The 72089-nt window shown below is 40.9% G+C and overlaps 3 protein-coding genes across 14 annotated transcripts; 1 reads left to right on the top strand and 2 right to left on the bottom strand.

The window, feature by feature from the left end:
• Window positions 1-17126: 17126 nt before the first annotated feature.
• LOC148852500 (uncharacterized) lies at window positions 17127-20366 on the bottom strand. The gene has a single exon (XM_088943029.1). It carries the CDS (start codon window positions 19976-19978, stop codon window positions 17282-17284), a length of 2697 nt encoding a protein of 898 aa, XP_088799155.1. The 5' UTR covers window positions 19979-20366; the 3' UTR covers window positions 17127-17281.
• Window positions 20367-46123: 25757 nt separating this feature from the next.
• Window positions 46124-50197, top strand: LOC148852499 ((6-4)DNA photolyase-like). Of its 12 annotated transcripts, none has more exons than XR_016098787.1 (6): window positions 46124-46476; window positions 46604-46835; window positions 47464-47535; window positions 47749-47829; window positions 48027-48344; window positions 49788-50197. XR_016098787.1 is itself a non-coding variant. In XM_088942945.1 (6 exons), exons 2-6 carry the CDS (start codon window positions 46647-46649, stop codon window positions 49836-49838), a joined length of 465 nt encoding a protein of 154 aa, XP_088799071.1. In that variant the 5' UTR covers window positions 46124-46476; window positions 46604-46646; the 3' UTR covers window positions 49839-50197. The 12 variants fall into 12 exon arrangements, 4 of the variants coding, with proteins under 4 accessions (XP_088799071.1, XP_088799070.1, XP_088799074.1 ...); XR_016098785.1 differs by having other exon boundaries at window positions 47922-48344; XR_016098786.1 differs by having other exon boundaries at window positions 46124-46485.
• A 17810-nt stretch (window positions 50198-68007) lies between these two features.
• Window positions 68008-71810, bottom strand: LOC148852498 (uncharacterized). The gene is made up of 2 exons (XM_088942854.1): window positions 69592-71810; window positions 68008-68623 (listed from the first exon to the last, which is right to left on the bottom strand). Exons 1-2 carry the CDS (start codon window positions 71693-71695, stop codon window positions 68256-68258), a joined length of 2472 nt encoding a protein of 823 aa, XP_088798980.1. The 5' UTR covers window positions 71696-71810; the 3' UTR covers window positions 68008-68255.
• Window positions 71811-72089: the final 279 nt, after the last annotated feature.

Raw genomic sequence — 72089 nt, 5'->3', positions numbered from 1 at the left:
ACTTCACCTTGGTAGCGCACCCCCAAGCAAATGGGCAAGCAGAAGTCACGAACAGAGCTATACTCCGTGGACTAAAAACCCGCTTTGCCCGAGCTAAAGGATTATGGGTGGATGAGCTGCCCAGTGTACTATAGGCCTATCGAACTACTGTCAAGACAGCCACAGGTAAAACCCCCTTTAACCTCACCTACAGTACAAAAGCAGTAATTCCAGTTGAAATCAAAGTACCTACATTACGCCTAGAGGCGTACGACAGAGAAGCAAACGATGATCAGCTCCGTACCAACCTCGACCTGGTAGAAGAGGTACAGGACCTCGCATATATTTGGACTGCAACTTACCAGCAAAGGGTAGCTCGGTACTATAACGCCCGGGTAAAAAAGAGGCACTTTCGTGTTGGAGACCTGGTCCTTCAAAATGTTATGGTACCTGAGCCTGGCGTAGGTAAGCTTGGACCAAACTGGGAAGGTCCCTACTGAGTGAAGCGGGTACTCGGGGAAGGTACGTACAAACTCAAAACGTTAGAGGGAAAATAGGTACCTCAGGCCTGGAACATCAGCAATCTAAGACGATACTACCTGTACTCATCGAACTAGGGGAGCAAACTGAGAGTCACTCCCAAAACACCAGAGTGGAGTTCGAGTCACTCCCAAAAGTCTAAGGGCTTAGCTATAAGACCCAATCACCTCTTCGGCATGAGCAAAATCCAAAAATGGACTTCGAGTCGCTCCCAAAATCTAAGGGCTAAGCTACAAGACCCAGTTGCCTCTTCGGCATGGGTGAACTAGTCCCAGTCACTTCCTTGGCATGGGCATAAGGCATAGACAGCTCAGGTAGAAACCCTACGATATCTCTGCCACTTCGGCAACAACCATAGTTCAGGTATATACCCTATGATGTCACTCATCAGAATCACCCCTACTAAACAGCCCTGGCAGACAACTCGAGGTGAAAAACACTTAGAAAAATTCCACTTTGGTTACCCTTACTCGTTACCAAGTTTGGTAACTCGATAGTTCGGGGTAACCCACACAATTTGGAGTAACAATTTGTACTTCGGTTATCCTTACTCGTTGCCAGCTCGGTAGCTCGACAGTTCGGGTAACCTATACGTATGTTGCCTAGATCGAAAGTTATCCACATCTTTTGCGCAGAAATAATATATTTCATTAATGAAAAAAGTTCGAGTACAAAGGTTTTGCTTAACCCGAGCTCAACGACTTCGGGATGTACATTCAATACAAAAAAAAAAAAGAAGAGCTCCAAGATCAAGGTCTGTCAGCTGGGTCAGTCTCCATGTGATCTTCCTCGTAGCTCGGGGGGCACTCCTAGACCTCATCGTCGCTCCCTTCCTCTAACGAGCTAGACTCCGCTTTTGCTACCTCTGCATCTTTAGAAGTGAGTTTAGATGCAGAGATAGCCTTGAGGTTGAGGTTGGGAAACTTCTTCCGCATCACATATTTACACAGTTTGAAGCCAGAGCAGTAGGAGTCTGAACTGTACTCAACCTGGAGATCGTGGAACTCCGAGGATCGCTTGAAGTCTTCGACGGCCTGGCTCCGTGCCTCTTCGATGGTAGTCTCAAAGGCCCGAGCTTGCCCCTTAGCTGCCGCTTGAAGGTCTTCAATCTCCCGATGAAGTCTCGCACTCTCCTCAACCAGCGCCGAGTTCTCCTCGGTCAGTGCGAACATCTGCTCCTGTTGTTTCTCTTTTTCTGCAATTAAAGCCAAAATTATCTCCTTTTGGCTCCGAGCTCCATTCTTGGCCTGGAGCACCTTGCCCCGAGCTATATCGAGTTTGCGATGCAGATTTTGGGCCACCTCCTTGGCTTCTTGAATCTACCTCAGACGAATCCGAGACTGACACATTAGAGCATGAATGGCGGAGTTCACCTGCCAAGAAAAAACCGAGGTAAGCACGTTTCAAAAAATCACAAAGAAGCAAAAATAATGTAACAACACCTACCATCATGCAGTAACTACTAGCTCGGCCCCCGAGCTGAGACGTTGGCATATCAGCCCAATCCACGACCTCCTCGGTGAAGAGTGCCTCCTCAATCTTGCGAATTGCAGACTGGTAAGTTTGGATGCTCCTCTTCGGAGGCTTGCGTCGAGGTCTAGAAGTGTTCGCCAGCTCGGGAGGCTGAGCAACTTACGGCTTGGGCACCGGGGTGCTCCCTGGCTCCTGTTGCTAAGCACTCCCCTCTGCATCCAGATCTACCACAGGAGGGTGAGGGCGGACCTCCTCCTGGGGAAGCTCGGCAGAGCTCGGCGCTGTAGTGTGGACCTCAAGCAGGGAAGGGGTTGAAGGGCTGGCCTCCCGACGAGGCTTCTTTGCCTTTCTCTTCTTCCCCTTCTACATAATTCGAAAAAGATTCCCGGCATCGACCTCCGACATGGTAACTGCAAAAAGGCAGAAGGTCAGTCACGGACTAGCCAAAAAAAAAACCTGAAGCAACCTACCAGGGCTCAAGCCAGCCTGCACGAGCTTATCTTCGGCAAGGTAGTCCGTACAGACAAAACCGAGCTCCACCCAAGATTGGAGTGTTTCCCTTGTCTTTAGGTCCAGTCTAACACCGAAATCCTGAATGGCCGCCCTCCAATGAGTTGGAAAGGGTCACCCCACAGGATTGCGGACCACAAAGTAATTCCGTTTCCAGGCCGGGATCTTGTTGGGCAGTTCGTGCAGAAGCTTATAGCCCAGGCGAGGGGACAGGTAGTAGGTCCGCCTATGCTCGTGAAGAACACAAGAAGAGTTCTTCTTGATAGACAAAATGGAAGAAAAAATCTCGAGGTTAAGAGGGAGACAGTACTCATGAAAAAGCGAAATGGTCCTTACTACATTATGATTAGAGTTCGGGTGTAACTGATCTATGGTGATGTTAAAGAGCTTCAGGACCTCTACAATCAAAGGGTGTAAGGGTAGACGAAGACCAGCCACAAACTTCTCTTCAAAAATCATGATCTCGTTGTGATCGTGTTCCCAAGGGAAGTTACCTATGGGGAGACTATAAGAGAGTTCTCTCGGGAGGTTATACCGAAGTACTAAAGCTCGAAGCCTGTCCGAGGTCATTACTGAAGGGCCAAAGTTGTCGGGCACCCAACCTTGATGAGAGGTGGATGCCAGATTACCCGAGGCCTCTCGAGCCTCCTGGGGTGGCTGCCCCTCGAGAAGGCCACAGACTACCCCTAAACCCGAAGTAGCCTCGTCTCGGCTATCAACCTGGGTCGAGGTACCCCCCTCGGCCTCATCCAAGAGACTATCAAAACTAAAAGAAGACATTGACAAGCATAACTGAATTAGAAAAGCTAAGAGTCACCAAAGAAGGATGATTGAACTGAAAGAAAATGGCAATGGTCAACCGCACTGCAAAGAGACGTTACACCCAACTAACATGATAACGGATCATGCCACAGCAGGGATCCAGGACCAACCCCACCAAACACGTCAGGGCACCAGTATATAAAGACTTCAACCCCCCTAGGGGCCAAGATACATGTGTAATCTCTGCCTTCTAGCTCTCTCTCTCTTGCATCCTTAAAGTTATTCTCTAGCTCGCAACTAAGTGCTAATTTAAGCATCGGAGCGTCCCCATCGGGTGAACCACCTCGGGCTCTCAGATTCTCTGTGCAGGTTACTCAAGCCCGTCGTCTGCTAGGAGCCAAGTCATCTCCGGCTAGGAGCAGCCGGATTGCGCTTCATCAGTAAGCAACAGTTCGACATTCCTGTTTGCTTATTACCTGCTTAACCAAACAGGATCAGAAGTCTAGGATCTTAAAACATTAACCAGCGAAATGCATTTCTTGTAGTACTATCATCTAGTGAAAGGATTCTTTTTTTTTTTATTTGAAGAAAAACTGGTGTCTGTTTGGTTCGAGAGAATAGAACACTAGAATCGGAATCGGAATGAATCATTTCATTTTCATATGTTTGGTGGAGCAGAATGGGAATGAGAAGGCAGAATGCCATTCCCCCATATGGGGAATGACCATTCCCGACCCCTCCCCCGGAATGGGATTCACATTCTGCAGTTACGGACACCATCAATGCTATTTTTGGGAATGTGATTCTTTTGCTTATGTCATCAACGCCAAAATTGTTGCTTATGTCAATGTGACTTTGTTTTTTCTTTTTAATGTGCTTGCTCACCACCTAGAGGTGTAAATCGGGATGTACCGTGATGAACTTGGACCGACCCAGCATGACGGTCCATGGGCCGTGCCAAGCCTGGGGTTTTAGGTCCTTGGGCTGGCATAGCACGGCACGATCGAGCGGCCCCATGGGTGGCCTGGCCCGGCATAGCCCATATATATTATTTATACATTATATATTTATATATATTTATATAATATTATATAAATTATAATTATATAATAATATATAGTATATAATATATAATATTTTAATAAAATAAATATTTTTTTCATTTTATTATACTAATTTATTTAGTTGTTGTATATATGAGCAATTATATAAACAAAATTCATATAAAATTAAAATTTTAAGTTCTTTTTCAAATTTTTAAATAAATAGCTTTGGCCCGATGCATGGCCCGACTTGGCCCAAGGCTCAGCCCACAGGCCATCTTGACCCACGGCACGGGCCTACATGGGCCTGGGCTGACTGTGCCGGCCAACCCCAAATTTTTCACTGGAGAGGGTGGCACAGCCCACACTTTGCGCAAGCCGCCCACGGGCCGTGCCATGCCGGCCCGACACGACCCACTTTACACCTCTATCACCACCTAATGTGTATGCATTGTATTTGACGCACAAAATAATTCCAGCCTCTTAATGAACCAAACAACATCAATCGAAATCCGATTCTGATTCTTGTCTAAACCAAATACGTAGGGGAATAGAGAAAACATTGCTTTCTACAACCGAGGTTACAGAGGCAACCGAGTAGGTTGATAGTTTACGAAGGGAAGTGGTGGGATAGAAGAAACCCTCACCATATTCAAACTTTCACCTGATTGGCTCTTAGGTGAATACGGGGAGGATGATGTTTAATGACATCTTTCTTATCTTTAAATGAATTTTTATTTTAATTGTTGTTTTCGAAACCGGTTACCAGCGATTATCGTATTAATCGAAACAGAAAGTCCAATGTTGATTGGTCCATCTCATCCGATATGATATGGAAAAGATTTTTTTTCCATATCATAGATTAACCTATGAAAAAATTCCACCATTCCACCTGTAAAAGTTACAATAAAAAAAAAGAGCCCGAATGAAATCGCCTGATTTATGTGTACTAAAGCCTATTGTCTTCATGATGAAAGGAAGAAACGCTTGTTCTTAAACAGAGGCTAGGCCCTAGCTCTGCATCAATCTAACAATTTCTATTGAATCATCAAGACAATACTTGGTCTTACTGGGTTTTCCACCAACAATACATACAAAAAATTCTGTATTTGGACTGAAGGATTGGCATGCAATGGAACTGGCCATCACTTCAAACATGTATTCATCAGATCCGTCATCTTTTATGCAGAGCACAAGACCTGTTACGGTGGCACCATTCCCTTCTCCTTCATGATGGAAAGTAATTCAACGAGAGATCCCTTGTTGCTCACTCCCTGAACATAGAGAGAGAGACAGACAGACAGACATAAAGGAATAATACGTGCTGATGAGTCATGGCAGAAACTGATAACTTGATAAAAGAAATAAATGATTAATTTCTCATATGTTTTAATTTACAAGCATATCTATACATACATAATCAAGTGTTGCCTGTATAAATCATGTTCTACCACTGCATTGTATGAAGAGTCATGTCCTCAGTCAGGTTTTAAGTATTTACATCAACTAGCGGGAGGAGCCCCTATATGGTTTAAGTGTTTTATGAGTTCAAGCACCAAAAATTTGGAGCAAAGGCTAATATATTTTACTGTTTCAGTGATTATGAAATAATTTCAGGAGAATAAATCAGAGGGGGGGGGGGGGGCTGCTTCGCAGAGGCTATCACTCAATTATTTGAGTCAGTCTACATAAAAAAATATAAAGTTAGTGAACTTGTTGGTAATTGTAAATATATAAGATAAAAGACATCCAATATGTACATAAATGGTGTTTGCTTCCTTCACAACCTGCTTAGATTAAAGAACAGAGGATCACGCCCTGTTAGAACTCTGAAAGAAATATTATATTTCCTTTGCCAGAAGATCTAGCCCTTGTGAAAGAGACTACATAATACTTACTCAAATCCAAAACTACATTCTCTAACATATCTGCTTCTGGAGAGCCAACACCATCACAAGTCATTTGATACAATTGCTTTGCTTGCTCCAGCTGCTTTCAGATCTTTCAATAGTGCATTATCTTCTGTTGGAAACTAAGGACACGTTTGGCAAGTCTTTTTAGGAAGATCTTCCAAAAGCTCAAGACTTCAAGAGACTGACAAGCTTTCACAGGTAGATAGATCTTCAAAGACCAAAGACCGTTTGGTCGTAATTTTTTCAAAGATCTTTTCAAAAGCTAGAAAGACTGAAAAATTGTTTGGCAAGCATACTTGTCGCTTGTCAGTCCCTCTTATATACATGTTAAATGTTATATGCAGGACCCAATCACCCAATAAAATATTCAAAAAATATTCAAACATGCAAATATTACTTGTGGGTTCCACTTACACATTTACCTACACAAAATATTGAAATGGGCGCCACTCATGCATTTCCCTATACAAGACAACAATGTAATCCCTATTTACAACATTGACATATGCAGTTATCATCTATGGGCTCCACTTATTCACCTATACAAAAAAAAATCAATATGGGCCCCACATGGATCACTACATGACAATTAATACTTCAATGCATGCAATTAGTTTAATATTCTTTCTAACAAATTGTTCAGCACAAACAATTCAATACATTCATCAAATAAGAACACAACATATTTGAGAAAAAAAAAGCACTAACCATGTTGCCCGCCTTCTCCTAAGGTTGTGTTTGGTTGCAGTGCAATTTTATTTGCAATACAAATGCATGGGAGTGCAAATGAAAAAAAAATGTAAATTCTCATTTAATTTTGTTTTGGATTTTATTTTATTCTGCTTCATGTCTTAATTAACTTCATTTACACTGCAATCAAACAAAATAAGCTAAAATTTGAAACAAAAATAGGTCAAAATTTACACTCGAATCATTTGCACTGCCATAGTTTTGCATCGGTGCAAATTTACTTGCATTGCAACCAAACACAGCCTAATTTTCCTTGGCCGAGGGCAATTGTTGTTGCAGCTCCACCGCGGTTGTTGCACTCCCCCTCCCCACTCGATTGAAAATAATCTTTAAATAGAACTGATCATTTAATCTATATATACAAAATGGCAAGCTTTAAATAGAACGGATTGGCGAAACATGATTCATGTAGCCAATCCCATATAGTTGGGATAAGGCATGGATGATGATGATGATGATGATGATACAAAGTTGCAAGTGGAAAGAGTATCAGTTTTTTATTAGTTTTTGATTAATTGACTTGAAATGGACTGGTCTTTTATGCTAGGAATGAAACGAATTTATCCCAATGAATCTGGGCGGTATGAAAAGAGTATCAGCACAGTAACAACTGAAAAGGGAGAATGACGGTTCAACCCAGGGTCAGAATTTGTAGGCCCAAAGTACTGTTGGGGTAGGTGCCAGCTCAGAATTGATGCCAATTCACAGGCGGGAGCTGGTGCATAGAGTGTGGGTTGTTGACATTTTGAATGTTTATAGCTCTGCAGTGGAAATCAGAAATCTGCATTGGGCCTGTCCATACTTTTCCGCAACTGAAAATTTCTTGGTGCAAAAGTGATGGTAAGACTTTGGGCTCAGTGTGAGAAGATAGGTTTGAACCTCAGAACAGCCATTTTGTCCAATGAACGCTGGAGGTTAGGTCTGTATCCAGTCAATCCCTCCCAAGATCACATATAGTTGGGACCAGAGTTGGGTAATAGTCCTTTATTGTGTCTGTGTGTGTGCGTGTGGGGGGGGGGGAAGTATAAAATTTAAAGGGCATGTAACAAATTCACCTGAAAAAAGAGGCACAAATGCAAATATCAGTAAAAAAAAGGAAATGTACTCATCCAATATATCATTTGCATTCAGGTGGAGTTTCCGGATCAACAAAATAAGGGGTTTTGAGTCTCTCAAGTATGTAACAAAAAGCTTTTTCAAGAAAAAAAAAATCAACCAAACTGGAAATGAGTAGGATCAGAAAGTGTTACCTGCAAGGAATTTAAAGTGCTGATTTTGACTGGTATTTCACGGATAGAATTGTTGCTGATGTCCAGTACTTGTGCAGAAGGTCCACATTCCCATACCCCATCAGGAATGATCTTCTAAGTTTCAATTTACAAGAAGAAAGAATAAGACTCCTAATTCCAACAACATGGAAATTAAAGGTACAATGACAGTTAGATTGTTTGCTCCCTTTGCCAAGGAAGTTACTGGAAGCCTTTAAAATCAGTGGGATTTTTAGGCTATACTTGGAGAAGTCCTGGCATGACAAGGAAGAAAAAGAGGGGAAATGTATTGAAAAGGAAACCAGTGAGTCAGTGACAAAGGTAAAACTCCAACTCTGATAGCTGCTCTCTAGGAAATCCAAGTTCATTCAGAACAGAGCTCACATGTGACTTGGATAGGTGATTGCTGCATGGTCTGGCCTATTGAAGAAGCAACAGCTGTAAGGGCAGTGATGTCATCTCTTTTACATGGAACAAGATTTTTTGAATACCCCCTATGCCTAGAGGCAATTCAGGTGGAGGGAACTCATCACTACCTGATGGCCCTTGGGTAGTTAAGTCATCATTTTAGGGAAGATAGATAATTAGTGTTGAGGATGAGCATCTCATTCAGTTTGAATCCAAGATCAGCCAAGTCGTTAGCAGGGAAATCTGGGGTGGAAGTGGATTTGTCAGCATGGTAATGAACATATATTAATTTTTTTTAGTCAACCTGGTAGTTTTTCTTTTTTTTGGCTAGTTCTTCCTCTCAAAACTTGAGAAGCAAGGTCGCATGTATATACATATTTTTGTTTACATAACATGCTTTTGGTTTCTGTTATCAATAACAAAATTATAGGACAATATTATGAAATAATTTAATTTTGATGTTGGTGCAACATCTTAAACTTTCACAAGAAATATAGGGCAATGAAGGACATAAAGACATTAAATCAGCAATTGTGATAGAATTCACTTTGTGTGACAAAGGTTAGGTCCCCTACAAGTGATGTAGGAGATCATGGCATCCTATATTGCTATCCTAGAGCAAATTTGGTTCAGCATATTGAGCTTATTATGTCTATGGAGGATCCTTGTGAAATTTTCACTATTTCTCAATCACCAATTACAACCCTATCAAGAATGCAACTATTTATATCATTGATTTTTTTTTTTTTTTTTTCGTATTCCAATTCAATTACAATTTAAAATGAAATATTTCCAATATACTCCTATATGGACAATTGTACAAACAAATTTCACTGATATCCCCTAGATTCCCAATATAAGGGCATTATGAAGTGGTTTGACACAGAAAGGATGAAGCTTGCTAAAGAGGAAAAACTTTGAGTTTTGATATAAACTTGAGGAAAGGCTTAGATGTTATAATGTAAACTTGAAAATTTTGCCTTGATTAATTTTAGCCCTTGAGAGATGTGAAGTGAACTTTTAATGAAGACTGGGATGTTAACTGCTGTAATGGCTGCTTGCAGGATTAAAGAGAAGATAGAGAAAAAGAAGAAAAAGAAAGCACAGAATCAGACAACAGGCACCTAAGATCACTCTTATGGTTTATAAGAAGCATTTACCATAAGCTTTGTAAGCATAACCATTCACTCAAATCTGAATCATTAAATGAAATGTAACTAAACTATGATTAGACAAATCAAACTCTTAGGCTGGAACCCCCCCCCCCCCGTTAAGGGCCCGCGAATAGGATCTCGTCACAGGTCGGTTAACGGGAAAAACTTCTTGATTTCCCTTGTTTCTCCCTTTTCTCGAGGAACCTATCTTTAGAGCCTTAATGGTGATTTGTTAAAGAGATCACCAACTCTCCTCTGCTCTTTCTTGACTGAAAATATCGATAATCTTATTGAATATCATCTGCTCCTTTAAATAGGAATTACAAGAAGGTAAGAGTCTTTCTTTAGGAAAACTACCTAGCAAACATTTATCTTTAAATAGGAAATAATAATGCTACCGCTTAATTAATAGAAAAATATTTAAATTGGAAATCTTAAAATTTAGCTAAGAGATAAGATAGGAATACTGAATTTAACGCCCATTATTGCAGCTGTTTGCGGCTGTACTTCTTTCTAATAAAAGCATCCACAACATTTCTCCCCTCCTGGACTAAGAGCTTGTCCTCAAACTCGAATTCAGGGTAGGTGTCCTGAAACACAGTCAAAGGAATCCAGGTAGCTTTAGCCAATGGTAAGCTGGCCCATTCCACCAAAACTTCAACAACACCTCGATTAATTCTGGAACAAACAAAAGACTGAGATTGGGGAATGATTTTGCCCTCCTTCAAAGGTGGTAAGGAGGGAACACTGGTAGGAGGAACACCCTTAAACTGCTTGAGCAAGGAAATGTGGAAAACATCATGAATCCTACTGTGCGCTGGAAGTTCCAGCTTATATGCAACCTCACCAATTCGCTGCAAAACCTTGAAAGGCCCATATAACTTAGGAGCTAATTTATGAACAGCCTTGTGACTCAAAGAGCGCTGACAATAAGGCTGAAGTTTCAACCAAACAAACTGCCTAGGTTCAAACGACAATTCCCGATGATGCTGGTCATAGGCTTGCTTCATGCGGATTTTGCCTATTGTAAATGGAGAGAAATTTCAGCCAAAAGAGCATCTTGCTCTTGTAAGGAACGATCAATCTCCTCCAAACGAGTAGAACCAGGTTCATAGGACAACAAACGAGAAGGTTCACGGCCATAGACAACTCAGAAGGGTGTCATTCCTAAAGAAGAATGATAGGCAGTGTTATAACAATACTCGGCCCAAGGAAGCCAATCAACCCACCGTCTCGGTTGATCCCCAACAAAGCAACGGAGATACATCTCAATCGTTCTATTCACCACCTCAGTTTGACCATCCGATTAAGGATGATAAGCGGAAGAAAAGGCTAAGGTGGTACCATTTAACCGAAACAATTCCTTCCAAAAGGTACTAGTAAAAACCAAGTCCCTGTCGCTGACAATAGATTCTGGTAACCCGTGTAAATGAAAAATGTGAGTGAAAAAGACATGGGCGACAGAAGTAGCGCTGTACGGATGAGAAAGAGGGATGAAATGAGCGTACTTAGAGAAGCGATCCACCACTACATAAAGAACTGATTTTCCCCCAACCTTGGGCAGTCCCTCTATGAAATCCATGGAAATATCAGCCCACATCTGCGTTGGAATCGAAAGGGGCTGAAGAAGACCAGCTGGATGTAGATTTTCCCATTTGTGTTGTTGATAAATAGAGCAGTTTTGTATAAAGTCCCTAATAGAGGCCTTCATACCTTGCCAATGGAAATCAGCTTGGACGCGATACAGTGTTTTCTGAATACCTTCATGGGTGGAGTTATGAATACTGGAGAAGACGGAGGGAATCAAGGAGGAATCAACCGGGAGATATATCTGACCCTTATACATCACAAGCCCATCTGTAAAAGCCCAATTGAAGTTTGCAGCTCCAGACTGAATTTTCTGAACAAGAGTCGTCCACTCTGTTGATTGTGGCATCTCTTTCTTGATGTCATCCAATAAGGTGACTCGAGGACGTGAAATCCCACAAAGGAGAATAGTGTCCTCTTCGCGCCTAGACAATGCATCTGTTGCGCGATTTAAAGATCCCGCCTTGTAATCCACCCGGAAATCAAACCCAAGCAGCTTGCTAACCCAATGTTGTTGGGGAGAAGTAACAAGTCGCGGATCCAACAAGTACTTGAGACTATAATGATCAGTTTTGACAACAAATGATCTTCCCCACAAGTATGGTCTCCAGTGTTGGACTGCCCTAGCTAACACAATCAATTCGCGTTCATAGGCTGGCAATTTCAAATGTCGATCAGCTAGTTTACGGCTGAAGAAAGCAATCGGGCGCCCTTGTTGCTGTAAAACGACGCCAATCCCCATTCCGGATGCATCACATTCAACTATAAACTCAAGATCAAAGTTCGGTAATTGCAAAACTGGAGTGGTGGAGAGGGCATTCTTTAAATTTTCAAAAGCTGTGGCAGCTGCATTGTCCCAATGAAAGGCATTCTTCCTCAGCAGGTTGGTTAATGGGGTACCCATCACGCCATAATTCTGTACAAATTTGCGGTAATATCCTGTCAAACCGAGGAACCCGCGTAGAGCCTTGGTGGATTTGGGCGTGGGCCATTCCTTGATCGCTTGAATTTTGGAATTGTCCACTGTTACACCCTTGCCGTTAATGACATGACCCAAGTAAAGGACCTGGTGCTCTCCAAAGGATCACTTGGATCGTTTAAGGAAGAGCTTGTGTTGGCACAGCAGCTCAAAAACAATCCTCAGATGATGCACGTGTTCTATCCATGTTTTACTGTAAACCAAAATGTCGTCAAAGAATACTAAAACAAATTTGCAAAGGTGGGACTGAAATACCTCATTCATTAAGGACTGAAATGTGGATGGCGCGTTTGTGAGACCGAACGGCATAACTAAAAACTCAAATTGGCCATGATGAATTCGAAAGGCAATCTTCTCAACGTCTTCGGAAGCCATTCGAACCTAAAAGTACCCCGATCTTAGATCTAATTTTGTGAAATACTAGGCACCATGAAGTTCATCCAACAACTCGTCCACAATGGGAATAGGAAATTTATCCTTGACAGTCCGGTTATTAAACTCCCTGTAGTCAACACAAAATCTCCAAGTACCATCCTGCTTTGCCACCAACAGGACCGGGGAAGAAAAAGGGGAGCGGCTAAGGCAGATTATCCCCTGCTCCAGCATTTCAGCACATTGCCTTTCTATCTCATCTTTATGCAAGTGTGGGTAGCGATATGGCCTTACTACTACTGGTTCTGAACCCGTCATCAAAGTGATCCGGTGATCGCAAGCTTGGGAAGGAGGAAGTCATTTGGGTTCTTGGAATACATCTGGAAAATCAGTGAGGAGCCTTTCCATGGTTGTTGCATGTGTCATTTCATCTTGGAGCACATGAACCTGTGGGTATTTTGCCTTCACCACTTTACCCTGCCAAGTGACTTTCTTTCCGTTCAAGTGGAAGGTCATCGTTAGGGCGTTGAAATCCCATAGGATTGGGCCTAGAGTGTTCAGCCATTTCACCCCAAGAACTACATCAAATCCATCCAAGGATAGCACAAACAAATCAGCAAGGAAGGATTCAGAATTGACCTGTATTTGGACTCCCTTACAGATGTCCGGGCTATGTACTCTTTCACCATTTGCTACGGCTACCTGCAGTCTCGGTTTGATTTCCATTAGTAGTTCCAACTGGATGGCAGCTTGTTCACTTACAAAATTGTGTGTGCTTCCTGAATTGCGTGGAGAGAAATCTCGGGTTCCAATGAAGAGGATTCATCCTCATCTTCCTCTTGTTCATCCACTAGGAGGCAGAAAAGTCTCTTGCACTTGTGCCCTGCTGAGTAAAGTTCATCACAATTAAAGCATTGCCCCCTCGCCCTGCGTTCTGCCATCTCAGCCCTGGACAAGCGCTTAATAGGGGGTGCAACAATGTTGCTTCCCACACTGAATGCCGATTTGGAATTGTTGCTCGTAGGTGGTTTTGTTCTCGGCTGGCTGCTGAAGATGGAGCCGTTCCGAGTGGTTTCGAGGTTGCCCATGTTGTTTGAGGCCGCCCTATACTTATAATTCCGTAGTTGAGTTGCAATTTTCATTCAAAAGCTCGAGCCAAATTCATAGCAGCAACCAGATTGGGGGGATTTTGCATCTCCACATCCACCCTCAAAGTTTCCACTAATCCCGCGGTGAACATGTCAACCTATTGGTCTGGTCGTACCGAAGTTGCTCTTGGAAGGAGTGTCTGAAATTGGCGTTGATACTCAGCCACAGTTCTAGTCTGTTTGAGGTTGATTAGTTCGCCTAATGGATTGCTTGTTAATGGGGGACCCAAATCTAAGAAGGCAGTAGGATTTGAATTGGGTCCAACTGAGCCCAGGTTCCGCCTGCTCCAATTTATAAAACCAGAGTTGCGCCTCCTCTGTCATGTGGAATGCGACTAATCCTACCTTGTCCCTGTCCTCTGTCCGTTGGTTGCTGAAAAACTATTCACATCTATACAGCCATCCCAAAGGATCTCCAGCTCCATTATAGGAAGGAAATTCCAGCCTGCTATATTTGGGAACAATCACGATTCCCTGGGCAACGACCTGTTGCTCGCCAGACGATTCTGCCAAGTTTGGTCGGCGGCCATTTGTGGTTGCAGCCCCTTCTGAACTCTTTTCCTTGCTGGAAAAATGTAACTCCATCAAGCGCCTCAATTCTCGGACGCCGTCCTTGATCTCGCGCACCTCCTTGCTGTTTTCCACGAGTTTGTGCTCCAGATCATGAACCCTAGTCTTCAATTGCTCAAACTCACCCATGACGGCTTGCTCTGATATCAAATTGTTAAGGGCCCGCGAATAGGATCTCGTCACAGGTTGGTTAACGGGAAAAACTTCTTGATTTCCCTTGTTTCTCCCTTTTCTCGAGGAACCTATCTTTAGAGCCTTAATGGTGATTTGTTAAAGAGATCACCAACTCTCCTCTGCTCTTTCTTGACTGAAAATATCGATAATCTTATTGAATATCATCTGCTCCTTTAAATAGGAATTACAAGAAGGTAAGAGTCCTTCTTTAGGAAAACTACCTAACAAACATTTATCTTTAAATAGAAAATAATAATGCTACTGCCTAATTAATAGAAAAATATTTAAATTGAAAATCTTAAAATTTAGTTAAGAGATAAGAGGGGAATACTTAATTTAACGCCCATTACTGCTGCTGTTTGCGGCTGTACTTTCCAATAAAAGCATCCACAACACCCCCCAATCATGCAAAATTATCAAAATAATTTCTTATTTTACTCTCCTATTCAAGTTTCTAAACTTTGGCAAAATAAATTGTGCCTGTTCTGTAGCAAGTTAACTAGAAAAAGTAGCAGCATTCTACATTCTATTGCAGTTGACTTTCTGGTCTGAATGAAAGTTCTTTAAATTTTCTGCTCTTCTCATCAAATTATTTAAAACATGGTCTAGTATACCAATCATCCAGGTCCTTTAAACATCAGCCTACAAATATAGACCACTTTTGCCACATAATATGAATTTATGCATGAAGAATTTCTTTGAATCCCCCATGCCTTGCTGGTCATCAATGATGCCTACTATGGTCATTTTGGATAGTATGTCAACATCAAACACTAATCAAAATACATTTTTTTATCAATAACTCTGAAAATTTTCATTAATTAAAAAGCTGTAATATAGAACAATAAGTTACAGGGAAATCAGCATAGAAGCTGACCCAAGACAGCATTACAAAAATGCCCCAAACATCTCTGTTCTTTGAACCCCTTGTTTTGCTAAGCTATCAGCCAAGCTGTTGGCCAATCTCCTTACCCAACCCACCTGAATAGACATATTTCTAGACATACATTTGAACCTTCTGAAATCATTCTTCAGCTGCCAGGTCACTCCTTCCCCTTTTTGCAACCATTTTATCACAGTTTTGAGTCTCCCTCAATGAACAGTCTCATAATCCCCAGCACTTTGGCCTTCTAAACCCCATATACTGTAGCTAGAAACTCTGCCCTAGCTACATCACCCTCTTCCACAGGACCGGAGAACCTAATCAAAATGCATATCATGCTTGTTCCTTTGCAAGTTAGAAAGATCCCTTACATCTCTTCATTTTTTTAGCCTGATTTCTGGATCTAGATCATCAAATTTTCAAAATCTCAAATTTTAGTTATATGTTCTTCATTTTAATCCTATACCCATTGCTAGTTCTTTTCTATCATTAACATAGTCCATTTTCAGCCTTTTGAAACCCTGTTCAACTGACTTTATTTTCAGTAAGTATAGCACTTAACAATCTGGCCCTTTTTCAATCCCTAGCCACTACACTGTGAATCCTGCAAGCAGGCAATTTTAGATTCCATCCATGACTCAATTCCTTTCAATAGTGAATACACTCTAGACCAAATCACCAATAACAATAATGACTTCTACAGAGAATAAAAACAGAGGGTCAAATATTAATAAAAAATTAAAAGGCAACCTGCAAAACCGCATGCCTTAAGTTTAACCAAAATGATCTCCAATCAAGGAATGGATTGATGTATGAAATGAACTAGGAAACTACAATATTTCAGATCTATACTTTGTTGTTTTGGTTAAGCTTTATATACTTCTTACCAGTCTGCAGTCCCAGCTGAACTATCAGTAATTCAACAAGTTGAACAGTTAAACAGATGGTTGAACTTGTTCAGATTAGACCTATATATCTAGTCTGAATCTGACAGAATTGGTTTAGTCCAGAAACCGATTGGGAAACTGATTTAAAATAGTCTCTCTGACAGAATTGGTTTAGTCTCTCTGACGATTTTCTCTCAGAAGAAAAATAGTCCAAAAGAGTGAGAGGACTGATTTAAAAAGTTGTGAGAAGGATTAGATATCACAGCAATAATAGGGTTTTGGGAGAATAGTTGTTCGAACCTAACTCCCTTCCCCAATCCTTTCATTAAAAAGTAATTTACAAAGTTTATGTATTTACAAAGAAGCCCTTAATTGGGCGAATAACTTAATTAAACATAAACATAAAGAAACATAAAAGGCCCATTAACAAAAGAGATAGAGACATGAATAAACAAGATGAAAAGATTTACATGCTCTGCCAATTTATAAAACAAATATTGTTGGAGGGTGTTATCTTAGCACCTTCTTGTTTGTTTAATAAATTTTTGCTTTTTCATTGCCAAAAACATTATAAAACAAATAAAATAAAATGCAATGATTTATTATCCATACCTTCCCATACAGATTGAAGAACAAAAACAATGATAAATATCAATTATCATATGGAAATTTTTCTGCTTTGACTGAACAAATAAAGAAAAGCATTAACTCAGTAGAGAAGAAATATGAAGAATATAACATTCATGTACAAATAAAGTAAAATATTCACCCATTTAAAAATAAAGTATGAGAAGTTGCAATAGGCCTGCAATGATGACAAATGCACAAGGTGCAAAGCCAAAAAGTAAAATACAACAATGTGCCTGATGATTTAAGATAACTTAGGCCCTAAGACAAGAGGATTTATCTTCAAACTTTGCATTTACAAGAATATCATAAGTTGCATCATCAGGTACCAGGCCTTTATCAAGCATTTCATCATGCAATCTAAAAGCCTCTTGTAAATTTCCTTCCTTGAAATATCCAGCAATCAATGTGTTATAAATAAGAACATTGGGAGACATTTTCTTTATTTCCATCTCTTCCAAGACTTTGCGTGCATTCTCTAGCTGTCCTTTGTTGCAAAGACCATGTACAAGAACAGTATAAGTAATCCTGTCAGGCAAGAAACCCTTGCTTAGCATCTCTGTGTAAAGCTCTGATGCAATGACTAAATCGCCTGCTTTCAGTAACCCATCAATTAATGTAGTATAAATTGCCAAATCACAAGGAATCCCCTCATCACACATTCTCTTATGCAAAGCAAGTGCTGCCACCATGTTGTTCTGGTTTCTAAATCCACCAATTAGACTATTGTAAATGGCAGTATTTGGAATTAAACCGGATGCAAGTAGATCAGTGAAAAGCTCATGTGCACTTTTCATATCTCCTCTTTTACAAAAACCATCAATTAAAACATTATACATCGTAACATCTAGTTCAAGACCCTTGCTCATCATCTCATTTTTCATCTTCAGTGCAAGATCTATATTATTGTTTTTGCAAAACCCATCACTCAAACTGGTGAAAGTAACAACGTTTGGGGATATCCCTTTCTCACACATTTCCCTGTAAGTCATCAATGCCAAGTCCATGGAACCCTCTTTTATGAATCCATCAATAATGCTATTGTAAGTTATAGCAGTGGGAACACAACCCTCTTTGACAAACTTCTTCAGCATATCACTTGCCTCAGATGTTCGACCAGCTTTGCAAAGACCATTAATGATAGTATTATATGTGAAGTCATTGGGAGCAATCCTTAATCCCAACATTTGGTTATGAATGTTGAAAGCTTTATCAATCTCTCCTTTTTTGAAATATCCATCCATCAAAATAGAATAGGTGATTACATTTGGTTTGACACCCCTCTCAAGCATTTCAGAAAAGGCAGTAGTTGCCAAGGTAGTATTCCCTTGTTTGCAGTGACCAAGTATCAGATTGTTGTAAGAAACCACAGTTGGAACCACTCCTGTATCTGCCATCTTACTCCATAGTGTGCAAGCTTCACTGAACCTGTCATGTTTGCAAAGCCAATTTATGAGAATATTATATGTGACAACATTAGCAACTTTGCATTCAACTGCCTCATCAAATAGATTAGATGCCTTTTCCCATAATTGAGATCTCAAGAATCCTCGAATCAAGGAATTGACAATAAAGACACTGGGGTATAAACCTATGAGTTTCATCTGAACATAAAGCTCGTATGCCTTCTCCATTTTTCCATTTCTACAACATCCCTCAATCAAAACTGCATACGTGACATTGTTTGGAGTAATTCCGCCTTCAGACACCTGGGAGAACAAATCTAAAGCACTATCCAAGTTCCCTTGAATGCAATATCCCTTTATTAGGCTTGTTGCAACCACCAAATTCATGGGTAATCCATTGTTAACCATATCATCCTTCAGTTTAAATGCTTCTACAATATTTCCTTGCTTCACACAAGCACCAATGATGCTAGTGTATGTATCTTCATGGGGAGCCCACCCCATATCCTTCATTTCTTTAAACAACTTGCCTGCCAACTTTGAATCAGGTATCTTACAAACAGCATGGATAACTGTATTATATGCAACTGAATCAAGTTTAACTCCTCTAGCATTCATTTCTCTAAAATACCTCTCAGCCTCCTCAGGATTCCCTTCTTTCAAACAAGCGCGCATCACAGCATTTAGAGTGAAGCAATTGCATTCTATACCTCTCTTCGTCATCTCTCTATACAAATCCCTAACTTTCCCAGTCATGTTCACCCTAACCAATGAAGTTAGGAGAATATTTCTATACGTAAGTCCAGGAACAATGTCACTCCTAACCAACCTATAAAAACATTCCACTGCCTCTTCAAACCGCCCAGCCCGTATGTAGCTATTCAATAAATAACTAAACAGAAGTGGATTTGATTCACACCTTTTTGAGCTCTCAATTAGGTGATTAACCATAACATCTACACTGGGAATAGAATTACCAGAAACACATCGATTCAGCAGATGTTGAGCAGTAGAAGATTTGCTTGACTGTGTAATGATGTGAAGCACAATACACAATGCATCCACACCTCGAACAAATCCTCGCTGTTTCTCGGCCCATTCGAAATATTTCAATGCTGATATAGGATCGTGTTGGTTGTTAAGAAGAACCTCTATTACATGGTCTTGAGTAAGTACTGTATCTGCACTACGAGAGAAAATTTTTTGCCCATTCTCTGAAACAAGGGGGCTAGATTGAGCACACCTAGAGTCTTTAGAAGTTTCCGAGTCCGCCTTCCGAGAAATTCCTGAAACGGATAGCTCCAAATTTCCAATTTTGGAGTTGGGTTCCTCTAAAAGTCCCATCTTAGAATCGTGTTCCCTTGAAAAATCGATTTCTGAATCAGATTTAGCTGAAGCTGGTTGCTCTGAAATTGTTGTTTCTAACGCAGTTTTCTCCCCAATAATTAGATCATGAGGATGCTTGGCCGAAGCTGAGCAAAGGACCTTGGGGTTCCTGCAGGAGCGAGACAGCCATTGAGATGAAGAAACTTTTGAAAATCTCATTGTTTTGCGCGGAAAAGAAAATCCGAGGCGGGATTCCTCAGGTTGTTCTAGAGGGTGGTGGCCTCAGCGGCAACGAAACCTTCTGTGTCCTGCTCCATTGCTTCTCAACGACCTCTCTTATAATGCCATACCCAGCATCGCCTCTCCTCTCGTGAATCCGGTGCTGTGATCGGTGTAACGCCTAAGAATGTTATTCCAATCTACAAGAGCCGAAGTTTGATGGATGCTTTAACCCTAGAGAAGTTGTGCAGAAGGAAGAAGCGGTCTGATCCATTTTCAATTTGGATGCTGTGTAGGGTTTAAGCTTAGGATTTGCTCGGAAGCACGGCGATGGCTTCACCCCATGACCCAAAGCACGCATCAGAATAGGGGTGATGATGGGCCGGGCTAGGCCGGGCTGGGTCGGGCTTTGCACTTATCATAAGGGTTATAGTATGGTTTTTAAAACTGGATGGATGGTCGGATCAGAAAAATTGGGAACCGATTAGGTGATTGGTTCTGTTTTCCCCTATAATCGGATTTTTCTCAAAAATCATTAATTTTGGTTAGCAAACCGCTGAACCGAGCAGTTAACCATTTGAATTGTTTGGTTCAAACAGTTGGACCATTCGAACCGGTAATCGGACCTTTAATCGGTTTGGTCTCCAAGTCGATTTTAAAAATCATGGGCTATAGCTTAGGCTCAAGCCAGGCCTAGATTGGGGTTTTAGGCTTGAAACATAAGCCCTGGCCCATGTCTATACAGGCCTGGACCAAGTCAAGCCTGATTCCGAGCCAATATCACTCATATATAAAATATTACATATCTACATATTAAATGACACAACATGCATATAAACTTATTTTATACATTATATAATATAAAATATTACATATAATATAAATTATGCGTGTCATGTTATAATATTTACTAGTAAGGACCCGTGCGATGCATGAGAAAATCTAAAAGATTTAATAATTTATTTTTCATTTAATATTGATTTATAAAAAATAATTATTGTTAAATGAATATGAACAAATATTTTTTAATAAATTTTGTTTTATTAATAATTTGTAGTAATTTTAATAAAACTTATTCTTTTTATTTTTTTAAATAAAATTTTGATTACTTTTAAATAAATAAAAATAATTATAAAAGCTAACATTTTTATTAATTCCACTAATAATTAACAATTACATAGAAATGACAGCGGGGTGGGTTCAGGGCAAGGCACCCCATCCCTTTCCCTACCCCATAGTCAAGACACTCTACCCCATCCCCACCCCATCCCTGATGTCACGTGGGTTCAAGGCAAGGTAACCACTCCTTAATGTCAAGCGAGTTTAGGGGCAAGGCACCTCACTCCTCATCAATGGTGGAGAATCCTCAAATTTCCCTACCCCGTCCCCAATATTGAGTGGGTTCAAGTATAGGGGTAAATTGGGTTGTGCTAGGTTGACACGACACTACCCACATGTGGCTCGTAGAAAGTGCGAATCGTGTCATGCTAGCCCATGAGGCATCCCGGGCCATGCCTCCCTCCTCTACGATAATTTGGGTGTTAGGTTTGGTACGACCCATGGCTCGAGCTCACACAGGACCATGCCATGCCATGGGTCAGGAAGGTCCATGGGTCGGGCCTTGGGCAAGGCCATGCCACACACCAAGCCAAATTCAAGGCAAGGCACCCACTCCCCGTACAAGGTTTTTAAAATTGGACCGGATAAGGAACCGTTATGGGGTCGAACAATCTAATTGTATGGTTTAAACAGATGGCCCGCTCTAACAAAAAAATAAAAAAATATAAAACAACAAAAAAGGCCAAAAATTGTTGCTCGGATTGACGGTTTGACCGCCTAGGTCAGTGGTTTGCTAACCAATTAAACGGTTTTTGAACAAAAAAGTGGGTTTGAGGTGAAAGGGTATCCGGTTCCAAATTTTTATGGTTTAACTACTAGGTTTTAAATTTAATATTTTAATATAGAAAAGTAGGAAAACTCCCATATTTGTTAGTCTAAAATATTTTCTATCTTAGATTTAATTTTTGTAATTTATTTTTTAATAATATCATTCTAATTTATGAAATTTAAAGTTGATTTTTAAATTTAAATCTTTTGAACAAATAAACTAAACTGAAAATAGACCCAAATCGATACAACCCGAGTTGGTCGGCTTCCACTAATGGTCAATCGGTTTAGACTGACAAACTATAGACTTGATGAGATCAATGATTTGGTTGGTGAGACAACTTGCAACTCAGCTGATCCAATCATTAAACACTCTTAATTTCAACTAAATTTATAGTCTAATCTCTAATAAATAACAATAGTTTAATCTTCAATAATTATTGAAAGTTTATAGCAAATATGCACAATCATTGAAAATAAGTTTATAAGGAAAATATAATAGATATATAATAAAAATATAATAATTACAAAAAATATAAATAAATATTGAAAATATACTAAATTAGTCAATAAATAGTGTAATCTTAAATAATAGTTTAATCTCTAATAAGTATAAATCTACAAATTACTAAAAATAAATTTATAAAAAAAATACAATAAATACATAAATTAAATTTCTTTCTTGTAGTTCTGCTTCTTGCTCTAACAATTCAGAAAGACTTGTCGGAAATCACTGGTTGGGTTTGTCCCCCCAAAAAAGGCATGGAGTTCTCCGGTCAGGCCAATGACAGAAATTCCAAAATAGGGAGCATTGTGAACTATCTGCTTCAAAAAGATAGTGGGTTGAATGAAACTTCAACCTTCTTTCTCGGAATACGGATGAGATCTGAAAGGTCGGGCAGACTATGCAATAGCTTCGATTAGAGCAAAGCCCATATTCCTTTCCTGATAGCCCTCTTTTCTTCCGACCACTGCTTGCCATGGCCAATTGTTCTAGTTGTCATCTTGGAATCCCATTTTTTTGGAACGAGTTGAAGGAGTGGGCATTATTGGTGGAGAGGAAGCAATAAATTGGGGTTTATCATGACCAATGCTATGAGCTTCCGAAATCCAATGGGATCTTCGTAAAGTTGATCATTATGAGTGTTACTAATAAATTATATTTATTAGTAATAATTTTACAATAGTAGTGTAAATTCATTCAATATTTATAAGTGTACTATTATTACATAATTCGTTACTAATTTTGTAAAATATTAAATTATTATTAATATGAATTTTATGAATTCTATTATAATTATTTTTCTACTTTTAAGAATTTTTTAATTTTATTACATAGTTTCGTTATTTTATCTATTTAAAATTATGTGTTAAATATTTTGTTATTTAAATATTTATATAATATGGAAAATATTTAAAATTTTTCATTATTTGAATTTTATTTATTGTAATGCTATTACATAATATGAAATATTTTGTGATATTATTTAGCTATTTTGTAAAATATTAAATTATTATTAATATGAATATTATGAATTATATTATAATTATTTTTCTACTTTTAAGATTTTTTTTTAATTTATTACATAATTTCGTTTTTTTTGTCTCATTAAAATTTTGTCATCTTAAATATTTTGTTATTTAAATATTTAAATAATATGTAAAATATTTAAAATTATTCATTATTTAAATTTTATTTATTTTAATGTAATTACATAATATTAAATATATTGTTATATTATTTAGATATTTTTAATATTTTTATTTAGGATTTTAGTTATTGAAATATTTAAATAATGTTTTATTTTTTAGTGTTAAATTTTTATTATTTGAATAAGATTTAAATTGAATAATTCGTAAGATTATAATTTATATTATTACTGCATAATTTAGTAATGAATTTTGTAAAAATATTGAATTATTAATAATCCGGTCTCTTTCTTTATGGTTGTTAGAAATAGTTAAGCATATGTGATTTCCTTATTGATTTAATGGATAATTATGTGGAATTACAAAAATAAAAAAACAGAAAATTACGAAGGGGGTTTGAAGCAAGGAGAGGTATGGTGACATGGACAGACCAATTTTAATATATACTAGCAGGAACCCGTGCAATGTGAAAGATTTAATAATTTTATTAGTATTAAATTAATAATCAAAATGTGTTGTTAATTAGCTAAAAGTATTCAAAATTATTGTTAATATCTAAAATTTTAGGAATTGTATTTTTCATTTAATGTTGATTTATAGAAAATAATTATTGTCAATTTAATATGCATAAATATTTTTTAATAAATTTAGTTTTATTAATAATTTATAGTAATTTTAATAATTGTTATTATTTTTATTATTTTTAAATGAAATTTTGATTAATTTCAAATAAATAAAATAATTATAAAAACTAATATTTTTAATAATTTCACTAATAATTAAAAATTATTTAGAAATGACAACGAGGTGGGTTCAAAGCGTGGCACCCCATCCCTGTCCCTAGTCCATAGTTAAGATACTCTTCCTCATCCCTGCCTCGTCCCTAATGTGAGATGGGTTTAGGGCAAGGCCACCACTGATCGACATCCTCCCTCCCTTGGCATAATTTGGGGGTTGGTTTGACATGATCCACAGCCCAAGTCCACACGGGGCGGTGCCATGCCTTGGGCCAAGTTGGTCCATGGCCTTGGGTCAGGCCAGGCTGCGGGCCGAGCCAAGCTATGAGAGGTCCACTTTTTAAAAAAGTTGAGAAAGATGTTTCAATTTTTATTTCATATGATTTTTTATATATACAATTGTTTATATATGTATATACATCTAGTTTTGAAAACATTATCCCCGTCAACCCAATATTCAATTTGATGATAGAAATAATCAAAAGAATATATTGAGTATCGACTACATGGTGAATTTCTAAAAGTACACAAAATTGTCTTTAATATTCAAAAATGTAATTTTATGAAAAAATTGGAAAATTTATTGTACTTGTGTAATTTTGAAAATGTATTCAAATTTATTTATTTTTATTAAATAATTTATTTTCTTTTTAAATGGTTTACTTACTAAGTTATACTAATTTATCTTATAATTTCTAATATAAACTAACCAATAATATCCTTTTTCCAATATTATACTAATTTATCTTAATAGTTTGTGTAATTATTTGTTCAAATTATAGATTTCCATTTCCAGTAGTCATTTATCTTTAATAATTTTCAAAAATTTGCAATGAAAATTACATAATTTTCAATTGTTTTCCAAAATCTATCAAATGTAATAAATTTTTCTAAAATTTCCGGAATATTCTATTAATTTTTAATAATTATTTAATGCATTTTAAATAAACTTTCAAATACATTATATCTTTTAACTTCAAAAATGTTATTTTACGAAAATGTAGTTTTATGAAAATTTTTGAAAAAATTATTACATTTGTGTACCTATGGGGATTTATTGATTTTTTTTTAATTTTTATTAAATATATATTTTTATTTGGTAGTTTATTAACAAAATTACACTAATTTATCTTTTGTTTTTCAATATAAATTAATTAATAATTTAATTTTCTAACATTATAATATTTTGTTCCCCCATTTGTATTTGGTTATTAATTATAATAATAACAATAACTAAAAATTTACACTTTCTGATAATTGTTAAATATAATTCTCAATTTTATAGAAATTAGTTAAAGAGTTTTCAATTTCTATAAAATGTTATTAATGAGTTAATTAATAATATTATTTATTAATTTTTTGTAATTTACTAACCGTATTTATTTACTTTTGCTAATAACACTAATTAATACTCATTGAGTATGGGTGGGATTAAATATTAACTGTATTTAACTATTTATTACGTAATATTATATATTTTATAATTTTATTTTTCTATTTTTAATGTTTTTATTTAAGATTTATATTGAAATATTTAAATAATGTTTTATTTTTAATGTTAAATTTTTATTATTTGAATAACATTTACATTGAATAATTCATAAAATTATAATTTATATTGCTACTACTTATTTTTATTATGAATTTTGTAAAAGCATTGAATTATTAATAATATCAATATTATTAAATCTATTAATTTTTTGTGTTTTGAATAAATATTTTAAATTTAATATATAATTTCATTATAACATTTAAATAGTTCTGATTTAATTGAAATTTTCTTTAGATAGATATAGATAAAAAGTGGGGGTGAGGATAAATAGGAATTAGAGATAGTTTAGGAAAAAGTTTCCCTACTAAATTTGAGATAACTTAAGAGACAAAAAGGTGTATAAGATTATTTACGAGGTAAATAGGAATTAGAGACAATTTAGGAGGAAGTGGGGGAACATGGTGTCACTTGGCTAAACATTAGAAAAGCAAATCCTCTTTCTTTATGGTTGTTAGAAATAGATAAGCATATGTGATTTCCTTATTGGCTTAAGTGATATTACATGGACTAAAAAAATAGAAAATTCAAAATTTGGAGAAATTTGGAAAGGGGTGAGGGAGAAAGGAGAGAGGTGCTCACATGGTAGGACCAATTTTAATATATATATAATGTAAAATAACATATATACATATGTATACATTATATACAAAATGTGTAAGTTTAAATATATGTAGGTCGGGCCAGGCCTAAGTTAGGCTTGAAGTATTAAGCCCAAGCCCGACCCTAAAATTTACATGCTTGATGTGGGCCTAGGCCCAAGCCGAACCTAAACACAAAACCTAGGCCCAAGCCTAGAAATTTTGGGTCAAGCTTGTGTGGGCCGGGCCGAGCCGGGTTGAAATGATCACCCCTACATCATAACATATATGTGTAAGTTCTTTTAGCAGTTAGATTAGAATTACATCATAATGATAAAGCACAAACCGACAAACGACCCTTGGCTTTCTACTTTTCCACAATTTTACGCGTTGTGCGTACATGTTGTATGCACCAAATCCGTAAGGTGCCTACTACGTACCACCTTCGTGCTGAAATGTAAACTAGCGGGGACTCGTGCGATGCATGCAAAAATTTGAAAGATTTTAATAATTTTATTTTAAAGCACTACCCAAATTGCCTTGAATGCAATACCCATTTATTAGGCTTGTTGCAACCACCAAATTCATAGGTAATCCATTGTTAACTATATCATCCTTCAGTTTAAATGCTTCTACAATATTTCCTTGCTTCACACAAGCACCAATGATGCTAGTGTATATATTTTCACGGGGAGCCCACCCCATATCCTTCATTTCTTTAAACAACTGGCCTGCCAACTTTGAATCATGTATCTTACAAACAACATTTATAACCGTATTATATGCAATTGAATCAAGTTTAGCTCCTCTAGCATTCATTTCTCTAAAATACCTCTCAGCCTCCTCAGGATTCCCTTCTTTCAAGAAAGCGCGCATCACAACACTTAGAGTGAAGCAATTGCATTCCATACCTCTCTCTGGCATCTCTCTATACAAATCCCTAACTTTCCCAGTCATGTTCACCCTAACAAATGAAGATAGGAGAATATTTCTATATGTAAGTCTAGGAACAATGTCACTCCTAACCAACCTATAAAAACATTCCACTGCCTCTTCAAACCGCCCAGCCCGTATGTAGCTATTCAATAAATAACTAAACAGAAGTGGATTTGATTCACACCATTTTGATCTCTCAATTTGGTTATTAACCAGAACATCTGCATTGGAAATAGAATTACCGGAAACAAATAGGTTCAACAAATGTTGAGCAGTAGAAGATTTGCTTGATCGTGCAATGATGTGAAGCACAATACACAATGCATCCACACCTCGAAAAAATCCTCATTGTTTCTTAAATATTTCAATGCTGATATAGGATCGTGTTGGTTGTTAAGAAGAACCTCTATTACATGGTCTTGAGTAAGTACCATATCTGCACTAGGAGGGAAGATTTCTTGCCCATTCTCTGAAACAAGGGGGCTAGATTGAGCACACATAGAATCTTTCAAAGTTTTTGAATCTGCCTTCGGAGAAATTCTTGAAATGGATATCTCCATTTCAAGTAGGGAGTTCACCCGGCGGGAACTCTCCAACGATCAAGTTAGTAACTCAGACTGAGAGCTGAGAGAGAGAGAGAGAGAGAGAGAGAGAGAGATGCAGAGAAATCAAGGAGCTAAGAGTGATGATCATGCGATCCCCATGCCCCTGGGGGTTGGGGTCCTTATATAGTGGTCTTTTGACATATCAAGTGTAACCACCTCCAAATCTCTGTTGCGGCGATCTTCTGTCAAATAACGGCTTGGCGTGGCTGGCCGTTATATGTCAGAGCTGTGCTGGTGGGCAAAGGTAATCACTACAGAGTACGGTCCAGCCAGACGCCGCCAGGCGAGAGACGTGGGTAAAATCTGGCAGGTACGGTTGTCAGGTAGTGAATCTCCCATGATACGCCGAGCTGCTCTGCCACGAGCTACTTTACACCGAGCTACTGGTGATGCACTGAGGTGCTTCTCCGAGGCGGGTCTCTGAGAGCCTAAGTTTAGGCGGGAACGAGATGATCCTAGTTAGGGGGCTGATGAGCCTAGCCCGAGATGTCTTCAGCTCAGGGTGCCCCCCTACTTGGGAGTCTAAGCTCGGGGTGCTCCCTACTTAGGAGTCTTAGCTCGGGGTGTCAAAGTATCATCTCGCAGCGAGCTGCCACTTTGGGCGAGCTATCAGGTTGAGCTGTACCAAGCTCGTTATGCTGAGTTGTCACTTATGTCGGGCCATGTCCACGTGTCCCCTTATTATGAGGTCGGGCCAAATCACCCTCCATCAATTACCCCCCGCTCCCTAGGCCAAGGGTTCTGACCTGGTGTGGGGAGTTCATGACATGATGGGTGGATTTGTCTTGAAGTCCAGGTTGCCTAGTCGGATAGTTTGCTGGTTGGACTAGTTCACTGCTTGGCTCGATCAAGGATAACCCGGGTTGCATACAGTTCATGCGCGGATGTCACGCGATCTATAGACTTCGCGGACGCCAAAAAATGCGTTAAACTGATTTCACCTCAGGGGTCGCGCAACCGGTTTTCTTGAGAGTCATTGGATCGCCTTGATCTTGATCGTTGATTCTCGGATATAGCGGCTATAAATAGGGGGGACTCGAGTCATTTTCTCCCCCATAAGTTTACTAGTGTTCACTCTAAGGTCGCACCTAGCTCGGGTTCTCCAGCTTGTCAGCTTCCTAGTTCGGTCGTTTTCCCTTGGTGAGTTTCCCCATCTCCTCTCTTTTTCCAGTTCGTTTCAGTTCGTAGTTATGTCAGACCATAGCTTTGATAGGCTTCTAGATGAGCCCGAGGTGGGTACCTCGGCTCAAGTAGGTATCTTTGAGGCACAGTCGACCTACGAGGCGCGGGAGGCCTTGGATAACCCAGCATCTACCGCTCATTGAGTTTGGGTACCGGACAAGTTCGGTTCCTCAACTATGACCGTAGAGAGGCTTAAGGCCTTGATCCGTCAGTATAATCTTCCGAGGGAGTATACCTATAATCTTCCCGCGGGTAACTTCCCTTGGGAACACAATCATGATGAGATCGTGATTTTCGGACGCGGCTAGGCTCTATCTTCCTCTACACCCCCTGATCATAGAGGTCTTAAAGTTTTTCAACGTCACCATAGACCAACTTCACCCAAACTCCATTCGGAATGTGGTCAGGACAATCTCCCTCTTCTTCGACTACGCCCTGCCGCTTGATCTCAAAATTTTCTCCTCTATCTTGTCCATAAAGAAGAATACCTCTAGCGTTCTCCCCGAGCATAGGTGGGCCTACTACCTGTCACCTCGCTCGGGCTATAAGTTGTTGCACAAGCTTCCTAGTAAAATCCCGGCCTGGAAACAAGATTATTTCGTAGTCCGCAAATCCGCGGGGTGGCCCTTTCCTACTCATTGGAGGGTGGCTGTTCAGGACTCTAGTATTAGGCTGGACCTGAAAACAAGAGAGATGCTCCAATCTTGGGTGGAGCTCGGGTTCGACTACAAGGACTATATCACCGAGGACAAGCTCATAGAAGCTGGTTTGAGCTTTGGTAGGTCGCTTTGGTCTAGAGTTAGTATCTTATCTTAATAGTTGCCATCTCTTTTTGATAGCGTAGCTAATGTCGAGCTTTTTTGCAGGCCCAATGGAATAGCTCAGCGCGGATAAACTCTTCGGGAAAATGAAGGGGAAGAAGAAGCGGGCTGTCAAAAGAGCTCGCGTCGAGTCTCCTCGGGCTCCTACTCCCGAGCCTAAACAACCCTCTGTTGCTCTGGTGATTGACTTAGAGGAACCGGAGAAGGCCCTACCTCAGGAGCCCGAGACAACTACGGAGCTTGCTCCTGAGACTACCGTTACTACTTCGGGGAGCGGGGGATTGGCCCGGAGTATTCTGAATCTGAAATACAGCCTTCGCAAGAGCAAAGGGCTGCGTGCATCGAGGAAGTCTCCAACTGAGCCGAACTATCGCCTGCTCAGCTCGGAGCTCGAGCAGCTACCCACTGTATGGTGGTAAGTCTTGTTTAAGCTTTGATTTCTGCATTTGTAGCCTTACTGGTACTAACCGACACTCTTGGCAAGTGAACAACGTCATGCATGCCCTGACCTACTAGTCTGAGCAGCACTTAAAGCGGGCTCTAGCTGCTGAGAGTTCATCTCGTGAGGCCCATACCGAGATGAAATTAGCCCGTGTCCAGATTCACCGGCTAGAGAGTGATGCGCTAGCTCAGAAAGAGTTAATCAAGTCGTTGATGTCGGAGAAGGAAGACCTGCTGCGCAAGGTGGAAAACCTTGAGATAGATAAAGGAGCTCTGAGGCGCCAGATAGAGAACCTCGAGGCGGATGTCAAGGAGCGGACTGAAATCTTTCTTTAGTCCATGGAGGAGGCCAAAGTCAAGGCCGTCCAAGATTATAAGAGGTCGGAGGAGTTCGAGGGAGAGCTGGTCGAGGCTGGGGCGGAGGGCTACCGCAAAGGCTTCAAGCTTAGTAGGTGGCTAATCAAGCGTGAATTCCCGCAGCTCGATGTGAGTGCCATCACTACCTTGCGAATCACAAAGGAGGTAGCCCTTGAAGCTACCAAAGACCCAAACTCGGAAGCGAAGAGCGACGGTGACGACATTGCAAAGAGCAATGCCGATGACAAGGCTGGCTCCTCCGCCGAGGCTTCGGGCAAGAGCAACGAGTGCCCCAAGTAGTTTTTTGTATTGTGAGCCTGCAAGCTAACTTCTTTTTCTCCTTTCCCCCTTTTGTAATGAACTCTTTATAATGAAATACATTTTTCGTTAAGTGTTGTAAAATTGATCTTCTGGCCATGGTGATTTTTTTTGAACTGTTGAACTATCGAGTTAGATGACCGAAGTAGGGGTTCCTTAGCTGTTACCCCGAACTGTCAATGCTTAGAGGCAACTTCACAAGGTGTACGCTGAAGTGAGCGACATTGTAGGGTGTATGCTCGACCTGTCTGCGCACTGGTTACCTTGCCTATGTCGAACTGCCTGGTATGCCCGAGCTATCATAGGTGCTCATACCCGAGCTGCCTATTCCTTAGGCATTTTTAGAGTACTTTGCTTATGTCGAACTGGCGACTAGGTCTTTGGTGGTGCCGAGGTCTTTTGTTAGCTCGACATTTTAGCCCTTAGGCTGGGGGAGCGACTCATAGTCCACTCTCTTCTGGAGTTCGCCCAGGTCGAGGAAGCGACTGGGTCTTGTATGGTGCCGAGGTTTAGCTCAGCACTTTGGCCCTTAGGCTCTAGGAGCGACCTATGGTCCACTCACTTCTGAAGTTCACCCATGCCAAGGAGGCGACTGGGTGCTGAGGTCTTTTGTTAACTTGGCATTTTAGCCCTTAGGCTGGGAGAGCGACTTGTAGTCCACTCTCTTCTGGAGTTCGCCCATGCCAAGGAGGCGACTGGATGCTAAGGTCTTTTGTTAGCTCGGCGTTTTAGCCCTTAGGATCGAGGAGTGACTTGTGGTCCACTCAATTCGATAATTATAGGTAATATTGCCTTGGGTTGACAATATTCCATGCCCGAGGTATCTACTTCCCTTCTAGGGTTTTGAGCTCATACGTTCCTTCCCCGAGTACTCGCTTTACTCGGTAGGGTCCTTCCCAATTTGGCCCGAGCTTACTAACACTAGGCTTAGGTACCATGACTTTACGAAGAACCAGGTCTCCGACGCGGAGGTTTCGCTTCTTGACCCTGGTGTTATAGTACCGAGCTACTCTCTGCTGGTAGGCCGCGGTCCTAATGTATGCGAGGTCCCATACCTCATCAAGTAGGTCGAGGTTGGTGCATAGTTCATCCTTGCTTGCTTCGTCATCGTATGCATCCAGGCGTTGCATAGGGACCTCAATCTTGGCTAGGATCACTGCTTCCGTGCCGTAAGTGAGGTAGAAAGGGGTCTCGCCCGTTGCGGTCTTCACCATGGTTCGATAAGCCCATAGTACACTGTGCAGCTCGTCTACCCATAGTCCCTTAGCTCGGGCTAGACGTGCCTTCAGTTTGCGGAGAATGGCTCTTTGTGACCTCCGCTTGACCGTCCGCTTGAGGGTGCGCCATTGAGTTGAAATTTTGTTGTATCCCCACGTCTTTACACCAGTTATGGAATTTGATGTCCTTGAATTGTTTTCCGTTGTTAGAGATGAGCAATCGGGGTAGTCCGAAATGGCAAACTACATTCTTCCAGAAGAAGTTCTGTACACTTCACGTTGTGATTGTTGCTAGAGGTTCAGCCTCCACCCACTTGGTGAAATAATCAACTGCTACCACTAAGAACCTCCCCTGTCTTGTCGTTGGTGGAAACGGTCCGAGTATATCGATTCCCCTTTGTGCGAAGGGCCATGGGCTAGTGAGATACTTTAGGTTGGCAGCGGGCTGGTGGTGGATGTTGGCGTGCTTCTGACACTTGTCACACCTCCTGACAAACTCAATCACATATACCTTTATTGTTGGCCAATAATATCCCTGTTGTAGCGCCTTCTGGGTGAGAGCCTTGCCCCCCATGTGTGTGCCGCACAAACCCTCATGAGTGTTGTGAAGTACGAGCTTGGCTTCGGAAGGTCGTAAGCAGTGCATATAAGGAAGCGTGTAGGATATTCGGTACAGCCGTCCAGTTATCATGACGTATTTGCCTTCCTGACACTCTACCCTTCTGGCAACATTACGATCTGCAGGGAGGGTCCCGTGTAGCAGGTAGGTAGCTCACGAGTGGATCAACCCAGCTCGACTCTGCTTGTATAATAGGAGCGACCTCCTCTGCCCCCCCGAGAATGCTAGGCCGAGGCAAGTTCTCTATGTACACAGTTCTCATGGTGTTGTCACTTGTGCTGGCTAACCGGGACAGGGCATCAGCCTCAACATTCTCGGATCTCGGGATATGCTTGATGAAGTAGGACTAGAAGTCGAGTAGAGCCTCTCTGACTTTGGCTAAGTATACAACCATGGTTGGCTCGCGAGCTTCATATTCACTTGTGACCTGGTTGACCACGAGCTGGGAATCGCTGCAGATAACGATATGCTTAGCTCTCACTTCGCTTAAGGCCAGCCCGGCTATCAGTGCCTCGTACTCCGCTTCATTGTTGGATGCAGAGAACTCGAAGCGTAATGCATATTCCAATTTCACACCGCTTGGCCCATACAGAACAATTCCAGCCCTACTACCCTGCTGATTTGATGAGCCATCCCCATGGAGGATCCAGGGCTCCTCATCCCAGGTTGGTTTCGGTATAACCAGGAGAGAAGCCGCGCTGATTGGAGCTTCCTCGCCATGCTCGGACTCGACTAACTCAGGGACCTCAGTGCTAAAAGTGCATTCCGTGACAAAGTCAGCTAAGGCTTGGGCTTTAATGGCAGTTCGCGGCTTGTACTGGATGTCGTACTCGCTGAGTTCGATGGACCACTTTGCCAATCTATCGGAGACCTCGGGCTTGAGCAAGACTTGCCTCAGAGGCTTGGTGAGGATGACGATTGTATGAGCTTGGAAGTACGGTCGAAGTTTCCGAGCTGCAACAATTAGCGCGTACGCCAACTTTCCGAGCTGCTACACTTTGCTAACATAGTAGATGGGTCGTTGGACTCGATCTACTTCTTTTATCAGTACCAAGCTGACTACTTCGTCACTCACGGAGAGGTACAGCTCCAAAATATCCCCCTCCTCGGGTCGGGTTAACATCGGGATGCTAGCGAGGTACTTCTTGAGCTCGTCAAAAGCGAGCTGGCACTCTTCAGTCCATTCGAAGTCTTTGCTTCTTTTAATTGCCTTGAAGAAAGGCAAGCAACAATCTGCCGATTTTGACATGAAGTGGCTCAGAGCAGCTATACGGCCATTCAACCTCTGAACCTCCTTTAATTTCCGGGGTGGTCTCATATCTAAGATGGCCTTAATTTTATCAGGGTTGGCCTCAGTGCCACGTCGGTTAACGATGTAACCTAAGAATTTACCCGAGGTGACACTGAAAATGCACTTGTTCGGGTTTAATTTCATGTTAAACTTGCGTAAAATTTCAAAAACAGAATGCCAATCTTTTATTAAGTCATTTGAAAACTGGGTTTTGACGACCATGTCGTCTACATAGCACTTTACTTTCTTGCCGATCAACGACTTGAATAATCGATTCACAAGTCTTTGAAAAGTAGCCCCGACATTTTTTAGCCCAAAGGGCATGACCTTGTAGTAGTATAGGCCTCACTCGGTTATAAAGGCTATTTTTTCCTCATTGGTAGGGTCCATTCTGATTTGATTGTAGCCTGAGTAAGCATCCAAGAAGCTCAACAACTCATGCCCTGAGGTCGCGTCCACCAAATGGTCTATCTTGGGAAGTGAGAAGCAGTCCTTCGGACAAGCTCGGTTCAGGTCGGTATAATCGACGCACATGCTCCATTTACCGTTGGCCTTTTTTACTAGAACGGGGTTGGTTACCCAACTCGGGTAACAAACCTCCCTGATGAATTCGGCTGCGAGGAGCTTCCCAACCTCCTCGTCGACTGCTCTTCAATGCTCTAGGGCTAGGTTGTGTTTCTTCTGTCTAACGGGCCTAACTACAAGATCAGTGTTCAGCTTGTGAGTAATGACTTCGGGGCCTATGCCGGACATCTTTGCCGCGGACTATGCAAAAACATCTAAATTTTTAAGTAGAAAGCTTACCAACTGAGATCGTAGAGTTTCCTCGATTGAAGGGCCGATCTGGAGAGTCCGAGCTAGATCGTCTATCAAAGTAGGTACTGTAACTATCTCTTTTATGGGCGTAGTTCACTCTTCATATTGCTCCGTAGGTCGCTCCAACTCGAGGTCGTCGGCCACCTTAGTTTTCCCTTTCAGGGCGACAACGTAGCATTTGTGAGACTCGAGCTGATCGCCCCGCGCTACCCCTACTCCGAAGTCCGTTGGGAACTTCATGGCCAAGTAATAGGTGGACACCACTGTGCGTAAAGCATAGGTGATCGGCCGACCTATTATGGCGTTGTACAGGGAGGGAGTTGCGGCCACTAGAAAAGGGTGGTCGAGTCTCACGATACTAGGCCACGTGTTGACCTCCATGGACACTGTAATTTTCCCTTAAGGGCCTGACTTCCTCTCCGCTGAAACCCACTAGGGGAGTGTTCGCGGGCTTTAGATCGCTCTCCCAAAGCTGAAGTTTGTCAGACGCAGCTTTGAAGAGTATATCTGCCGAACCGCCGGAGTCGATGAGGATGCGCCTTACCTCGAAATCATTGATTCTCATCTTTACAGCGCGCGCGTCACCGTGGGGGTACTGGACTCCACGTGCATCATCTTCGGTGCAGAAAATTGGTTCCTCTTGCCTCGGCCGCTTCGGGGGATTCCGCTCTTCTCTTTCGATCTCGCGAGCCGAGTTCCTTGCCGCAGCTGAGGTGCAGCCCGCGACGATCAACCCGCCGGTGATCATGTGGATTGTTCCCCGAACTGGCCTCTCATCGGGGGGCGGCCTCTGCGGCTGCTTGCCTTGCCTACTGCTGGACTCAGAAGCGTCTCTACCTTGCTCCCCCAGTCGTCCTGTCTTATTATCGTACTGTACAAAATTTCTCAAATATCCGCGACGGATGAGCTCCTCTATCTCGTCGCAAAGGTTTTTACAATTTTCGGTACTATGACCATGATCTTTATGAAAATGACAATACACATTTTTATTTCTAACATTCGGATCTCCTCTCAGATGGGGTGGCCACTTCATGTACGATGCGTCCTTGATCGCCATGAGGATCTCAGCTCTCTTCATGTTCAATGGCGTGTAGTTCTGCCTTTCGGTTGGAGGAGCTCGGAAAGACTGATCTGGCCTTCCTCTCCGATCTGGATCTTTCTTCTTCTTGCTATCCCCGTGGGTCGAGGACTCACCTTCTCTTTTCCTCTTCTCATGCGGGTTCTCGCTCTTCTGGTTCATCTCTTCCTCTGTTCTGATAAATTGGTCCGCGAGCTTGAGGAATTCAGTTACATCCTTAGGTCTGTTGACAACCACGTGCCACTTGAACTCCTTGTGCGTTATGCCTCTCTTGGCTACTGTGAGCCTCACCGCAGGGTCCAGGTCAGGTATCTGAAGGCATGCATCATTGAATCTCTTGATGTAGCTACGGATGAACTCCCCTTCCCTCTAGACTATGCCGAGGAGGCTTTCTTGGGTCCTCGAGCATCTCTTGCTGGAGACAAAGTGGAAGGTGAAAACCTACATGAACTGTGCCCAACTCTTGATCATTCTAGGCGCGAGGTTTCTGTACCACGCGCAAGCTACTCCCTTGAATGTGGTGGAGAAGGCTACAGACATGCAGGACTCACTTTCCCCGGCTATGTGCATCTGCGATTGAAAGGCATCTACGTAATCATTCGGGTCAAATGATCCATCATACTTGTCCAGGGGAGGTACCTTGAAGTCTTTGGGCATTGGGACGACCAGAAGTTCGGGAGACAGAGGAGATGGTACAGAGAGAAGTAGAGTGGCTTTCACTGCTCCCGAGCTTGCCTCTTCTTTGGGGAGTTCGGGCAGGTGTTGGGCTGTAGCTCGGCGAGCTTGGCGGTGTCTCCGCTGCTTCTTTGTTGGCTCTGCATTGGTGTTGTTGGCCTCTATGTTGTCGGGCACAGTAAGCCCAGGGAGGGGCTCGGACTGCTGCCGACGGCTGTGGATCGAAGGGCCTTGTCTATAATCTGCAACTAGGACCTCGAACTGGTTCTCAACGAGCGGGATCTCGAACTGTGAAGGCCGAGGTGATGTGGGTCTAGTTGGCTGAGAGTCCCTCGACCTAACTACATGCTGCGAGGTGGGGGGAGTGGCTTGTCTTTCCCTCCTTCCACGGGATGAGGCTTGACTCCCAAGAGGGTTCTGAGTTTGGGAGATCTCTCCCCGGCGAGGGGGTGTGCTCGCCGCGATGGCGGGGCTTGACCTGCTGCATAGCGGGGTATCAAGGTGGAAATTGTTGCTGGTTCTGGGGCAGTGGTGGAAACTGCTGCTGGTACTGTTGTTGATGGACGTAATGCAGCATTTGTTGCTGGTACAGCTGAAACTGCTGGACTTACTGCATTTGAGCTTGCATAGCTCGCATGCAGTGCATCAGGTCTTCCAACTGGTTCTGTCCAGCCACCGAGGGAACGGACAGTTCTGCAAAGGTCGCATCTACTATGGGGGGGGGGAGTGGAGCATTTACTGGCGCCATGATCTGGGGCACATTCAGAGTAGAGACTCCATCCGCAGAGAGGGGTACGATGAACTGGCCAATGCATACCGTTGGGGTTTGGGGTTGTCCCCCCGGAAGCTGATCAGCATTGCGGCCGGCATTGCTGGCGGAAGCCATGGAAACTTAACTGAAATTGCTTGGTGAGATAGGTTTTTCGAAATGTTTCCCACAGATGGCGCCAATTGATGGTGCGTGATCTGGTCACTCCTAGCTGAAAGTGGCTGAGCTCCAATCTGGTGACGGACAAGACACCTGCGAGGGAGAAGATGAAGGATCCCGGGGGATTCACCTGACGGGAACTCTCCGACGATCAAGTTAGTAACTCAAACTGGGAGTTCTGAGAGAGAGAGAGAGAGAGAGAGAGAAGAGAGAGAGAGAGAGAGAGAGAGAGAGAAAGAAATGTAGAGAAATCAAGGAGCTAAGAGTGATGATCACGCGATCCCCTTGCCCTTGGGGGTCGGGGTCGTTATATAGTGGTCTTCTGACATATCAGGTGTAACCACCTCCAAATCTCTGCTACAGCGATCTTCTATCAAATAACGACTTGGCATGGCTGGCCGTTATCTATTAGAGTTGTGTTGGCGGGCAAAGGTAATCGCTGCAAAGTACGGTCTTGCCAGACGCTGCCAAGCGAGAGACGTGGGTGCAGTCTGACAGGCACGGTTGTCAGGTAGTGAATCTCCCAGGATACGCCGAGCTGCTCTGCTGCGAGCTACTTTACACTGAGCTATTGGTGATGCACCTAGGTGCTTCTCCGAGGCGGGTCTTTGAGAGCCTAAGTTTAGGCAGGAACGAGCTGATCCTAGTTAGGGGGCTGATGAGCCTAGCCCGAGGTGTCTTCAGCTCAGGGTGCTCCCCTACTTGGGAGTCTTAGCTCGGGGTGCTCCTTACTTAGGAGTCTTAGCTCGGGGTGTCAGAGTATCATCTCGCAGCGAGCTGCCACTTCGGACAAGCTGTCAGGCTAAGCTGTATCGAGCTCATTATGCTGAGTTGTCACTTATGTTGGGTCATGTCAACGTGTCCCCTTATTATGAGGTCGGGCCAAATCACCTTCCATCAGATATCTCCAAATTTCTAATTTTGTAGTTGGGTTCCTCTAAATGTCCCGTCTTTGAATCGAGTTCCCTTGAAAAATCGATTTTTGAATCAGATTCGACTAAAGTGGATTGCTTTGAAATAATTGTTTCTAACGTAATTTTTCCCCCGAAATTGGATCATGAGGATGCTTGGCCGAAGTTGAGTATAGGAACTTGTTGTTCTTGCAGGAGCGAGATAGCCATGGCAAAGGAGATGAAGAAACATTCGAGATTTTCATTGTTTTACGTGGAAAAGAAAATCAGAGACGAGATTCCTCAGGTTAGATCTAGACAATGGTGGCCTCAATGTCAACGGGAATAGCCACATAAAGATCCATATTCAAAGCAGGTGTAGTTCTTCAAAGTATCATTTCCCAACCTTTTGTGTCCTGCTTGACATGAATGGAGGCCTCTCCTCTCGTGAATCCGATGCTGTGATTAGTGTAACACCCAATCTTAACAATCTTATTCCAATTTACATGGATGAGAGCTAAAGTTTGATGGATACTGTAAGCCTAAAGAGAGAAAGAAGTTATGCACAAGGGAAGAGACGGTTTGATCTTATTGTCAATTTGGATGGTGTTCTGTAGGGTTTAAGCCTTAGGTTTTGTTGGCAAGCACGACGATGGTTTGACCCAAAGCATGCATCCGAACCTATGTACATAGCACTGAATCTGTGAGGTGCCTACTGCGTACCACCTTCTTGTTGAAATGTAAACTAGCGGGGACCTATGCAATGCACGGGTAATCTGAAAGATTTTAATAAATTTATTAATTATTATTATTAATTAATATTAAAGTAATAATCAATTTTTTTAATTAACTAAAAATATTCAAAGTTATTGTTAATATCTAAAATTTTAATTTGTATTTTTCATTTAATGTTGATTTACTTAATATGAACAAATGCTTTTAATAAATTTTGTTTTGTTAATAATTTGTAGTAGTTTTAATAATTATTATTATTTTAAATGAAATTTTGATTAATTTTAAATAAATAGAAATAATTACAAAACCTAATATTTTTATTAATATCATTAATGATTAACAATTATATAGGAATGACAATGGGGTGGGTTTAAGGTTGGGAGCCCCATCCCTCTCCCTTTCCCATAGTCAAGACACTCTACCCCATCCTCGCCTCGTTTCCAATGTCAGGCGGGTTCAAATTATCTAGTTATAGTTTGTTAATGTTTAAAATTTTAGTCATTACATAAGTATGATTAGAGTTATTAAGTCTTATTTGAATTGAAATAGGATATGACAAGGTATTTTGAGTCTCAATAAGATTATTGAGTCTAACTGTTTGATTCATAAGACTATTATGAGTTTAACAATTTGACTCCTACGATTATTATGAGTTGAGTTTATAAATATGTATGGACATTTTACACAAAGGAAATGAATCATATTGAGTTTTCTTCAGCTTATGCTAGCTATGGTGAGTGATTCTCATGCCCTAGAGTGATTCTAGGCACCATGTGAGTGATTCTCTCTTTTTCTCTCATTATTTTTTCTCTTATTCCCCCAAGAAGCCATTACAGCTATAAAACTTTGCTCAACAAGACCATTTAACATTCTCTAAGGACTATAACTGAGTTGGTCCTATATCACACACTCTCTTTTTTATTAATAAGAAAAAAAGTAGTAGAAGATTTCTTATATTCCTATACGACTATGGCTTCGTACTGTAAAAGAGGCAATTGGAAACCTTAAACACATGCGTCAATAACTAGCAATTGTGGACTGTTGGCCCAATGTTAGGATATGATTATGATGATGGAACATTGATGCGTGAATAGTATCAATGAGATGAAATTTGGTAAATGCTGTTCCAATCCTATGAACCTATTCGAGAATTTCTTGAACATTAAAATCCTAGGTAGATTTTGAGATTTCTTCACGAGATCTTCAAAAGTTAGTATTGTTAGAAAAAAGATTTGCTTTTTCATTTTTATAATCTAATCATGCCCACCAAATCCTTTAGTGATTTGTGTCAATATAGGCATAGTCAACAATATGTGCAAATTGCCAATTTTACTCGAGAATACTTTTCATTTCTTCTTCTAGGATATCTTTGGGTTTTCTTTTGCACTGTCGCCATGAGTGACCAACAAGGCCACAGGAGTTGCAAAAGCACATGAGACCTTCATGTAGCAATACCACAATTAGATTTTGTTGTCATCAACATCCAAGAAAAACCATGTGACTAGAGGGTGATAGTTGTACTATGCATTCTGCCCTTGGTTAATTTATGGCTTTTTGTTGTAAAATGAAGACTAAAAGACCCACACCAGCAAAGTTGTTCCCATATAGATAGGTGATCTCTACAACCTACCTTATTGTTTATTTTCCTGTCAACTAACTTCTTTGAACTCATTGATTGTTGTCAATCCAAGCCATTCCATTTTTCGATCAATGGCTTTCATCACCTCACATTCCTTGATATTCATAATGTCACTTTCTTTGATGGTGCATTCGATCATCTAATGAGTAGTTGCCCTATGCTTTTGAGCTTGGTATTGATTCCAATCTCTCACAGTTTTGTAAAAAGTTTGTGACATTAGCGACATTTGCCTTCAAAATACTCACTATTTAGAGGTCGTTTATTCAATTACAACAATGGAATATTTGCAACTTCATTAAGATTCTCAGTTTCTCACCTAGGATCGAGCATCTTTATGTGCTAGAGCATTTTATAGAGGTGGATTACATGAACCCATGTGATAATATATCGAGATGGATTCTTCGATTTAACTTGTCTATTTTTTTTATTAAACATTTATAGTTCTTAGCTTCTAGAGTGGTGTCAAGGATGTTTCCTACCACATTCAATCATCTGAAAAATCTATGCTTAGCAAACGAACTTCATGGATACCAAGGAGATTTCTATTGCGACTTGCTTATTTTGAAGCTCCCCGCATTTGCAAAAACTCAAAATTCAGGAAAGTAGCAAAAACTGATTAGGCATTTTGGCAACATTGGTTTTACACTCTCTTTTTATTTTTGCATACATTGTTATTCTACCCATAACTTATAGCATTGCCCATTAATAAAACAGATTTTATGGCCTGTTTGATCAAGGAGAATAGGGGTCTAAAACAAAACAAAAAAAAAGAGGAAATGGTTTATTTTGATTTACAACTTTTCCCCCCTAGCTAGGATGCCATTGATTTTCCTATAAACTTCATTGATGTAAAAGCACATTAATAGAGTTCAATGCCCGATGGGTTTAAAATTTTAGTGAACCGTTGGAATTTTTTAATGCGACAGTCGATGTAAAAGTACATCGATAAAATTTATGTATTATTTACATCGATAAAATCAAATCCTAAGAATACAATGATTTGGATATATGAGAATGATTTATTCCTCATTTACTCATGGTAATGCCTTAACCAAGCCTTTTAATATGGATGCTTGTTCTTAATAGCATTATTTTCAAATAGTCATTGATCGAATCAGTTGAATCATTCAAACTGTTACATAGTCGAGATTTCTAGGTTTGATTTTCATGAAACCCACCATTTGGTCAAAATTGTTTGACTCAAACAGTTAAACCATTGATCCATTTGACCCAATCATCGAGTAACATATTTTCAGAGGTCATAACTTTGCACTTAGATGTCTTATTAGGGTGATATTTTTTTTTTGGCTAACTTTATGAGATCTATGTGTCCTAATGAGTCAAATGTACCATGCCATGCTATTTTTACCAAGAAACCCTTTTTGGCCTTAAATTGCAATTTTTAGGATTTTTACAAATAAAACTGAATTAAACATGAAATAATATTTATATATACATATATTACATCTAAAAATAATTATACATTTTTATTGATAAAATACATCATGTTTATGCACACCCATATTGTACACATGTACACATACATACATGTATACATACATACATATATATATATATATATATATATATATATATATATATTGATAAAATACATCATGTTTATGCACACCCATATTGTACACATGTACACATACATACATGTATACATACAATACATACATACACACACACACACACACACACACATATATATATATAATATATATATATATATATATATATATATATATATATATATATATGTGGCACAATCTTATTGGTTGACCCATGACCTGAAGGCAAAAATTGTTTAACTTTCAAGTCAAGTTTTAAAGCATTGCTTATAAATTCAAAATATGATATTGGTGCTTGCTATAAATGGAGTACTAGATTTCCTTATAACTTCACCTTATAGTTTTTTCTATCTATTATGAAAAACAATTAGGGAAAATTCCAAATTAGTACTCTATACTTTTGGGGTAGTGTCAAGTTAGTACCCGAACTTTAAACTGTGTCGCTACAGTACCTAAACTTTAAAAAATTATCAATTTAGTCCCTAATGTTAGTAGTCCATCAATTAACTTATCACGTGATGGCATGTGCGACTTAAAATTTTAAAAAATGTAAAACTACCCTTCAAAAGAAGATATTGTTCATTGTCTTCTACCTTAAGACTAAACCATATTGTTCATTGTTTACATCCTCATATTTGTTCACTCTATCGTGAACCACTACATAAACGATGCCATTACCATGAGTCGGTTAGGGTTTGCTTGTCATTGGGGATTAGATAGATATATGATATAGTTCATCACATACCTCGTCAATGAGTGGATCATGCCACTTGGAACCAAAACCTTAGATGATTATCTCTTTATAGTAGAGTAGAGTACCTTGGGCGTTCCTTGGAGAAATAAAACAATAGGTGATGAGATGGATTATTGGGTTACTCTCATGTGAAATCCTTGGGGAAAGGCATATTATTTAAATTCATGTTGATTCATTTTAGTAGAATTCCAACTTGAAAGAATAATGGAAGAGAATTAAAAAAGAGGAGAGGCAAAAAACAAGGACGACGTAAAGTATAGAACAACTTGGGTGAAGCTATCGAAAGATGAGACTTTGAAGATGAGATACAAGCCAGGCAACCCCATTGAAGGAGGCATATTGTCGACTTTTAGGGAATGAGAGGTTCAGCTTCCTACATGGGAAATACATTTGTAATTCTTGCTACAAGATCTTGATAGATGAGAGTGAATCTTCAAATATGGGCTACAGTTGCAATTAAGACTCAGTTTGAAAAGAGTACAGAGTACAGATGCAAGTATGTATAGCATAAATACATAAAAAATAATACAAAATATAGGGTTTTGCAGTCTATATTTGCATTTGCATTTATACTCCTGCATCATGGAGGTAATTTCAGTTGGTGATATTATATATATGAAGATATAAATCTATTGATCCATGGGGTCTACTTCGTGTTGAAAAGCATGAAACTATAGAACATCTTTTCTTTTTGTTTTGTTGCCCAACTGTGGCATGACCAATTTGGTTGGCCTCACCTTTAGGTATGAGATCAAGAGATTTTACTGCCGCGACTTTAAGACAATACTTTGAAGAATGGTTAAGGCTTGACAATACCTTTGGTTCATCCTTACCCATTTCTATTTTTGCTCGATCGAGAAACAGGATGGTCTTTAATAAGATTATTTTTCCCCTGCTTCAAGGATCATTACTTTTGTTAACGCATGCCCATATCCAAGATATTTTGAAGTTCCATGAAAACAATTTCTCAACCCAGCTCCTACCGCAAATGTGGGCCTTGATAATCCTCCATTTTGGATTAAGTCCCCGAAAACATACTCAAAATCAACACTGATGGTGCATGCGTGGACCTTGTAACAAGGCAGCAGCGGCCAACGGGGTCGTTATTAGAGACCAGACCACCATGGAAATTTCATTATTGGCCGAGCCTTCCCAGTAACTTGTTTTTCACTTAAAGGAAGTTGATGTACAGTTCTTGAAGGCTTAAAGCTCGCTCACAGCATGTAGGGGTGATTATGATTCAGTTAATTGAATCGTGTGCCTTTTTTTGTAACCGAATCGATACTATTGGTTTTAAAAAAATCTATAATCGAAATTGAACCGAAGCCGATCAGTTAACTGGTTTACTTAATCATCGGATTTTTAATTTTTGAATTTTTACAATATATTATGTATATAAATATAATATGTAGAAATATATGTGTATCGGTCAATTCGGTTAAATGTTGATTTTCTATATTAATTAACCAAAACTGAACTGGTACCTTTGATTTTTTAAAAATACCAAACCGACCAATTTGGATAACCGATTTTTTAGTTCAGTTTCAATCGGTTTGGGTTTTTGTTTTTTTTTACTCACCCCTAATAGAATGTTAATGGATTCAATTCAGATTGAAAGCATCACAAAGTATCAATTGCCTCAAAGAACCTCCTTTGAGAATTCATACTTCAATTGCTGACTGTCGTAACTTATTTCTCTCTATGCTCTATGTTGCAAAAAAAAAACCCAAAAAACAGGTTAAAAATTGCATTCAAATAAAAATAAAACAGAGAAAGAGAAAGCAAGCACAAAGAACACACAAATTTACGTGGTTCGGCTTATAACCTATGTCCACGGGCGTAAGAGGAACAAAAATCCATTATGTAATAGGTAATAGAGAAGAAATACAAAGTTGTGCTCTCACAGAAAACTTAAGCCCCAAATACACCCAATATCTCACTCGTCTCTCACAAGACTCAGGTTTCTACATACAAGATAGAAAACCCCCAAAAATACATGACTTTGTTTTCGGTTCGGACCTATAAAATGAATATGAGCGGGTCCATATCGCCATAAGGGAATGGTGATTTGTGGTGGGCTATGCATCCACCACAAACCACTATGAAATTTTGCCTTGGGGTTTTTCTCAAATTAATTCAGAAAGAATCCATGAAGCAGATTGCTACTAAAACTAGGCATTCACAAACCACTCAACCCACTAACATAGTAACATTAAACCATTTGAAAAACAATAGGCATTGACTCCCAACAGAGTGTGCCCCGTTCCCGCACATTCCTTGATACAAAGCCTCAGTTTATTGAGAAGTTCTTCAAAGACTTAAGCCTACTAAAACTAAGTTTCATTGGGCCACATCCCCTCTTATGCCATATCAGCTCTGACGTTGAGACAATTTGACAATGTCGTTAAGATTTTTTAGTTATTGCCTATTCCCTTCATTCAAAATAATCACAGTAAAAGATTTAAACTTCCCTGAAACTAAATCTCCGTATGGAACCAAAGTATGATCATTTTTCTCATCTCTGGCGAGTCAAGCTCCATGAAAAAATTAGAGTTGCTTTTTTCTACTATTTTTAAAGTATTTTTTTCACCCATAAAAAAGTTAGAAAACCTAACTTGGAACCTATGTCCCTTCATTTTTTTTTTCTTTTGATTAATTATTTGTTCTTAGCAAACCAAGAACTTATTCTCCATGCCAATCTCCAATTTTGAAAATTAAAACTTGTTAAAATACTTTTCCAGACATATTGATTAATTTTCTTTTTTAATCAAGTAATTTCAAATATTGATTAATTTTCTTGAGCTCATTAATTGTAGCCTTGTGACTCATGTAAAAAGCTTAAATTCCCCGAAGAAGTTCTAAGTTGAACATCAGTTTCATTTTTATTTTCTTATTCTTGGATTATTGTTAAATGAGCACAGACGACCCCGAAGAGAAATAATGAGTTTATGTGTTTGTTTCGCCGGAGATAAGAAGGCGACTATGCTTTAGTTACGCTCCTGACTTCCTGCTGAGATTATTTTCAGAAAAGGGTTGCGACAAAGAACGAATAGGGATATTTTAACTGTGATATTTTGAACCTGGATGAAATAGACAAGTAAGAAACCCTAACGACATTTTGTAAATTATCCCAACGTCAGTCATTGAATTGACAAATTTGACATGGCATAAGAGGGAGCGTGTTCCAACTTCCAATCGAAGCTCGAGTCTTTTGCCCAGTAAGCAAAGTAATTAAACCTCTTGTTTATTTCATTATCTTCAAAAAAGTGTTCAATTCAACAGTTTAAAATCGACTCAACACCGATCTAGATTTCCTACTCACTAGGATCCTATTCCTACCCACAGAATTCTATAGCTGTATATTGGGAGCATCTTCTCATGGTTACGAATGATAACAGAGACCAACCCGACAGTTTTTTCCCCTGGTTCTGCTCGTGCCAGTTTGAATAGGATTCAATTCTTGCTCGAGAGCCTCGTTGATCTCGATTCAAGTCTCCGGAAACTTGGGTCCCGTTTGTTAGTGTGTTTAGAGGCGAGCTTGTCGAGTGTCGAGGTTTTGTTCCGCCTCCTAAAGGAAGTAAGCTTCTTTTTTCTGCATTTTAATTCTTGTCTTATACCTCATACGAGATCAAGTTTTATACATTAATTTTTTTTTTTTTTTTTCTCACAGCTCTATTTATACGTTAAGTGCATTGAAGGATATTTACAACATCTTGGTACAAGAAATAAGAAATTTTTAAATACTCTTAGATTAAAGTAATTATTACTGAGCTTTACAAGTATTTTTGTTCCAGAACTCTATAAACCTGCAGAATCCTGAAATATGGTTTTGAGAAAGGCCCATTAGGTGAAGCTCACCGAGTATGCTTAAGCTGAGAGTGCTCATTTGATTGCTTGACATCACAAATTTCCTTTTATACGAAATGTGTCCCTGTCCAGTGTGGACGATCTCATAGAAGAGTGTTTCTATTTGCTAATACCCGGCATCTATAAATTGAGAAGGTTTAAGTACTAGGGTGTTGAATTATCCAAAAAAAAAAAAAAAAACAACAGTACTCGGGTGTTGGTGATGCAATCATATGATAGCTTAAATGTGATATGTAAGATCTGAGAACAATTCATCTCACCCATCTCCAAATAGTATCTCTTTTCTTTTTTGTTTTTAAAAGTTGCTTCACTTTACCAGTTTCTATTGATTCTTGCAGAGGGGTGTCGAAAAACTTTGCTTTGAATATGACACAGAACCATACTACCAAGCTATGGATGATAGAGTCAAGGTTGGGACTACTTCACCCCTACCTCCATTTTAGCAACATCAAAAACTACTCCCTATTGTATCTTACTATTTTTGCAATTGAGCTAGTTGTTGAAACAATGCATGACCTTTGAGTTCAAATTATTTTCTGAGGCACTTCTCCTGCATCTGTTTTCCCAGTTGAGTGGAAACTTTGGGAATTCTCTATTTCATAACTTCTTTTAACGCTTAATAGGACCACGCTTCTGCACTTGGAATTGAGGTTCTCTCTCCTGTGAGCCATACTCTCTTTAATCCTGTAAAGATAATAGAGAAGGTAAGCTCAAGATAATGTATCCCTTTGCTTTGCTTCTATTATGTCCACTTTGTTGTTGATCAAGGTTATAAGTGCAAACTGCAAACCTGCAGTTTTCTTGCTTTTCAGGAAGTGATCCTGGTTGGTTTTATGAGTTTTATGTGTTGCTCTTTCTGAATTGGCAATGTTCCTCTTTGCATTTGCTAATATCCAAACAGAATGGGGGAACACCACCGCTGAGTTATCAATCATTTCTAAAGATTGCTGGGAAGCCCTCACCCCCACTTTCAACAACAATTTCTTGGCTTCCTCCTATAGAAAATGTTGAAGATGTTGAAATATTAGGAATTCCGACGATCAAAGAACTTGGCTATGGAGATATTAGACAAGTATTAAGCCAAAAATTCTCATAAGCAAAATGAGCGCATTCTCTTAGATTTATTCACAAGAAGTTTGTGTTGCAGAATGAATTTTCTCCTTTCAGAGGTGGTGAGTCAGAAGCATTGAAGAGGTTGAGAGAAGCACTTAATAATGAGGTCTGCTTTTTATTAATTTGAGGTTATTTTAGTTTTATTATCTTTGCTTCTGCACACTCAACTCACAACTCATATATTAAATGCCTATTCCTATTTAAGAAAATTGAGATTCATTTCTAAGAGGAAAGTTACAACTCATAAGGGTTATGCCCAACTCTTACTATTCTGAAGATATGGCCCTCTTAAATTCTACTAATTGTTCGAGTCCATAATCCACACAAAACCTCTACCAGGGTCCCTTCTCTGTATCCTTAATAGAGTAAATGGCCTTTAATATTTACCTTACAGACAGAATAGAGACTTGTAAAAATATTGCAGAAATTGTTTTTCCGACATGGATATTTGCTAGAACAAAAGATTTTGTTATACCTAATTTGCATTCTTATGAAGTTATTGTAAAGAATTAGCCTAGTTATTTAGTCAAGTTTAGGTTACTCCAGTTATTTTGTGTTTTTAGGCTTGTCTTGGACCTTTCTTTTATTAATGTTTTCATTATGATCCTTAAATCTTATTTATGGATGTTAGTCCACTTAAACTTATACCATGGACTGGTGGTGTTAGGGACTGAATTCTGAATGCTGAAAAGATTTCAATTTGAAAATTGAGTTTCAGCATTCAGTAACTGGCCCCTCATTGCAGGATGCTGGAAAAGATTCTATTGTTGGGTGATGACACCTGAAAATTTTTATATGTCAACAATACCCTTGGGTTTAAAAGTATTTTCAAATTGGAGTCTTTTCAGCTTTTGGCAATTGGCGCTATCTCCCTACTTGATCCACTGTCAAACAACTTTGTAAGATGTTCTTTGAAAGGCTTATGACAATTTAGAATTTAGGTTTAGAGTTTTGCTTCATTACTCTTCCCTTTCTCCCTTTTCTTTAGAAAGTTCTATTGTAAATGTTGATCGTTATGGGACTAACACAGTCTTCTGGTAACCATGCGGATTATGTTTAGCTTATCATGAATGTAATAATAGTTTTGTTTGATGTTCTGCTATTGAGTGATATGTAATTTTTTTTTTTTTTAATTTGAGGGGTCATTACTTAGTGCAATGGTAAGATATCAGGCTAACAAGCATGAAAAATATGAGTTCAAGTATGACAGTGGCCACTTTGTGCAAAAAATGCCAAAGGCTAGGTCCATATCCTGGCCAACCCTTTAAAGACCTTGGATTGCCAGGACCAACATTGCTTAATGGCCCTTTACGTAGTTTTATTTTTTATTTTTTATTTTTTAAATTACCTATCTCTTTTGGTAAATGATTGGTTACTGAAAAGTTAGAATAAGAGATAAATGTAGAATAAAGGCAGAACAGCTGCCTGCTCTGATGAGGAAGTTGTATTGATCCACTACTTGGCTTTTGGTTCAGTGTAAGTAAAAACTATTGTATCTTTGAGTTAATTTTGTATATATCACCTTAGCTCTGGATTCATTGTATTGCAGGATGGGTATCAAACTTTGAGAAACCAAAGGGCATCCCATCTTTATTTATGAAGCCAGCAACCACTGTTTTGTCTCTGTATTTGAAAGAGAATGATAGCAAGAGGAAACCATCTTGGAAATGGGCGTTATTTTATCCTTCATCAACTTTTGTCATGGGATTGCAATTTACAGACCGGAGAAATGCTAGAATTATATTTTAATAATTTATAATTGATCAATAATTTTCTACTTTATTTCTTCTTTCCTTTTTCTTGTTTTTGGGCAGTTTGGCTGTCTATCTTCCAGGTGCTTTTATCAAGGGTAAATTTCTTAAACTACCCTTATGGTTTAGTTACTTGACTCAGTGTACCTCTACTGTTTGAAATTGACTGCTACCCTACTGTTTCTGATAATTGATTAATCCTTCTTAATCGTTAACGTCTGTTAACAGATATTTGTAAAAGACTATTTTACCCTCCACTGGATCTCTACCTCCTCATTTTCTTCGTTGTAACCATTGGAACCTGTAACTGCCGAAATAATGGAGTTATAGAAGAAAATCTGACTGCAAATGTCATTGGAATTCTGGCCAAATCCCAGCTTACCTCCGGCAACATTCCATCTTTGCAGCTCCAATCTTGCATTGGCCTCCAGTATAGATCGAGGAGTTTCCGAAATCCCAGCTTACCTCTGGTAGCAATCCATCAATGCCACCACGCCATGGGTTGCAAGGTTTGATGCAGGTTTTGTTGTAGAGATCCTCCTTCTCTTTGTCTCCCTCTTTTTGTCGCTGACTGCCTTCTTTAAACCAAGCTTCGCCTGGCCAAATCAGATCTGGGTTCCTTATTTGCTGTTGAAAGGAAGAAAACTGTAATTCCTTTCAATAATGAGATAATTCCATATGATTGTATTTATAGCATCGTATAGATTCAGTTACTTGCTTTTCATAAAAAAAAAAGAGAAAAGAAAAGAGAGAAAAAATTGGTCACCTCACCTAGGAAGTAGCATGCTCGAGGTCTTGGAAGGTAATGGGATGATCAGAGAGGACGAAGTCGCCAGAGGGGAACCAAGCCAAAGGTTTCCGACCCAAGTCCATTACAACCTCAATCAGGCGATGGAGTTCTGGGTGTTCGCTTACCCTCTGTTGCATCTCCTCTGGCAATAGAGCCAATAGGTGTCCCAATTCGACGTCGGATTCATCTTCCGCCGTGGAAGAAGAAGAAGAAGCAGCAAAGAACCATACCTTAAGGACCTTAATCTAGGTTCCTTATTTGCTGTCGAAAGGAAGAAAACAGTAAGGGTAAAATTGGGTTTTTAAAAAACAATGTCACCTATATACAAATTTAACGGAATATTAACGGATGCAAACGGTAAGGGTATGGTTAGTCAATTGTTAGAAATAGTAGGGCCAGTCAATTTTCAAACAGTAGGGGTACACTTAGTCAATTAGCTAAACCATAGGGGTAGTTTAAGAAATTTACCCTTTTATCAATGTCTCCAAGATGTGTACAAAAAAGTCAAAAGGCACACATTACCACCAGTTTCACTGGTTGGGCAGCTAGTATGACTATTTGCAGCTTTTCACTAGCTTTTTCTTTTCTTTGAAGAAACAATCAAACAACTAATTTTACCTGCATGTAGTTGTTATGGCGAGAATTTTTCTATACGATGGCTTATGACACTCCAAATTTTGACAAAATGAAGGAAAGAGGCCAGTCGAGGAAGATCGGTGCAAAGAAGCTGGCCAGAAGAGGCCAATCAATCCACCTCAACCCCTCATGGGGAAGAGGTTGGCACACAACCGCCCAGCCGAGGGCAGCAATAAAGGAGGAGGCAAGGGTGGGAACACACTGAGACCCCCCGGGCTGAGGGTCTCATCCTTTGGGCCCTCACCCATCACCTGAGCCACAAGGTGAGGGGCAGTTGGTGACGCAACGCACGTTCCGCCCCTAGTGGGATGTTAAAGAGGGAGACTCCCTCGATACAAGGGGTATCGGGGAGGCCCTTGTTCTTGGGATGATCCTTCCAGGGGATCGTCTTGCCATGACCCACCAGGGCCTGAAGGACCTCCATGACTTTTCCCTGGATCACATGACTGAGGTATGCTGCATTATTGTCTCATCATTTTTATAATACTTTGTCTTTCTTGTTTTTAAGTTACTATGAAAGGTGCCCTTATTACAGTCATCCCGGTACATTGTTAGCCTTTGCGACAAGATAAAGGTTCTTCTGCATCAGTTGAAGAACTCTATGGAGAAGAGGGATTAACTCGAGGTACGGGTTGCCACAGCCGAGACTCGATTGTATCAACCATGAAGGAGGAAAAGGAGATGAGGAAGGTCTTGGAGGAAGACCTTAAGGCAGAGAAGGATCTTACTACAGAGTGGAAGGGGGCCAAGCTGAAGCGTGTCGAACTAGACAAGGCTCTAGTGACTGCTTGGGCGTGAGTGGAGGATGTTGAGGGTAGAGATGCCGTTGAGATTTGGAAGGTGTTGGTTGAGTACAAGATGGCACTCACCAATTATGGGGCTGCGTCCTACTTGGAAGGCATGGATGACATTAAGATACAGGTGTTGCAGCTGATGCCCGAATTTTTGGTGGAGAAATCAGGGTTCCCTGGTGAGGCCCCTTCCACCGCAGTGCCTTCAGTCGAGGCTCTTATCACTGAGGTCCCTCCTACCAAAGTCCCTACCTCTACCAAGGATCTCACCTAAGTTTTTCCTTTTTATTCTTTTTATTTCTTTTTCTTGAAATATTTTGTAAGGGGCTTGGTGTCCCCTAATTGAGGCCAATTTTTGTAAAGTTGAACAGATACATCAATGAAATACTTTTTGCGTGACTTGTGCCTTTGTTTTCTGTACTCTTTTCGCTCTTTTCTTTCTTCTTTGTTTTTTTTTTTTTGCACTTAGGGGGCGATGCCCCCTTTCGAGAAGTCACAAGTATCAAAGAAGTTATTCGAAGTAGTTTGTTACTTAGGCGTTCGCTTAGGAAGCTAAGTTAAGGGAGTCTAGCGGAGGCTGAGCTATGCCGTTAAGGAGCTCGGGGCCCCTTTCCTTAGCGAGGGGGAAAGGGAGGCGAAGGCCTTAGCTTTCTCAGCATGCTCTCTACCCCTAACCAAAAATTGGTTGAACAAGGCTGAACTAGGCTGCCAAGGGAGCAGGGCCCCTTTCCCTAGCGAGAAGGGCAGGGAAGCGAAAGCCTTAACTTTTCTATCCTGTTCTTTGTCTCAGCCAAGGAATCTATGTTGAGGCTGCTTGATGCCACCGAGAGGTCACGGTGAAGAGCGTGCTTTAGCTGGCTTGGCTTGGCCTTCCTTGGAAAGGATGAGAGATCCATCACATGGATGCCCAAAGATTGCGGAATAAGGGGCAAATTTCAAAAATTTTTCTCTCCCTTCAACTGGGAACCACATTCCCTATTTAGAAAATCATATTTTCAAGGATAAATCTTGAACCTTAAACTGAACCAGATCTGAACCAAAAGGAATGGGAGAGAATAATACCTGATACTGAGAAGTAATATCTCCCAACGAAGGTGTTCACGCCCAAGGAAGGATCTAAAGACTGCTCTCGCTGAAGATGGCGCAGTGCAGGATGGAGCAGAATCAACAATGTTCTTCCCCAAGAATTCGCAAGAATCAGTAGAATGGTATGTGAGCACAATTTCCTTTTCAATCATTTCTCAAAGAACTGATGTCAAGATCCAATCTTGATTTCTCCCACAACTGGAGATCAAACTGGCAAACAGGGCGACAAGAGCAGGGAGGCGGCAAGAGAGTATTCGCAGGCTGCTGAATTCTCTCTTCTTGATTTCAGCACTAAAGAGTATCTGATGTGTTTCTTGTTGGTCTCCCTCAAAGCTGCCGCCCCCTCCTTCTTTTTGTTAACTTAAAAGATCAGCTCCTAATCCCATTAGAAGGTGCTTATCCAAATCATATTTGGATCAGCCTTCTCTTCTAGTGATAAGGATAAACCCTTATCTTATCTGTAGATTAGATTAGCTTTATCCTAATCCCATTAGGAGGTTTCTAGATCTGAATCACATTTAGATCTGGACTCTCTGAGTGGTTAGGATTAAGACCCTATCCTATCTGCTAATCCATCTCAGAATTCGCCCCTTTAATTAACTAAATAAATAGCCTAGTTCGAAATGGGCTTTAGGCCCATTAAACTTATGTGCTCACTCAACCTTCCTAACTGCTGCCCAGTTGGGCTTCCTTGTATGGCGTGGGACCCAAGCATTGATCTACACATCAGCCACATGGGTTCGGCCCAGCCTTTGTTACAAGGCCTGGTCGAATACACTGTTAAAGATAGTGCACCCCCTGAAACCCATCAAATGGGCTCTATGGGCCCAACACTTACCCTAAGTGGTCCCTGGGCCAAGCCACCTTGAAACACCCAGGGACTGTGGGCAGATGCAAGATTAGCCCATCAGGTATTATCCTCAATGGTCTTACACTTAACCGCTCAGCCCTTAATGATCATACACTGCCCCACAAGAGAGGACCTCTCCCTCGGCTGCAAGGAACAGTGTTGCACTTTTCATTTATATGGATCCCGGGAATTAACACCTTTTGCAAACATTTTAGAAACCATAATATATATACTTTTATATCTCATATAAAATATACTTTGCAAAACAAATCTCAACGGTTGAAATCGGCTGCCGGCAGTCTTGGTTTCCAACAGTGAGAGCGCATCCCCGATCATTACCTTTGTCCGACAAAGGGGTTGATCCTGTCACTATGATCACCCACTCAGATGAATTCTCAGATTGTCCCAACATACCTAGATTTTGACCCCCGCTAAGGATCTCACTGATTGGTACATCAAAGACACCCCAATCCGACACCTAGTGCAGCATCATAATCGAGTCTAGGGGTCGGGTGTAACTTTCCAGTTTTGCCCATCAATCTCCAAGGTCCAGGGCAATAGTGGAAATCTGGTCCAGTTCAAAGATTCAATTAATCCCACACTATATGTGCCTGGGGTCTCACCCCGGTAGCTGAGACAAGCCACCTCAACCGACTTGACGGCACCATAGTGTCAGTCTTGTGTGGATAGGTCTCCCCAGATCGACCCACTGGCTGTGAACATTCTAAACTAACACGAGTCTCAATAAGTGTCCAGTTTAAGGGTATTACACAGAAACATACCAAGGGAACATGAATCAAATATGCACTTTTATTCATTTACAATAAACTCATAATGTACATCAATTTTGATTGAAACTAAGGGCATACAAAACTGTCTAACAGCTCCCACTTGCACTTAGGTCCAATCAGGTACTAGCCGGAGTCCCATGCTTTCCACGTGTTTCATAAACACTTTCTGTGTCAGTGGCTTAGTCAATGGGTCTACCACATTCTCCGCTGATGCTACCTCTTACTATCATCCTCCCGTAGGTCCAGTGTTGTCATACAACAATGGAATGGGTGATGTGCTGAATTCCAAATTCATGAATGAACACCTTCATTCATAAGGCAACCTTATCTCCACTGTACTTTCACCGTAGTTAACCATACTTTCACCGTAGTTAACATACCTACATCATTCCCAATGAGTAGAATGTCATCTACATATAGAACCAAGAAGGTAACCTTATCTCCACTGTACTTCCTGTAGACACAGGGTTCATCCGGATTCTGCTCGAAGTCAAACAATTTGACGGCAGAGTCAAAATGGATGTTCCAACTTCTAGAAGCTTGCTTAAGTCCATAAATGGATCTATTAAGTTTACATACCATGTTTTCCTGACCTGCAGCAATGAAGCCTTGCGGCTGCTGCATATAGATATCTTCATTAAGATCTCCATTCAGGAATGTAGTTTTGACATCCATTTGCCAAATCTCATAATCATGGTATGCTGCTACAGCTAGCAGGATCCTAATGGATTTAAGCATGGCCACAGGCGAAAATGTTTCCTCATAATCGATGCCCTCTTTCTGAGTGTACCCTTTCGCCACCAGACGAGCCTTGAATGTCTCAACCTTACCATCAGGGCCCTTCTTCCTCTTGTAAATCCATTTGCAACTGATTGCTTTTACCCCGGAGGACGGATCTATTAGAGTCCAGACTTCATTGGTCTCCATTAAGTCCATCTCTGCTCTCATGGCCTCCACCCACTTCTGGGAATCTATGTCCAACATAGCTTCCGTGTAAGTCACGGGATCCTCTTCACTAGTCAAGGTTTCCACCAGGTAATTATCCTGGTCATAACCGTAATGGATTGGTGGCCTGGATACCCGAGTGGATCTTCTAGGATGGTCACTACCTGGAACTTGTGGGACATCTCCCACTGCTCCTGAGCTCTCCTCATCAAGAACAACTTCCTGACGATGGGCATCCAGGATATAATCGGTGTCCAAGAATTGCGCGTTACGACTGCAGAACACTTTCTACTCACTTGGGTCATAGAATAGGTAACCTACAGAGCCTCTTGGGTAGCCTACAAATATGCAACGACTGGTCTTGGATTCCAACTTGTCTGCACTCGTTCTTTTAACGTGTGCTGGACAACCCCAAATCTTCAAGTGTCTGACACTTGGTTTCTTTCCGGTCCAAAGTTCATATGGAGTATTCGGAACCGATTTGGTTGGAACCCGATTCAGCACATAAATCGCAGTCTCTAATGCGTAACCCCAAAAGGATGTGGGTAACTTTGAGTGTATGAGAAGCGACCGGACCATATCCAATAAGGTCCTATTCCTCCTCTCCGAAACACCATTAAGTTGTGGTGTAGCAGGAGGAGCTAATTGTGATACTATCCCATTGTCCTTTAAGTAGTCTCTGAATTCGTTAGAGAGATACTCGCTACCTCGATCTGATCGAAGGGCCTTAATTTCTCTCCCTAACTATTTCTCGACCTCTTGTCTAAATTCTTTGAACTTTTCAAAGGATTCAGACATGTGTCTCATTAGGTACACGTAACCGTATCGTGAAAAATCATCTGTGAAGGTGATGAAATACACGTGTTGATTTCGTGTCCTAACACTCAGGGGACCACATACATCAGTATGTATTAGGTCAAGTGTGCTCGTACATTTTTCAGGCTTACCGTTAAATGGCCATTTCGTCATCTTGCCTTGTAGGCAAGGCTCACAAGTGGGAAGATCTTCTACAGTTAGAAAATCCAAAGGACCATCCTTTACCAACCTTGTGATTCGGTCAACACCGATGTGGCCAAGTCGATAATGTCACAGACACGTGGGATTAACTGTATCACGAGCTCTCTTCTTAGGGATTTCAGCCGACATAGTTTCAGTTATGTTAGTTTCTAGAGGAGGATGTAGAACATAGAGACCGTTCTCCAGTTCCCCGTATGCGATGAATCTGTTGTTTCTTTTAATAGTAATTGTATTACTAAAGAAGACAGAATAACCATCTGCACACAGTTTTGAGACAGAAATCAAATTTCTCCTTAAATTTTGCACATAAAGACAGTCTTTCAGTACAATTGTTCATTCTCTAAAAATTAATTCCACGGTTCCTATGGCCGCGGCTGCAACAGCTGCGGTAGTCCCCAAGAAGAGTGTGACTTCTCCTTCACTCAGCCTTCTGCTTACCTTGAACCCCTGCAGTGAGTTACAAGCATGAGTTGAAGCCCCAGAGTCATTACACCAGGATGCAGAAGCTACCAACAAATTGGTTTCTATAACACAAGTTTCGAAGTTACCTTTCTTGGATTCCAGGTAGGTAGGACAGTTCCTTTTCCAGTGGCCGATCTTCTTGCAGAAGTGACAGGCATCCGATGCTTTGTCTTTCTTCTGCTTCTTGCTCTTAACGGATTTCTTCTGAGGCTTCTTTGCCTTCCTCTTTCTCTTGCCTGTCTTGCCAGATTCAACAAGCATGGCTACAGGCTCATCCTTTCTAATCAGTTCTTCAGCTCTTTGCAACATATTGCTGAGCTCTTGTAAGCTGACATTCAGCTTGTTCATGTTATAGTTCATGATGAACGGATTAAAGGAAGGAGGCAAAGAGTTAAGGATAGCATCTATCTAGGTTGCAAGGTCTAGCCCGGATCCAAGAGCCTCCAGTTCGTTGATGTATCCCATCATCCGAAGACAATGGTCGTGAACTTGTTGACCCTTTGACATTTGTGCGGTCATGAATTGTTTCAAGACCTTTTGTCGAGTAGAACGATTCTGCTCTTCATACATTGTCCTGAGACTGTCCAATATGTCTTTGGCAAGTTCGATCAGATCAAACTGCCTCTGTATCGGGTTGTCTAAGGAGGCAATGATGTAACACCGGGCAAGGGAGTTTTTCTCCTCCCATTCTTGATAGTCTCTCCTTCGGGCCTCATAAGCCCTATCACCCGGACGCTCCGGGGTAGGATTCTTTGCCACTTTGTCCAGTTTTTCAGAAGCTAGGACCAGCATAAGGTTCCTGTACCAGTCAGCATAGTTTGGGCCCTTCAACTTGTTGTCATCAAGCAGTTTTGCAAAAGATCCGTTTGCCATTTTCTGATAAAAGTGCAAACATCAGTCCACAACCTAATTTGATTCATGTTCATTTCATAGATATGGATTTTAATCTACGATCCATTTCCATTTATTCGTCTCTGAGATTTCCCTTCTCTCTCAGTGACGGAGACTACGGGTTGTCTCTGGAAATGTGGGAAATCACATAGGGTGCATGGAGCCAACTGTTTCAGCTGCATAACCCCACCACCTTTCTGTGAAGGATCACATCCACTCATCATATGAGTTTTCCCTTTGGCCTCTATCAGACAAGGTTTAGAGCCATTTTTAGGTAAACCTTTCTGTCCAGTGAGTGCTTACCCATCATATTCGTGAACGCCAAGGTACCGTGAGAGAGTTCCCATTTTCTGGTGAAGCCCCTCCCACATCGGTCTATGACGCCCCTATCATCTTATGAAACACTCAGACAAGCCCAACAGCAAATGGATAGCCCATTTTCTGGTGCGTTTCCTCATTACTGAAGGACCCATCCTCATGCTAATGATGGAAGGCCTTTAGAGAGTTCATCATATGAATCTCCCTATCACATGCACTCATATTAGCTGGAGGTAACAAAATTACGCCCTAGTTTGATTTAGGTCAAACCAAAGTGGCTCCCACTGACTTTCATAAAGCCAGATTTCGGTGGGCCTTGAATCGGCTAGGGTTCCGCACGTAACCTCTTGATGAGGTGTGGGGCCCACCACTGAGTGAAGTCATCCAATGACCAAAAGGGACACCATGGCAATGATGTGCACTCAGCCATGGTGTGCGCAAGAGCCACTGTCGAATGAGCATGGGCCAAGTACTTATGGCCCATGTACGCAGCACATCACACATCCATACATCACATGCAAGGATAAATTGATCCAATCAATTAATTATCTGTTAGGCCCGTTGGAAGCCCGTTAAAATTCCATAATATTAACCATTAATATTATCTAGGTATATGGGCTGAATTAGGGTTACCCAGTTCAGCCCATATAGCTTTATCCTTTAAAATGGGCTTTTGCAATTTTAACTATTTAAAACTGGGCCTTTACAGGCTATGCCGAATTAACCATTTAATTAAATATCAATCCTTAGGCCCATTAGTGGGAAATTAGGGCTGACTTTCAGTCTTGATTAAACCCTAGAATTGGTCCAAACAGTTTTGAACCAATCTTAGTTCGAATGGGTCTAGGGTTTGATTTTTAATTAAATCCTTAATTCAAGAAAATAATCTGAAATTAAATACTGATAAAAGGAAAAAACAAGAATCAGTCAAATAGGGCTGTTCGCACAATCCTTCCTGCAAAACAGAGGTTAGATCACAGAATGCAGTTTCACAAACTGCAAATCGCAGATATCATTTCACTCATCTGCGAAATCTCCTTCTCTACGAAATCTCCTTTTCTGCGCCGCCAACTTCGATCCAAAATAAAATAAATAGAAATCCTATTTCTATTAATAATTACATCAGATCGAATACCTATACATTGAGTCTAGAAAAAAATAAAAAAAATATTTACAAACCCAAAATAAATCAAGAACTGCAAAATCGCAGGTTCCCTGCGCAAACCAAGAATTCGATCTCCTCTTGTATGAACAGCCCATAAATCAAGAAAATTATAAAGAACAATTCTAAATAATAATCAGATTTATTTAAAATTAATTTCAGATTATTTGCCCATTTGTTTTGGGAACAAATTTCCCAAAAACCAAATCTACGCAAATTGGGTACAACGCCTTCTCCCTAATTGCGCAGGTTCAGATTTGAAACAGAATGGTTCAAGATTTGAACCTGGGCTCTGATACCACTGAAAGGATGAGAGATCCATCACATGGACGCCCAAAGATTGCGGAATAAGGGGCGAATTTCAAAAAATTTTCTCTCCCTTCAACTAGGAATCACATTCCCTATTTAGAAAATCATATTTTCAAGGATAAATCTTGAACCTTAAACTGAACCAGATCTGAACCAAAAGGAATGGGAGAGAATAATACGTGATACTGAGAAGTAATATCTCCCAACGAAGGTGTTCACGCCCAAGGAAGGATCTAAAGACTGCTCTCGCTGAAGATGGCGCAGTGCAGGATGGAGCAGAAACAGCAATGTTCTTCCCCAAGAATTCGCAAGAATCAGTAGAATGGTACGTGAGCACAGCTTCCTTTTCAATCATTTCTCAAAGAACTGATGTCAAGATCCAATCTTGATTTCTCCCACAACTGGAGATCAAACTGGCAAACAGGGCGACAAGAGCAGGGAGGCGGCAAGAGAGTATTCGCAGGCTGCTGAATTCTCTCTTCTTGATTTCAGCACTAAAGAGTATCTGATGTGTTTCTTGTTGGTCTCCCTCAAGGCTGCCGCCCCCTCCTTCTTTTTGTTAACATAAAAGATCAGCTCCTAATCCCATTAGAAGGTGCTTATCCAAATCATATTTGGATCAACCTTCTCTTCTAGTGATAAGGATAAACCCTTATCTTATCTGTAGATTAGATTAGCTTTATCCTAATCCCATTAGGAGGTTTCTAGATCTAAATCACATTTAGATCTGGACTCTCTGAGTGGTTAGGATTAAGACCCTATCCTATCTGCTAATCCATCTCAGAATTCGCCCCTTTAATTAACTAAATAAATAGCCTAGTTCGAAATGGGCTTTAGGCCCATTAAGCTTATGTGCTCACTCAACATTCCTAACTGCTGCCCAGTTGGGCTTCCTTGTATGGCATGGGACCCAAGCATTGATCTACACATCAGCCACATGGGTTCGGCCCAGCATTTGTTACAAGGCCTGGTCGAATACACTGTTAAAGATAGTGCACCCCCTGAAACCCATCAAATGGGCTCTATGGGCCCAACACTTACCCTAAGTGGTCCCTGGGCCAAGCCACCTTGTAACACCCAGGGACTGTGGGCAGATGCAAGATTAGCCCATCAGGTATTATCCTCAATGGTCTTACACTTAACCGCTCAGCCCTTAATGATCATACACTGCCCGACAAGAGAGGACCTCTCCCTCGGCTGCAAGGAACAGTGTTGCACTTTTCATTTATATGGATCCCGGGAATTAACACCTTTTGCAAACATTTTAGAAACCATAATATATATACTTTTATATCTCATATAAAATATACTTTGCAAAACAAATCTCAACGGTTGAAATCGGCTGCCGGCAGTCTTGGTTTCCAACAGTGAGAGCGCATCCCCGATCATTACCTTTGTCCGACAAAGGGGCTGATCCTGTCACTATGATCACCCACTCAGATGAATTCTCGGATTCTCCCAACATACCCAGGTTTTGACCCCCGCTAAGGATCTCACTGATTGGTACATCAAAGACACCCCGATCCGACACCTAGTGCAGCATCATAATCGAGTCTAGGGGTCGGGTGTAACTTTCTAGTTTTGCCCATCAATCTCCAAGGTCCAGGGCAATAGTGGAAATCTGGTACAGTTCAAAGATTCAATTAATCCCACACTATATGTGCCTGGGGTCTCACCCCGGTAGCTGAGACAAGCCACCTCAACCGACTTGATGGCACCACAGTGTCAGCCTTGTGAGGATAGGTCTCCCCAGATCGACCCACTGGCTGTGAACATTCTAAACTAACACGAGTCTCAATAAGTGTCCAGTTTAAGGGTATTACACAGAAACATACCAAGGGAACATGAATCAAATATGCACTTTTATTCATTTACAATAAACTCATAGAGTACATCAATTTTGATTGAAGTTAAGGGCATACAAAATTGTCTAACATGGGGTGTGAGCCCTCAGGTGATTGAGGCTTTGGGAGTGTGCTTAGCCGAGGTCATAGTGTGCTTCCTTCTTAGTGAAGTACTTAGATCATTTTTAGTGTCTGTTCATGGTGGGCTGAAGTTCTCATTGGCCGATCCTTAAGGTTGAGGTCCTCGTCGTTCCTTGCTTTAAGGAGAAGGACAAGTTGGCATATGGTTCACAAGGAGTCATGTGCATAGGTTGTCATCCTATCTGAGCGTATAACCTCAAAGGAGGTTGTGTGCTTCGGCCGGTCGTGCGGCCGATGGGTCTTGGTAGTTAGCAAAATAAGAAGTTATACACTATAGGTGGAGCCAAGGGGGAGGAATTTTGCACTTTATTCATTATTCAACCATCGAAGAGTACATTCATTGATAATACATCTAGAGATTTTTTGAATTCTAGGTTTGAGAGACTAATCTTCCATTCAAATACTTGAGCCAAAATGTGTTGGGGCTGACAACCTGCTTGATTTTGTAGGGACCTTCCCAGTTGGGGGCCAAGCTTGCCGACAATAGGCTCAAGCACCATAACTTTTCTGAGGACGAGGACTCCTTGTAGTGTCTTTCACCTGCGAGTTGTAATAGCGGGCTACCCTATGCTGGTAGGTTGCGACCTTGAGTTGAGCCTGCTGTCGGACTCCTTCCAGTAGATCTAAGTTTTTCCTAATTTCATTATTTTCGGCTTTGTTGTACGCCTCAGTGTGGAGGGTTGGATGGCCAATGTCTGTAGGAATGATGACCTTGAGGCCATAAGTTAAGTTGAATGGAGTCTCACCTGTGGCAATCCGAGGTGTCACCTAGTAGGCCTAAAGAATGTTGTGTAGTTCGTCAGCCCAAAGACCTTTTACTCTATGCAACTTGGTCTTCAATACTTCTAAAATTGTTTGGTTGGTGACTTCGGCTAAGCCATTGGTTTGAGGGTAGCATACCGATGTGTACTACTATTTGATGTCGAGCTTGGCGCACCATTCTCTGAATCTTGCATTGTTAAACTGCTTCCCATTATTAGTAACTACCATGTGGGGGATGTTGAAGCGATAGATGATGTTCTTCTAAAAGAAGTTTTGAATCATTCTAGTTGTGATGGTGGCTAAAGGATCAGCTTCAACCCACTCAGTAAAGTAGTCAATGGCGATGATGAGGTACTTCCTATTTCTTGTGGCTTGAGGGAAGGGGCCGAGGAAATCCATACCCCACTTGGCAAAGGGCCATGGACTGTTGAGAGGTAAAAGAGTTGTGGCTGATCGATGGGAGATGTTAGAATGTTTTTGGCACTAGTTGCACTTCTGTACTAGCTTGATTGCGTCATTCTGTATTGTTGTCAAAAATATCCTTGCCTTAGTGCTTTTTGGGCCAATGCTCTTCCTCCGAGGTGGTTGTCGTAGATGCCCTCATGGATCTCTCAGAGCACATGCTCACCCTCCTCCTAATGGAGGCATTAGAGGTAGGGCAAGGTGAAAAACCATCGGTATAGCTTTTCCTTGAGGAGGGTGTAATGGGTTGGTTTCCCATCGGACCTTCTAACTTCATTTCTGTTTTTGGGCAACTGCTCATGTAGCAAATAGGTAATGATGGGGTCCATCCAATAGGGCTCAGTTTGCACAAGGAGCACTTGGACTTCTTCGATGCTGGGGTGTTCTAGTTTCTAGATGTGGACCGTGTGGCTGAGGACTGTGCCCAAGGTGTTGGCCAATTTGGATAGGGCATCAACCCTCATGTTCTTAGGCTAAGGGACTTGTAGTAAAATAAAGTGTTGGAAGTGGCAGGCAAGCTTTTGCACCTTGGCTAGGTACTTGGCCATGTTGTGTTCTCTAGGTTCGTACTCACCTTTAACTTGGTTCACCACTAGTTGGGAGTCACTCAAGACTTCAATGTGTTGAGAATCAAGGTCCTTGGCGAGTCGTAGGCCTACGAGTAGGGCTTCATTATTAAAGGCCAAGAAGTCAAACCACAAACGCATATTCTACTTTGGTGTTGTTTGTGGTAAGGAGTATGAGACCTGCTCCACTTCCCTTGGAGTTGTAGGATCTGTAAATGAACAACTTCTAGGTAGGCCGAGGTCCTTCGATTGGTCAGGGCCCCTCCACCTCTTTAGGGGCTTGGATGAGGGGTCAATTGAAGGTGCATTCTGCTATGAAGTCAGCTAGGCTATGCGCTTTGATTGTAGGCCTCAATTGGTACTGTAAGTCGAACTTAGACAATTCGATGACCCACTTGGTCAGCTGCCCAGAAGTCTTTGTCTTAGCAAGAGCGGTCTTGAGTGGCTAGTTGGTTAAAACCATGATATTATGGGCTTGGAAGTACAATCTAAGCTTCCTGGCCGAGACCTCTAAGGCAAAGGCCAATTTCTCCACTTCGAGGTAGCGGGTTTCAATGTCACCGAGGACCTTGCTAATGTAGTAGGTAGGCCTTTGCACTCCAACTTCTCTTATCAAAATAGAGTTGTCTACTTCATCTTCAGCTGAGAGTTATAGGTACAGCATGTCTCCTTGATTGAGGTATGTGAAAATACAGATCCACCACTTCCCATTAGGTTTCTTTACCACAACCACATTGCACAACCAATTAGGGTAATGTACCTCTCGAATGAAGCCGACATTGAGTAGCTTATCAACTTCCTCTCCGATGGATTTCCATCACTTTGGTGCAAAGTTCCTCTTCTTCTGTCGAACTGGCCTAGAGCTTGGGTCTATGCTCAACCTGTGAGTAATGACTGAAGGGTCAATTCCAAGCACGTTATTGGAAAACCAAGCAAAGACGTTGGGATTAGCTTTGAGGAAACTTACCAACTCAAAAAGGTTGTTTGGGGGAAGGTTGGACCCGATGCGTACCATTTTCTTGGACCTGGCCTCGTCTAGGGGCACTAAGATGAGGTCCTCAACTTGTTGGTTCCTCCCTGAGGTTGAGGCCCTTTAATGATAAAGCTTCTTTTTTCTTGCCCTTTAGTACTACCACATAGCACTAGTAGATAGTTTGCTGATCCCCCCAGACAACTCTCATGCTGTATTCGGCGGGGAACTTGAGAGCAAGGTGGTAAAAGGAAATGATTGCCTTGAGCGCGTAGAGGGTTGACCACCCAATGATAGCATTTTAGGGGAGCCAATCTTCACAACTAGGAACTCATTCATCCTCATCACCTGCTAGGGTTCTGTCCCTACCATGACTGGTAGGGTGATCCCTTTGGTTTGACAACATTCCCGGAGAAGACAATGAGTGGCACGTTGTCAGGCTGAAGGCACTTGGGTGCCAACTTCTTCTTCTCAAAGGCGTCATAGAAGAGGATGTCGACTAAAGAACCGCTGTCGACCAATATTCTGTTCACCATGTAATTTCGTAACGATAGCAAAAGTGTCGTCATGGGGGACCGGAATCCCCTTTAGGTCTGCATCCGTAAAGGTGAGGGCTTTGTTCTACTTCGACTTCTTGGGAGCTAGCCCCTGGATGTTTAGCTACCTGGCATAGGCTTTTTGGGCCGAGGCCGAGATGCCATCCGAGGCCATGCCCTCGATGATGACATCGATGATGCTAGCTAACTACTGCGGCTACTATTTTTGTTGTGAGGATGAGGCGTTGGCTTCACCACCCACATATTCCTTCAGGTGGCCACAGCGGATGAGGGATTCATTCTCAGTCTTCAAGTCATAAAAATCTTCGGTGTCGTGGTTGGTGCCGCGGTGGTACTTGTAGTACTTCTTGGGGTTACCCTTCTTGGGGTTCCTCTTCATCTTCTCAAGCCACTTCACGTACTCTTCCTTCACTACTTGCATGAAAATTTGTGTTCGAGCGGAGTTGAGTGGTGTTTATTTGCTATAAGCTAGGGCCAAGGTCGATGGCTTTTTGTTTTCCTTGTTATTGTTGTTGCCATTGTGGCTATCTCCGTTTATCCTCTTATTCTCTGGGCCTCCGCTGTGATGGTTGGCTTCTCGTTCCTGGCGGTCACTGGATGAGGCCTCCTCAGTGTTGATGTACTTTTAGGATTTCTTAAGGAACTCCGCCTTGGATTTGGGCAGTGTCTTGGCCACAAAGCATTTGAGGGCCGAGCCTAGCAGGAGGCCATTGATGGCGACGTACATGGAGACCATGGGGTTGAGGTCTTGGACTTCAAGTTCCTCATTGTTGAAGTGGTTGATGTAGGCTTGCAGGCTCTCACCACACTTTTGTTGAACGGTCATGAGTGAGATGACGCTCTTCTTGCACCGTTGGCTATTGATGAAGTGGGAAAGGAAGAGACTGGCAAATTGCTCCCATGAGTTGATGGATCTAGGGGAGAGCCCGAAAAACCATTGGCTGGCTTCCCCCTTGAAGGTCACTTGGAAGGTCTGACATGTCAAGGTGTCGGAATACCCACAGAGGAGCATGAGGGCCTTGAAGCTTTCCAGGTGGTCGTCCGGGTCCGAGGTTCTGTTGTACATCTTGAGTGTTAGAGCTTTGAAGTGCTGTGGGAGAGGCTCCGATGTGATGTCAGTGGTGAAGGCGTCCATCTTCTCGAATGATGGGTTATGACTTGCCAAGGCGTCAGCTCGACTTTTCCTAACCAAGCATAGTTCATCTTTGACAGTGCCAAGATCCGCTTATAAGTCGACGATCTTTTGGTCGATGGGGGCCTGAGCCTCATCCTAGTTCTCCTAGACACAAAATGGGCCGACCTTGTTCCTCGAGTACTCCGATACAGGTGTGTTTTGGTTCCTTCTAATGTGCTGGTCATTTAGGAGCCCTCGGAGGTTCGAGATATAAGAGGGAGAGGTTTGGAATTGGCCCTCGACCCTCGAAGGAAGGTTCTGGTGGCTTGGCTACCTACCTTCATCCCGGGGGCTTTCCTATCGGTAGCGATATCCTTGGTCTCGACGGTGATTGCGAGACTATGCTAAGTTGTTCCCTTGTCGGCAGCTGACTGATGCGTCAACTACTATTGGACTCTGAGGGTTGGTCCTGTTGGGGCCGATGGGACATATAGCCAATGAGTTTGGAAATGATTGTTCGCTATGGCGCCTTGGGCTCCTAGCGAGGCAGCTACCCTGTTGGCGGCCTCCTGTCGGGCGCTGCTGGTGTTTCTTTGAATTGGTTGAAGACCGCTTTGAATTGTCGAGCCAGTTGAAGACCGCTTTGAATTGGTTCATCGTGACCAAGTTTTGAGCATTTGTAGTGTTTCTTTCCATCTTGGCAGAAGCCTAAAGGTTGATTTTAAGACAAGTTTTTAGGTTCAAGTCCAGTTAGGGGAAGTCTTAACAATCGTTCCCACATACAACGCTAATTGTTGTTGTTTCCTTGGATGGAATGAGGGCAACATGGTAATTACGCTTCCAAGCTGAGGGCTGGTTGATGAGTCTGAGGTTTGCAGTGGCTCAGGTCCTACAAATCAGTCTTACGTAGGAAGAGATAACGTCAGAGTTCCCAGATGCTAACCTGAGGCGGAGGCTCTGGCGATCAAGTTAGTGAAAGTATGGTGAGGATGGATGAGGCCTGAATTAGGATAGCTTAGATGAAGTCACAATGGAAGTAGTAGAACTCGTAGTAGTAGAGTCTCTTAGTGTGTGTGTTCACCATGGGGGGGTCATCCCCTATTTATACTTGAGGTCGCCAAGAGGTAGGTGGGTGCATATAGCTCGACCTTGCATGCGCAGCCATTTGAGGTCGCCACGTGCGGCTATGCCATTGGGCCCGCATCGCATGCCGGCTTCTGCTCCATGCGATGTCCCTATTGGGTCCGCATTGTATGCTGTGCAAACAGTTCAGGGGAGATTTTTGTTAAAGTAAAGCCTCAAGGAGGCTTTTATGATTGTGAGAAACTTCAAATGAGGCTTTTATATTTTACCTTTTTCTACTTGATTAAAAAGGAGATCCCAATTTCAAGGCATGATATGAAAAATGCTTTTTTCAAAAAAAAAGGCTAACCAAACAGCGAACGTTTTCTCAAAAAACTGATTTCTGATCCAGCACTGATGTGATATAGTTTTCTGAAAAAATGGCATTGATGGCAAACACAACACACCTACCAAGGAAATAGAAAATGGGTGTAGGTCAAATCCTCCAACATAAGAGTACCAACAATTTTATAAATGAAAAAAATTATAATTTCAAACCCCACAATTCAGAATGAAAAATTCCGGTAATACATTTGATGTTTTCAGAAACAAAGACAGACAGACTGCTCAGATTGTGATTGAACTTGGGTGAGAGTCTAATCTAAGGCCGGGCCCAGACCTTGAAAATAATTAGACAATCTCCAAAGGTAATGTGGTGATGATCACTGATTATATGGCAATTAGTCAATTATACACATCCCGAGATCCTCAAGCTGATGCAGTGATAATACGTCAATAGGCTGAGCAAATGAATGCCTACGATTGGCCAACTCCTGAGAGACCTTCTGCATGGTTGGCCTAAATTTTGGATCCGAACGTAAGCATGTGGATGCCAGCATTATTACATAAATAACATCCTGTGCAATCTGATCCATAGGAGGCATTAGACGTGGGTCCAACACATCCTTTACCAGTAGATCCCTTGCAACCAATGACGACAATGAACTGATGAGTTCTCCTGGGTGCCTCCCCATTATAGTCTCGAGCACCACCACCCCAAAACTATAAACATCGCATTTTTCAGTCACAGCCATGGTGTATGCGAGCTCTGCAAAATAAATAAGACAAGCTCAACGATCTGAGTTCAAAAAGACATTCAGATCCGTAGATGATGACCTATATATTCAGAAAACAATCAAGATTTTTTTCTGAGGTGCTATATTCTATCTGCCTTTTGGGAGGTAATTACTAATTAGTATCCAATCCAACCCAATAGATCCAAGCTTATCCTGCCATATTCTACAGGGTCTAGCCCTACATTTTGAATCCCAATTATGACCACTCCAGATTTTTTGTCCACAACTCTGTACTCAGTTACTGCCTTAAATTGCAGCCACACATTGCCATCTTGTATGTAAGATGGGCGACTGCATTGTAGTGTAGGTAGGGAGGGAGTGGGTAGAGAAAGTCGGTAGGAATTCTGGATTCCATTATGACAGGGTGGGAATTATAATTACATTTACATATGCTTTGCACAATTTTGTAGATAGACATACATATATAGAGATGTCAGTGAGTTGGGTTTGGCTCAACCCTAAGTCAACATGGACCTACCCGCACCTGACCTGACCCTAAGTCAACATGGACCCAATCCAATCCATCCCACATAAATAGTACCCTATACTCAAGTCTAGGCCTGTTCATTTCTTCTTAATTTTTATCGACTTTCTCTACCCAAAAAGATAAACAAAAACTCTCAAATATGGTTTGACAATTTTCAGAATTCAGAACAAATTCTCTGCATGTTTAGAGGAAAGAAAAGTTCACCACTACCAGTATACCTCTTAATGTAATTGTTACACTTTCAGATGTCAGACTTCAGAGCAAACGAACAGGCCCCCTAAATGTTTTATTTCTATTATGTCAATGGGTCATTTAATTGTAGGTTTAGCACTGAACCCAATCCATTGTCAGCTCTGTTTTATCATGAGTCTAATGTTAGTACTGATATTCTCCAATCTAAAATCTAATAGCAGAAACAAAAGAAAGAAAACAGGAGTAAACCAACTTAATTACCTGGAGCAATGTATCCATAAGTGCCTACAAGTATAGATCGATTGGATGAGTAAGGATTTAGCAGTCTAGCAGTACCAAAGTCAGAAACACGAGCCTCAAGCTCTGAATCCAGCAAAATGTTCTTGCTTGACATATCTCGATGAACTATAGGTGGACTGCAACCATGATGCATGTAGAATAAAGCATGAGCCACACCTTTAATGATGTTTAACCTCTTAACCCAATCCAATGCTGCAGCTTCTACGTCATTATGTAACATAGCAGCTAAGCTTCCTCTTTCAATATACTCGTAAATCAAGAATTTGCATTTTGGATGTTCACAAAAAGCATGTAACTTCACAATGTTTCGATGCCGTATTGTGCCCAGCATAGATGCCTCCTTCCTAAGACTTGTGTCATCAACGATCTCCTGGCTTTTCATGGAATGGAGTTTCTTCACAGCTACTACTTTCCCTGGCTGCACCGCAGCTTTATAAACGGTTCCACAGGAACCAGAGCCAATGCAGAATTTAGAATCAAAGTTCTTCGTTGCTTTAATGATTTGTTTATATGCTGTGTTCACATCAAAGTTCCATATGGAAAATAGATCTCCATGCTTTCCTGCTCTTGCCTTTCTCTTCATACCTCCTTTCTTCTTCCAGTACAAGAATGTAAATCGGGCAACCATTAATACACCAAAAAGACAACAAAGAACAGCTGATGAGATTATGAGAATTTTCTTTCTTCTAGACAAACCTTTTTCTTTCAAGATACAGCCTTCATTATTGGACAGGGAACCTTTCAGATTATTGTATGACAAAGAAATGAATATACACCTCCCAAAAAGGTTGGGCGGTATGGTACCATAAAGCTTGTTGTAAGAGAGATCAAGGTAATCTAATTGTAGCCTGCCCAGTTCTATGGGTATCCTTCCATCAATTGAGTTATTTTTCAAGTCTAGAGTTGCGAGGTGTTTTAGGTTACAAATCTGCAATGGAATCTTACCAGTCAAATTGTTATGTGCAAAAGAAAGTTCCCACAAAGTAGAGCAGTTACCAAGTTGCTCAGGGATTGATCCACTTAACTTGTTTTCCGAGAGATTAAGGTAATTTAGATTGGTCAAGATACCAATTTCACGAGGAATACTCCCAGTGAACTGATTGGATTGGAGTAGAAGGCTGGTTAAAGAAGAGAAATTACCCAGTTGCTTTGGGATTGATCCACTTAACTTGTTTTCTGAGAGATCAAGGTAAATTAGATTGGTCAAGGTACCAATTTCACGAAGAATACTGCCAGTGAACTGATTGGATTGGAGTAGAAGGCTGGTTAAAGAAGAGCAATTACCCAGTTGCTTTGGGATTGATCCACTTAACTTGTTTTCTGAGAGATCAAGGTGCTTTAGATTGGTCAAGGTACCAATTTCACGAGGAATACTGCCAGTGAACTGATTGGATTGGAGTTGAAGGTCAAATAGTTTCTTCCACTTCCCAAATAAATTTGGATCTAATTCCCCTGTTAGTACATTTTTGTATAAATGGAGTCGTGAAATTTGGGTGAGATTAGCTAGAGAAAGAGGTAGGATACCAGAAAGATGGTTCATAGACAAGTCAAGGTAGGTAAGCTTCGGCCAGTTTCTAAACAAATTAGAATCTATATCCCCTGTTAAGTCATTCCAACGGACATCAAATTCTAAAATATGGGTGAGATTGCATAGAGAACGAGGTAGAGTACCAGAAAGATAGTTGATAGATAGGTCAAGGTGGGTTAGTTTGGAAAGAGAAGCGATGTCAGTTGGAATGGCTCCTTCCAATAGATTATAGCTGAGAACAAGATGGGCAAGATTTGGAAAAGATGAAAAATTCAGATTGTCAAGCTTACCTTTCAAGAAGGAACTTGACAAGGATATACTTGTAACGCTTCCTGCCTTGTTGCAAGATATGCCATACCACTCACATGGGCTTGAGTGAGTATTATTGTTCCATGAGTCTAACTGTGAATAAGTAGAAAGGCTGGCTTTCCAGTTGAGAAGAGCCTGAGCTTCTCCCGATGGCTCAGATCCTGATACTATAAAGACTACCAAAATGCTCCAGGAAGCAACTATTTCCAATAGAATGGACGACGCCATGGAAGATGGTCGGCTTCTAGCTCTGGATTCCACTTTCCAGGTTATATTTAAGGCAAGATATTTCTTTCGTGTGGGATGCAATTAAAAGCTCCCCATGAATAGGTTATTATTGTGTTCTTCAATGTAAATTGGTTTTCTTTTACTGAGTTAAAGAAAAAAAAAAGAAAACAAAAGCATCTGGTTTTAAGATAAATTAAAAAGAAAAATACAGAAAACATGCATGTACTTTTTTTCCAAAACTGAAATAAATAATACATGTTCTTGAATATATTGTTTAAAAACATTTTTATTTTTTCATCTGATTAGCTCTTGTCGTGTTTAGTTAATCATATATATATAGTTTTATTTTTACAATCCAAAAACATTAATGGTTTTTTTTTTTCAAAAACAAAAC

Source organism: Nelumbo lutea, chromosome 5 (genome assembly GCF_056320005.1).
Source record: "Nelumbo lutea isolate HS-2025 chromosome 5, American lotus-T2T, whole genome shotgun sequence".
NCBI classification, from domain to species: domain Eukaryota; kingdom Viridiplantae; phylum Streptophyta; class Magnoliopsida; order Proteales; family Nelumbonaceae; genus Nelumbo; species Nelumbo lutea.
The sequence above is the reverse complement of the archived record's forward strand: the minus strand, read 5'-3'. Positions and strand labels throughout refer to the sequence as shown.

Excerpts from the sequence above, each read along its gene's own strand:
- LOC148852500 (XM_088943029.1), bottom strand. The coding sequence starts at position 19,978 with ATGAGATTTTCAAAAGTTTCTTCATCTCAATGGCTGTCTCGCTCCTGC.
- LOC148852499 (XM_088942945.1), top strand. The coding sequence starts at position 46,647 with ATGATAACAGAGACCAACCCGACAGTTTTTTCCCCTGGTTCTGCTCGT. Across the intron at positions 47,536-47,748 it reads CTATGGATGATAGAGTCAAG|GACCACGCTTCTGCACTTGG; the intron begins GTTGGGACTACT and ends AACGCTTAATAG. Across the intron at positions 47,830-48,272 it reads CTGTAAAGATAATAGAGAAG|AATGAATTTTCTCCTTTCAG; the intron begins GTAAGCTCAAGA and ends TTTGTGTTGCAG.
- LOC148852498 (XM_088942854.1), bottom strand. The coding sequence starts at position 71,695 with ATGGCGTCGTCCATTCTATTGGAAATAGTTGCTTCCTGGAGCATTTTG. Across the intron at positions 68,624-69,591 it reads TTATGGATACATTGCTCCAG|AGCTCGCATACACCATGGCT; the intron begins GTAATTAAGTTG and ends TTTATTTTGCAG.